At 41.3% G+C, this 60059-nt stretch overlaps 2 protein-coding genes and 1 long non-coding RNA gene across 3 annotated transcripts; 1 reads left to right on the top strand and 2 right to left on the bottom strand.

Moving 5' to 3' along the window:
- LOC109826244 (molybdenum cofactor sulfurase-like) lies at positions 18542 to 20705 on the top strand. The gene has a single exon (XM_020393258.1). It carries the CDS (start codon positions 18765 to 18767, stop codon positions 20565 to 20567), a length of 1803 nt encoding a protein of 600 aa, XP_020248847.1. The 5' UTR covers positions 18542 to 18764; the 3' UTR covers positions 20568 to 20705.
- On the bottom strand, positions 21219 to 22235 carry LOC109826245. Its single transcript, XR_002243250.1, has 2 exons — positions 21473 to 22235; positions 21219 to 21353 (listed from the first exon to the last, which is right to left on the bottom strand). It is a non-coding gene; the product is annotated as an uncharacterized LOC109826245 (long non-coding RNA).
- On the bottom strand, positions 22884 to 23757 carry LOC109825339 (ubiquitin-related modifier 1 homolog 1-like). Its single transcript, XM_020392184.1, has 4 exons — positions 23576 to 23757; positions 23418 to 23499; positions 23266 to 23348; positions 22884 to 23184 (listed from the first exon to the last, which is right to left on the bottom strand). The coding sequence occupies exons 1-4, from the start codon at positions 23596 to 23598 to the stop codon at positions 23067 to 23069; spliced, it is 306 nt and encodes a 101-aa protein (XP_020247773.1). The 5' UTR covers positions 23599 to 23757; the 3' UTR covers positions 22884 to 23066.

Here is a 60059-nt window from a genome sequence, read left to right as displayed (position 1 = left end):
AATAAATTAAGTATACCAAAGTGGACCCATGAAAAGCCGAGGCTTAACCACAGTGAACACGAAGTTCGCCTGACTTCGAACACGAGGTTCGACTGTATTGAGTACAAGACTCACTTAAGTACGAACGCGAGGTTCGTCTGAAAATGAACGTGATGTTCAACTTGAGAATGAACGCGAGGTTCGTTTGAAAATTGAACGCGAGGTTCAAGTTGAGAACGAACGCGAGGTTCGTTTGGATTGAGCACAGGGCTTACCTAAGAACTGAGCGCGAGGCTCACCTGATAACTGAGCGCGAGGCTCACCCGATAACTGAGCACGAGGCTCAACTTGAATTGAGCGCGAGGCTCACCTGAGAACTGAGCACGAGGCTCAACTTGAATTGAGCGCGAGGCTCACCTGAGAACGAACGAGAAGTTCGTTTAAATTGAGCGCGAGGCTCACCTTAATCCTGAGCGCGAGGCTCACCTTAAGAACGAACGCGAGGTTCGTTAAAATTGAGCGTGATGCTGCACTGAGAACGAACGCGAAGTTCGTTAAAATTGAGAACGAACGCGAGGTTCGTTTGAAGCTTTCAGCTTTGCCAAAATTTGAGGTAACCACCTCCTTAATGTTCGCCACGTTTTTCACGCACGAACCCTTAGGGTTTCAAACTGAAACCGCCGCCGCCATTGCTCCGGCACCCAAGAGGTCGAAACCCTAGGGTTTCCTGACGCCGCTGCCGCCGTCGAGGGCGAGGCCGCCAGCGAAACTTCACCGGCGAGGAGCATGGGACCGAAGATTAAACCCAAAAAAAAATCCAAAGATTCATCGATTTTATTTTCAAATCTAGATCCAGAATCGAAAAAATTTTCGTGATCCAGACCAAGAAAAAATCGAAGAAAAAACCCAAAAAATTCCAAAAGTTACTGTTCACCGGTGATTTTTAGTTATTGTTCATCCGAAAAAACGTTACTGTTCATCCGAAAGAAAATTTTCAGCAGCCGTTACTGTTCATCCGAACGTTACTGTTCATCCGAGAACAGATCTTAATCCAAAAAACCAGAGATTTAAGATCAAAAAACCCAATTTTAAAACTTAAATCCCTAAGAATTAATCAAAGGTGGCTCTGATACCACTTGTTAGATCTAAATAAAAACTTGAGATCTAAAACCATAAAGCCATGATTAATTCGAAGAGATTAACAAAAATCTAAAGAGCGGAAGCTTATACCTGAATCCATAGATAAAACCTGAGATGGGTTTTGGATCTTCTAACCTTAGGGTTTTTCTCTCTAGCCGAATTTCTCTCTAGATGGGGGTGAAGAGAATTAGAGAATATAACCCTAAATTAGGGCCAAATTTCCCCTCCATTCCCCTTCTCTACCCTCCAAAATGAAACTCCCAAACAAGGTTAAAATGAAATTTCCATTCCCTTCCTCCTCTCTACCCTCCATCCAAACAGGCCAATATGAGTTATGCTCATGGCTACATCAGGAATGTTATGCAATTTCCCCTTATCGTTTTATTGTGTGATACTCGCATGCTCATAACTATCGTCACTTGGACTTTTTCAAGGCTTCACACCCATCATCACTCCCAACCTCTGGCCAAAGCACTCCCAGGATAGTCGACCATCTTGTCTCCTGTATACTTGCGTTCCTGAGGTTACTACTATCTAACCTGCATCAAGGTCCACTACGTAGCGAGCAAGAGTTTAGCATTTTGACACAAGCTCCATAGTCGAACGCCCAGTGAATTCGCTCATACACTCTTGTGAGTTTGGTAATATAAGTTACAGTTATCCCATTTTCTCTCGTACGATATTAGGATATACCATATTGTGCTAGGATTCTAACAACAGGTAGGGGAGTAACACGCTTGAGGAAAAAGAAATGCTGGAATTGGAAACCATCTAAAAAACATGAATACTATAGCAATCAGATGTGGCGAAAGGACTGACATCCTTTAGAGCGAAAGCTAAGAGGTTATCCTTGGCATAACCCGTCATCGTCAGCATCTGATGTTAACTAGATGGGCTTCATGCCATGGCTGCAGGTAAAGAAATCTTAGCTAAAAAGATATACATTGCAGTCAAGAGAAGTAGAGGAGAGAGATGAATTGGTTAAGCAAGCAAGATGAAGGGCATCTCGCATTGACAGACATGTTTGCGAGAGAAAGAAGGCTTGGCCTCAGCTTACAACAATGCTCGATGACACTCTTTGCTCTACCGAAGGCTAATGAAGAACTCTAAACATATTCCTGGTGTATCGATCAGTTACAACTACATCTCGTCCCTTTTTTCTTCCTTGTCATAGAGCGTCCAGAGCCAAGGCACCAAGAGATCACCGTGAAAACTGGAGAAGGAATATAATAAAAATACTGTAAGTCCTTATATTAGATCAAGTTCAATATTTCAAATAAACAACCACCTTTTCTATATGAATACTGAAGCGTCAGCACATAAACCATAATAGATTAGCAGAGATTTGGCCAATAGTCAAATGAAGAGTTCTTATTGCGGAGAAATGGCCAATAGTCAAATGAAGAGTTCTTATTTAAGTGCAGCAGACTGATACTTCAAACAAAAATATCAAAAAAAATTACTACAATTACAAGATTATCGAAGTTCTAATCCAAATTCACATAGACCCTTCGTCAGTTTAAATATAGTAACTGCCTGTTTAAAATCAAATTTCTACAGAGCCTCCTTGATCACACGGTTGATCCTGCATCCCCTCTATAAATATAATTTTAGCGAAATAACAAGTAAGACATTAAATTTAAACCAATAGTAGGAATAATTGTTAGATCTAAATAAAAACTTGAGATCTAAAACCATAAAGCCATGATTAATTCGAAGAGATTAACAAAAATCTAAAGAGCGGAAGCTTATACCTGAATCCATAGATAAAACCTGAGATGGGTTTTGGATCTTCTAACCTTAGGGTTTTTCTCTCTAGCCGAATTTCTCTCTAGATGAGAGTGAAGAGAATTAGAGAATGTAACCCTACATTAGGGACCATAACCCCTTATTTATAGATGTTGTACATTTACAATTTGGCCCCTCAACAAATCACAATTACAACCTGGTATCTGCACATATAACCCCATGACTTATTTAAATACCCATTAACCCAATTTAATTGATCACTTTAGTGGGTTATCCTGAAAGATATCAATACACATTGATTAATCATATGTGCCTACAATTAGATTTATTAGATTAAATCCAACAATAATATCTTATGATCAGAGTTTAAGCTAATCCAACCAACCTCTTGCCGACAAAGTAATAATGACAACAAATTAACTACCAACTGCTGCATCAGTCATCTTGACTTGTTCGATCAGGCATCACTTTATCAGTGCTTTTAGACCTCAAGGTTTCCTCTATATGTACTGTCCAACCATCAAATTTAAGGAATTTATGTCATCAGAAAAGTTAGAGATTGCACAAGTTTACATCAATCAAACAATGTTGTCATCTACTTAACAACAAGGAAAATGAGCCGTCAAAAGGAGAAGTTCAGCGGCATTGAATGAATTCATGTGCAGAACGTAAACCATAGAAAAATAATAAATCCCTGAGCCGTTAGTACCAACTGACAGCCACATCATAAAGAAATAAACAAATTCCTTCAATTCTGCTCCCTATTTTCGCTATTGTGCATAAATGAAAGAGATGTACTAGAGGCACACTCTCCACCACACCTCCAATCACACCTCCCCTCCTGCTACAGTGCACCGGGGCCCACTTGAGATTTAAAATTTAAATCTCAAGTGGGCCCGATGTACTGTAGCAGGAGGGGAGGTGTGGTTAGAGGTGTGGTGGAGAGTGTGCCTCTATCATTTCTCTAAATGAAATATCACAGAAGCAAACCAGATATCAGCTGTACCTGAAAGTTCAGCTTCAGGATTTTTTAATACTTTTTTTGACCGGGAGGTACTTCGGTCAGTTGAAGTTGTTAGAAGATAATTTGTAATTCTAGAAAACTTTAGGATATTTGTAAAAAAGTATGTAAAGTAGAAATATGTAGAATAATCTAGGAAGAAAATATATTAAGCATGGATGTATGTAGAATTATATAGAATTCTCTAGAATTTTGATGTATCATGAAAAATCTAAATATTCTAGAAAATTCCTTGAGAGCCTATAAATAGCCTTGAATGTAAGCTTTGTAATCAAGCTTTGAAGCAATTCATACAAAGTTTCTTCAAGTTCTTAGCCTCTTCTCATTTTCCCTCCTGTTTCCTCCATTCTCAATTCATCCCGCTTCCTCAACTCCAACAAATTTGGTATCAGAGCCATCCTTTTACACCTCAAATCTAAATGACAGCCTCAAGAACAGCCTCATCACCAATTGCCTCTTCTCTTTTCAACTACTCTCAAAACTTAGTTCACATTTTTTATGGCGAAAACTATGACTTCTGGAGCCTCCAAATGAAGATACTCTTCATCTCTCAAGAACTTTGGGAGCTTGTCGAAGAAGGCTATGAAGGTCCAGATGACTCCAATGTTAGCATCATGGACACCAGCAAAGCAAAAGGAGTATAAAGAGAACAAGAAAAAGGATGTGAAGGCGCTTCTCTTTATCCAACAAGGGGTAAGCAAAGAAATCTTTCCCCGAATAATGTCTGCGTCAAAATTAAAGGATGCATGGGACATACTCAAACAAGAATTCAAGGGCTCCGATAAGGTAATCTCTACCAAACTACAATCTTTTTTGGAGAGACTTTGACAACATAAAGATGAAAGATAATGAATACGTGAAAGAATTTTCTGATAGAGTTATCTCAATTATTAATCAAATTAGAAGCTATGGGGATAAAATAGAGGATAAGAAGATTGTTGAGAAGATATTAAGAAGTCTTCCCCCTACATGGGATCATATTGTTACTGTCATAGAAGAATCTAAAGATTTATCAAAACTAAATTTTTATGAACTAATGGCTTCTTTGGAGTCACATGAGCTTAGAAGAAGCAGATCTTCAAGCCATGAGGTGGAGCAAGCGTTTTAGTCAAAACTAACATTTTTAAGGAAATGAGGAGATGAAACTAAAGAAAATAAAAAAAAAGAATATTTTCTCAGAAGGCACAAGATGGAAGAGACAACTACCAAGAAAGAAAGTTTGGGAGACAAGGAAGAATGAATGAGAGAGACAAAGATTTCCCAAAAGATAAGTCTACCTCCTATTGTAAAATATGTAGAAAGTCTGGCCATAACACATATAACTGTAAGTTTAAATGCACAAACTGTAGAAATACTAATCACTCCCAAAAAGATTGCTGGTATCAGAAAAATAATAAAATCCACTATACAGAAATAAAAACCGATCACCTATTTTATTCATGTTTTAATGCACAACAGAAGAAAAAAGATACTTGGTATTTGGATAGTGGATGCAACAATCATATGACAAGAAATAAGAGCATATTCGTAGAGTTGAAGGATGGAGCAAGCTCTCAAATAAAGTTTGGAGACGGAAAATTAAAAAACATTGAAGGAAAGGGAGTGATAGCAGTCCAGACAAAGGGAGGTAAGACGAAATACATCTCAGATGTTTTTTTATGTTTCAGGGCTAACTCAAAATTTACTTAGTGTGGGACAATTAATCCAAAAAGGATATGCAATCAATTTCTTTAAGAATGAATGTGTGATAATAGATGATAAGAATAAGCAAATAGTGGCTAGAATAAAAATGGCTCCTAACAAAGTTTTTCCCTTAAAAATGTCTATAGAGAATCTTGCACTCAAATCAGAAGAAAATAATAATTCTCTATTATGGCATCAAAGATATGACCACTTAAACTTCAAGAGTCTAAATTTGCTAAAAATGAAGAATATGGTGATAGGACTCCCATACATAAATAAAGAAGAAAAAGTTTGTGAAGGATGCATTTATGGAAAAATACATCGCTTACCATTTACTAAAACATCTTGGAGAGCAAAAACCCCGTTAGAATTAGTGCATTCTGATGTTTGTGGCCCAACACAAACCCCATCATTAAATGGAAGAAGATATTTCTTATTATTTGTTGATGATTATAGCAGAATGATGTGGGTATATTTCTTAAAAGCAAAATCAGAAGTATTCTCAAAGTTTATTGAGTATAAGGCTCTTGTAGAAAAGCAAAGTGGTCACAAATTGAAAGTTCTGAGAACTGATCATGGAGGAGAGTTCACTTCCAATGAATTTCAAAATTTCCATACATAAATAAAGAAGAAAAAGTTTGTGAAGGATGCATTTATGGAAAAATACATCGCTTACCATTTACTAAAACATCTTGGAGAGCAAAAACCCCGTTAGAATTAGTGCATTCTGATGTTTGTGGCCCAACACAAACCCCATCATTAAATGGAAGAAGATATTTCTTATTATTTGTTGATGATTATAGCAGAATGATATGGGTATATTTCTTAAAAGCAAAATCAGAAGTATTCTCAAAATTTATTGAGTATAAGGCTCTTGTAGAAAAGCAAAGTGGCCACAAATTGAAAGTTCTGAGAACTGATCATGGAGGAGAGTTCACCTCCAAGAATTTCAAAATTTTTGTAAAAAAATGGAATTAAAAAGGAGCTAACAACAAGGTACATTTCACAACAAAATGGAGTAGCAGAAAGAAGAAATATATCAATTGTGGAGATGGCGATGAGCATATTAAAAAGTAAAAATCTCCCAAACAAACTATGGACTGAGGGAGTATATATAGCAGTCTACATCTTGAATAGATCACCAACAAAAGTTGTGCCAGACAAGACGCCATATGAAGCTTGGTATAGGCGAAAGGCGAAAGTGGATTTCTTTAAGGTATTTGGTTATATCGCCTATACACATAAACCAACACAACTAAGGAAGGAAAAGTTTGATGAAAAAGGAGAAAAACTCATCTTTATTGGCGACAGTGAAGAATCCAAAGCCTACAGATTATACAATCCTGATACTAACAAATTGGTGGTCTCCAGAGATGTTATCTTCGATGAAGCAGGAACATGGAACGGTGAACCGCATCAAACCTCAACACCAAGCATCATTGAAGAAGAAACGAGGGGAGGCACGTCATATCAAGATTCCCCTAGTCCAAGATCCTCAGATGCATCAACTTCAGACACAGATTCACTGTCTAAAAATGTGCGTTCACTTCAAGATATTTATGACTCCTGTGACGTAGCATTCTTCTCCTGTGAACCACAGAAATTTGAAGAAGCCGTTCAAGATGAAGGCTGGAGAAAAGTGTTGGACCCTAGAGGGGGGGTGATTAGGGTCAAGAGGCTCTAATTATGTAATAAAAATTAAGACAAGCAAACCACAATATACTAATGCAATCAAAGTAAATGAGATAGGGTTAGGAATCGTTATCTTTTGACGCGCGATGTGTTAACGAGGTTCGGTCCGCTGACCTACGTCCCCGCTCCCCACTCTCGAGGAGAAATCCACTACACACCCGGTTTGGAAGCCGGAACTTCGTCTAAACAGCGATCCCCTTACGATCTCACACTACACAGTTGATCTCACTAGATCACACTCCCACACACACAGTTGATCTACACAAGATCACACTCACAAAGCAGTAGAAATGGTGCAAGACTCTCTCTTTACAAGTCCCTATGGCAAAGAGAAAGAGTACTGAAGCTGGGAAGTGAACACACACAAAAACACAGAAAACACAGAGAATAGATTTTGAAAATTTTTCTCAGGAAGACAGCGTCTCTCTGGTTTTTGCAGAAATTAGGGCACTAGAGAAGATGAAGGAGTATAGGTTTAAATAGAAGAGATTAATCATTTTAAAATCACAACCCAATCTTCCCAAATAAGAAAATAATCTCCTATTCAGACTATGCCACAGACTGTGCCAAACACAGTTGAGTGATAGCACAGTAAACAAGGCAAACGACCGTTGAAAAGTCTCGGTTGACCGAATAGATTTTCGATCGACCGACAGAAACGTTCGGTCGACCGACCAAAAATCCGAACGACCGCGAGCAGGTCTGAAAACAAAGAAAATAAGCAGAGACTTCATCGGTCGACCGGTGTGGTCGACCGATAGAAAAATCGAGCTTTCGGTCGACCGCACCGGTCGACCGACAAACTCTCTGTAGCCCAGTGACGAATGATCTTAAGTGCGGTCGACCGGTGCGGTCAACCGCATTCTGATACATTCCAAAACAGTATTTTGACTCAAACAAAAATATTTAGAAAATATTTATTTAACCTCTAAAAATTATGAAGCTTTGTAAAATGTTTTTAATACTAAAAACAAACTGTTTGAAAAAAGAATTTTGTAGATAGGTCCTCATACTTGTGAAAAATAGTATTTTGTGAAAAACGCTTAAAAGCATAAGTATGAAAACGTGTGTGTGAGTCCCAATAGCTTCAAGTGAAATCAATAACTCTTTGCCTACATTCTAATACTAGAGAGAGAATAAAAACTAGCTAATATCCTCACATAGAATACAATTCTTGAGTCTTGATATAGCTTGAGTTTGGATGAAGCTTTTATATGAATTTGTTGTTCTTGAAATAACATTGCTTCATCACTATGCCTCCTCCTCCTTTGGATATCATCGTTGTAGCGTATATTCCATCCAATCCTCCATGAATGGCACTAACAAGCTTGATAAATGAATTTACTACATTTGTACTCAATAAGCCATTAGTACCGTTAATGGTGGTTGTAAAACATCATCAATATATAAGGGCTAACAATCTCCCCCTTTTTAATGATGACAACCAACCATTATATAAGAGCAAAAAATAAAGATAGCTTATAGATAGGTGCTCCCCCTATCTATTATATAAGAGCAAAAAATAAAGATAGCTTATAGATAGGTGCTCCCCCTATCTATGAGCTCCCCCTAAATATATGCAACAAATGAGGAAATTTCTCTCCCCCTTTGTCACCATCAAAAATGGGGTAAAGAAACATGTAAAAAAAATGCAACTAAATGAAGCAAGCAAGTTAGAACGTTCACATATTGCATAAGCCCAAGCCATTTCTTATGCGACAAAAATCATCCTCTCCAAGAGGCTTAGTAAATATATCCGCTAATTGAGATTTTGTGTCAACAAATACTAGGGATACATCTTGTCGCTCTACATGATCGCGTAAGAAATGATGGCGCACATCAATATGTTTGGTTCTAGAATGCAAAACTGAATTTTTGGAAATATTTATAGCACTTGTGTTATCACAAAAGATTTTAATATTTTAAAAAATCAAATCATAGTCAACTAAGCTTTGCTTCATCCATAAGACTTGAGCACAACATAAGCCGGCGGCAATATATTCCGCTTCCGTAGTGGACAATGCAACACAATTTTGTTTCTTGGAAGCCCAAGAAACAAGTGAATTTCATAAGAATTAGCATGTTCCACTAGTACTCTTGCGATCTACCTTACATTCGGCAAAGTCGGCATCATAAAAACCATATAAATCAAAAGAGGTGCTTCTTGGATAAAATAAACCAAGATTAAAAGTTCCATTAACATATTTAATGATCCTTTTAACCGCAATTAAATGAGATGCTTTAGGAGATGCTTGAAAACGTGCACATGCACACACACTAAACATAATATCGGGTCTACTAGCGGTAAGATAAAGAAGACTACCTATCATACCTCGGTATAGTTTTTGGTCCACATCTTCACCACTCTCATCCGCATCAAGCTTAACACTAGTACTCATGGGAGTAGGCGCATGCTTAGAATTTTCCAAATTGAATTTCTTAACCAATTCCTTCGCATACTTGCTTTGTGAAATAAAGATCTCATCCTTAGTTTGCTTGACTTGGAGCCCGAGAAAGAATGTAACCTCTCCCATCATACTCATCTCAAAGTGATCCTGCATAACTTTAGAAAATTCCTTGCACAAGGATTCATTAGTAGCACCAAAAATGATGTCATCCACATATATTTGAACTAAAATGAAATCATTTTTCCTTTTTCGCATAAAAAGAGTGTTATCAATTGTTCCTTTGAAAAACCATTTTCAACAAGAAAACTAGAGAGGCGAGCATACCAAGCTCTAGGAGCTTGTTTCAACCCATATAAAGCTTTTTGAACCCGGTAAACATGATTAGGGAAAACATGATCTATGAAACCGGGGGGTTGCTCAACATATACTTCCTCCTCTATAAAACCATTCAAGAAAGCACTTTTAACATCCATTTGAAATAATTTAAAATCTTTAAAGCTAGCAAATGCCAAAAACATCCTAATAGATTCCAACCTTGCAACCGGTGCAAAGGTTTCATCATAGTCTATGCCCTCCTCTTGATTGTATCCTTGGGCAACCAAACGAGCTTTATTCCTAGTAACAATGCCATGTTCATCAAGTTTGTTTCTAAAAACCCATTTAGTACCAATAACACTAGCATTGTTAGGTCTAGGAACTAACTTCCAAACTTCATTTCTTTGAAAATTGTTTAATTCTTCATGCATAGCTAAAACCCAAAATTCATCATTTAAAGCATCATTAATCTTTTTAGGTTCTAGTTGAGAAAGAAATGCAACATTACCACATTCACTCAAGGCTTTTGAGCGAGTTATAACTCCTTTTGAAGGGCTCCCAATGATTTGTTCCTTTGGATGATTTGATGTGAATTTCCAAGCTTTAGGAGGTTCAATTTATTCATTGTCATTTGAGCTATCCACATCCTTTTGAGCTTCTATAGAGGGAGTGTCATTGATTTGCAACAAGTCCAATCCTCCCTCAATATCATCATCATCATCTTTCCTAGGCAACACAACTTGAGAGCCAACATTAGTCTCATCAAAAGTAACGTTTATAGACTCTTCAACAACGAGGCTTCGTTTATTGAAGACCCTATAAGCCTTACTTCGAGGTGCATAACCCAAGAAAATACCAACATCAATTTTGGAATCAAATTTATCATGGTGATCTTTTGTATTTAAAATAAAGCATTTGCAACCAAAGACACGAAAATAACCAATGAAAGGAGTTTTTCCATAATAAAGTTCATAAGGAGTTTTCTTAAGCTTTGGTCTAATCAAAACACGATTTAAAACAGGGCAAGCCGTATTGACGGCTTCCGTCCAAAAATATTTTGGCAAATCAAAAGAATTAAGCATAGTGCGTGCCATCTCTTGTATGGTGCGATTTTTCCGTTCAACAACACCATTTTGTTGTGGTGTTCTAGGAGCGGAAAACATATGAGTTATACCATGATGAGCACAAAAATCATAGAAAAATTCATTTTGAAATTCACCACCATGATCACTTCTTATTTTAACAACTTTCAAATCTTTTTCATTTTCAATTCTTTTGACATGATTAGCAAATTCTTCAAAACAATCATTTTTCTTTGTAAGAAATATTGTCCATGTAAAACGAGAAAAATCATCGATAATCACAAATACATAGTGTTTGCCTCCAAGAGAGGTAACACGCATAGGACCAAACAAATCAATATGAAGTAATTGCAAAGGTTTAGAAGTCGATACCTCATTGATGGATTTGAAAGAAGACTTTGTTTGTTTACCTTTGGCACAATCCTCACATATGGTATCTTTGATGAAGTGCAAGATAGGTAATCATTTTACAAGATTTCTCTTAGACAATTTTGATATTAACTCCATATTTGCATGTCCAAGTCTCTTGTGCCAAATCCAAGGATTTTTATCAATTGCCGCAAGACACTTCACATCTTGATTCACTAATTCATTCATCTCAAAAATGTATACATTAGATTTGCGATTAGCAATAAAAACAATTTTCTCATTCATACTAATGATGCATTTATCCGGTTTAAATGAAATATCAAAACCTTTATTACTCAATTGGCTAATGCTAAGAAGATTATGATTCAAACCATTTACCAAATAAACATCTTCTATAACGGGTGAGGGTTTCTTACCAATAGAACCAATACCAATGATTTTACCTTTCTCACCACCACCGAAGGAGACACTACCTCCTTCAATCCTTGATAGGGTTACAAATAACTCTTTGGTGCCCGTCATATGATGTGAGCAATCACTATCAAGGTACCACATCTTCTTACGTCGTTGCCGTGATGTTCCCTACAAAAGATGAAGATGAAGATGTAGTAGCTTTAGGTACCCAAGTCTTGGGTCCTTGGTGGTTAGTAGTCTTGGTACCTTTGGGTACCCATATCATTCCATAAAAATCATGGTTATCTTTAATCCTACAATGAGTAGAAGTGTGTCCATGTTTCATGCAATATGTGCACACAAAATTTCTTTTGTATGTACGAGTGTAAGAACCATGAAACCTATTTCTACCATGGTTATTATAGTTAGCATAAGCATGAGTGGGTCTAGTCCAACCACTCTCAATTTCTAGTCTTTCAATCTTTGATCTTAATTGCTTATTCTCGAAATCGAGATCTCCTAGCAATTCATCTTTTAGTGCAAGAGAGGTTGTTAATTGTTCTAGCTTAATATCACAAGAAGCATGCAACTTTTTAAAAGAAGAGTATTCTTTAGACATTCTTTTAAATTCAAAGTTCAATTCTTCTAAAGCCGTAGCTATGTCACATTGCATGTAGAAAGATTCACTTTCGGTCTCGGATACTACCTCATGTTCATTTGCCATGAAACAAATGTTGGGGTCATGAATAGCAAGTTTGGCTCCTTCTTCATCACTATCCGAGTCACTTGGTTCGGATTCTTCCCATCCGGTATACATAGCCTTCTTCTTCTTGTACTTCATGTACTTTTCCTTAAGCTTGGGGCAATCCTTAGCGATGTGGCCCAGTTCATTGCACTCAAAACATTTACCTACACGAGAGGAAAACTTGTTGTTAGATCGGGGGTTAAATTTCTTGTTCATTTTTATGAGTCTAGAGATTCTTCTAGAGAGATGAGCCACTTCTCTAGAAAAATCCACTTCACTATCCGATGACGGAGAGGAGTAATCACTAGCTCCTTTGAGAGCTATGGTCTTCAACTTTGGTGATGGCTCCTCAACTTCCCGTGATGGCACTTCCTCCTTCTCCTTCCCCTTGAGCTTCTTCTCATGCACTTTGAGCTTTCCGATGAGGCTATCAAGAGCTAAGGTAGTGAGGTCATGAGCTTCCTCAATGGCCGTAGCTTTGGGCTCCCATGCCGGAGTCAAGGAGCGAAGTATCTTGTAGTTCATCTCTTGAATGGATAATTGCTTATCTAGACCATGTAATTCATTGATGATATTAGTAAAACGGGAAAACATAGCATCAATGGATTCATTAGGAAGCATTTTAAATAGCTCATAATCATGCATAAGCCCACTAATCTTAGATTCATTCAAAGAGACCTCCATTAGATCTTTTCTCTAAGGCGGTTAAACCAAAAATTAATATAGAGACCAAGCTCTGATACCAATTGTTGGACCCTAGAGGGGGGTGATTAGGGTCAAGAGGCTCTAATTATGCAATAAAAATTAAGACAAGCAAACCACAATATACTAATGCAATCAAAGTAAATGAGATAGGGTTAGGAATTGTTATCCTTTGCCGCGCGATGTGTTAACGAGGTTCGGTCCGCTGACCTACGTCTCCGTTCCCCACTCTCGAGGAGAAATTTACTACACACCCAGTTTGGAAGCCGGAACTTCATCTACACAGTGATCCCCTCACGATCTCACACTACACAGTTGATCTCAACAGATTACAATCCCTCACAGTTGATCTACACAAGATCACACTCACAAAGCAGTAAAAATGGTGCAAGACTCTCTCTTTACAAGTCCCTATGGCAAAGAGAAAGAGTACTGAAGCTGGGAAGTGAACACACACAAAAACACAGAGAAAAGATTTTGAAAATTTTCTCAGGAAGACAGCGTCTCTCTGGTTTTTGCAGAAATTAGGGCACTAGAGAAGATGAAGGAGTATAGGTTTAAATAGGAGAGATTAATCATTTTAAAATCACAACCCAATCTTCCCAAATAAGAAAATAATCTCATATTCAGACTATGCCACAGACTGTGCCAAACACAGTTAAGTGATAGCACAGTAAACAAGGCAAACGACCGTTGAAAAAAGTCTCGGTTGACCGAATAGATTTTCAGTCGACCGACAGAAACGTTCGGTCGACCGACCAAAAATCCGGTCAACCGCGAGCAGGTCTGAAAACAAAGAAAACAAGCAGAGACTTCATCGGTCGACCGGTGCGGTCGACCGATAGAAAAATCGAGCTTTCGGTCGACCGCACCGGTCGACCGACAAACTCTCTGTAGCCCAGTGACGAATGATCTTAAGTACGGTCGACCGGTGCGTTCGACCGCATTCTGATACATTCCAAAACAGTATTTTGACTCAAACAAAAATATTTAGAAAATATTTATTTGACCTCTGAAAATTATAAAGCTTTGTAAAATGTTTTTAATACTAAAAACAAACTGTTTGAAAAAAGAATTTTGCAGATAGGTCCTCATACTTGTGAAAAATAGTATTTTGTGAAAAACGCTTAAAAGCATAAGTATGAAAACGTGTGTGTGAGTCCCAATAGCTTCAAGTGAAATCAATAACTCTTTGCCTATATTCTAATACTAGAGAGAGAATAAAAACTAGCTAATATCCTCACATAGAATACAATTCTTGAGTCTTGATATAGCTTGAGTTTGGATGAAGCTTTTATATGAATTTGTTGTTCTTGAAATAACATTGCTTCATCTCTATGCCTCCTCCTCCTTTGGATATCATCGTTGTAGCGTATATTCCATCCAATCCTCCATGAATGGCACTAACAAGCTTGATAAATGAATTTACTACATTTGCACTCAATAAGCCATTAGTACCGTTAATGGTGGTTGTAAAACATCATCAAAACATAAGGGCTAACAAAAAACAATGGATGAAGAAATCTACATGACCGAGAAGAACAAAACATGGGAGCTGGTGAATCTTCCTGAAGGAAAAGAGGTCATTGGTCTTAAGTGGATATACAAAACCAAGTACAATAAAGATGGCTCCGTTCAGAAACTCAAGGCTCGATTAGTCGCGAAGGGTTACTCTCAGCAACCAGGAGTCGACTTCAATGAAACATTTGCCTCAGTTGCTCATATGGAGACCATAAGGATGATATTGGCTATAGCAGCTCAGCTTAAGCTCAAAGTATTCCAGCTAGATGTCAAGTCAGCATTCCTAAATGGAGAACTCAAAGAGGAAGTCTATGTCGATCAACCACAGGGCTACATAGTCAAGAAAGAAGAAAATAAAGTTTATCGGTTGCACAAAGCACTATACGGGTTGAAGCAAGCACCGCGGACTTGGAATAGCAAAATTGATAGCTACTTCCACGAGAATGGATTTCAAAGGAGCCCGAGTGAACCATCTCTATATGTGAAGAAAAAAGGTGCGGACTTCCTTATTGTGTGCCTATATGTTGATGATTTAATTTATTGTGATACTAACACCATGATGATTGAAGAATTTAAAAGAAAGATGAAAGAAGATTTGAGATGACAGATTTAGGATTGATGAGATATTTTCTGGGACTATAAGTAAAACAAACTGATGGAGAAATATTCATCAATCAAGAGAAATACTGCGAAGATCTTCTGAAGAGGTTCAACAAGAAGAATTGCAATCCAGTAGCTACACCAACATTGCTAAATGAAAAGCTATCAACGAACGATGGAACGCCAAAGGTGGATGCCTCAAGTTATAGAAGCCTAGTCGGATCACTAATCTACCTCACAAACACTAGGCCGGACATATGTATGCTGTAAGCATTGTGTCCAGATTCATGAGCAATCCAAGTAAGCTACACTATGGAGCAGCGAAGCGGATTCTTTGATATCTTCAAGGAACAAAGAGTATGAGAATAAAATACACAACAGAAGAAGACAATGCATTATCTGGCTACACTGACAGCGACTGGGCTGGATGTATTGATGATCGCAAAAGCACTTCAGGATATGTCTTCACTCTGGGATCTAAGGTAATATCCTGGACCTCAAAGAAACAACAGATCATAGCTCTCTCATCTGCAGAAGCAGAGTATATTTCAGGTACAAATGCCGCATGCGAAGCAGTATGGTTTCGAAGGATATTATCTGATTTACAACAAGACCAAGAGTCACCGACTACTCTCTATTGTGACAGCAAGTCTGCAATAGCAATGACAAAGAATCCAGTCTTCCTTGCTAAAACCAAACATATTGAGATTCGTCATCATTTCATCAGAAAGCTTGTTGAAGATAAGGAGATCGAGCTAGAGTTCATCTCAACAAATGAACAGCTAGCAGACATCTTCACAAAAGCATTACCCTCCAAAAAGTTTATACTATTTAGAAATGAGTTGGGAATTACAAATTAAGGAGGGGTGTTAGAAGATAATTTGTAATTCTAGAAAACTCTAGGATATTTGTAAAAAAGTATGTAAAGTAGAAATATCTAGAATAATCTAGGTAGAAAATATATTAAGCATGGATGTATGTAGAATTATATAGAATTCTCTAGAATTTTGATGTATCATGAAAAATCTAAATATTCTAGAGAATTCCTTGAGAGCCTATAAATAGCCTTGAATGTAAGCCTTGTAATCAAGCTTTGAAGCAATTCATACAAAGTTTCTTCAAGTTCTTAGCCTCTTCTCATTTTCCCTCCTATTTCCTCCATTCTTAATCCATCCCGCTTCCTCAACTCCAACGAAAAAAGTCCAACAAGGTTTAGCAATAAAGGCCCCAAATTTTGGGGGTTTTGTGTAATTTATCCATAATAATTCAACAAGTTTCTGCTACATGTTTTCCTTCCCTTGTTAATCCTTAGATTGTATGAAGAGCCAAAGGCCAAGAACACATGAAAGGGGAAGAAAATGTCATAGATACTGTTACTGTATTCATTCGACCAAGAATCACTTCAGATAAAAAGCACAAGTTCATAGGCAAAACTGTACCTAAGATATGTCAACAGAAAGGCTTAACCGTGAACTAGATCCCATATGCTTATATTCTGTCATTATAGATCAGAAAGGACTAGATGAGTTCCGTGACTCTCACTACTTTGGATACTAGTTATATATGTCCAGAGTTTGGTAGTCCTGGATACCAATGCACGACAGTATCTTACGCAATTGACAGTCTCTTACGCAATGCACGACAGAGTTGACGAATAATGATACAACAGGCAGTTAAACTTCCAACCCATGTGTCAGTCATTCGGACATTGGACCTCAAGGTTTATTCTTACATGTGCATTTTATATTTTCTATCATTGCTAACCAAGCACCTATAGTATGAAATGTGGAAGATAAAAGGTTTAGATAACTGTATCAACTCAATGATCTTCATCTATAAACAACACACGCTAGTGGTCCAAAAGGGACATTATAGAGATGAATGAATCGTGATGCAGAAACAACCCAACCCGAATAATAAATTTCCGAGCGGTTTGTATCAATTGACAACCCCGTCCTCCACCTTTCTCCCTTTGGTGGTTATGAAAGATACACAAAACAATCTTCTTTAATGTTGGTCCTGATGTCTGTTGGTCGTAACCGAAATATTGAATAGCCTCTCACCCACTTCAAACCACACTGGAATCTATTTTATACAATCATTCCTAACCATTATTCCTTCTACAGAACTGATGAAAACAAAAGTTGGGGTTCAGCTTTTACTTTACCAGTCAGCTCGTGTCCAACGTAATGGTTGGATTTTGTAGAATCCTAGCCAAATTGACAGCAGAAGCTTTCCTTGAGCATCTTACCGGAAGTGCAGTAGTTTACTTGACTCAGAGTAACTGCAGTCAAAACCTTATATGCACTAAAGTTAGTGGTAAAAGTTTGATAGAGAAGATTTTAGCTTTGCAAAATCACTACGAGCCATAGAAAATTCCACCAGTATGTTTTCATTCGCAGGTGAAAGCTCTATTACTAGGACCTCTCCAGAAAACTACCAAAATAGACATGCAAGCTGTGTAATTGTAGCAAATGTTGCTTGTGACATTTTTTGTAGGAAATCCACCTCAAATCCGTTGTTTGTAGGAAACCCACCCCAAAATAAACATAGCATGTTTCCATTGCAAAAAGTGTTTATTTAGCTGTGATTGCAAGATGTTCTACATTGTTTGCATTCATACAACTAACTTGACGATGTGGCGCTAATTTTAATTTTATTTAAGTTAATGCAAGGCCTTGTAGTGCAGCTAAATTACTATCTCCAAAATGTAAATCCAATTACCTTTCTCTACTAACTTATTGCTTACCAAACAATTGAAACAGAAAATTGACTGTGGCGTTTGCTGCTGCAGCTATATTTCCTGTCAACCAAACAACCCCTTACAGGAGGTGGAGCAATAATGGTCTCAGTGCTAACAATAGCAGTTTAAGTAGTAAAAGTGGCAGCAACAAGAAGAATGACAATGATACTAAGAATAGTTAAGTATCATAGGAATGAGAGACAGTGAGTTTACGTTATAAAAGTTGTATGCACATGCAGCTAATCAACTTGATCACTTACCATCTCCATCAAGATAACCAGAATGATTGGTAATAAGGACAGGCAGTCCTTTTCTAGTAGTTGCCCTGCATTAACAACCAATTTTTCATTGGAAATTAAAAGGACATCATGCAAACTATCCTTAACAATTTGAGCCAATCCAAAAATTAAAAGAAAAGGTGACTAATAAATAATTATAAAAGCATAAAAGAACGACAATCAAGAACACAAGAACATTTCAGTGCCTTATCAATTTAGAGACAGTAGCCACCCACTTGATCGCCCAGCCCTTTCTTCCTACATCCGGAAGTACTTTTCTGGGCCACAAAGAGAGAAACCAAGGAAGATCCGCTCTAGCACAGGAAGAAGAAGAAAGGTGGATTATGTCTAAAGCTTGGAAAGGAGCCTCTGCTGGATGCATCAACAGTTGTTCCTCAATTCCTTCGACTGAGCCTATGGTACCTAAATCAAGGCATGCTACCGTCAACTCCACTTCTCTCCTCTCAGAAATTCACCTAACCAACCATAAATCCCTTCCCCCCTTAATCCATGCCTTTTCCGATTTCATTGCAAATAATCCACAATACACCAGCACGGAACTAGCTGACCACATCAGAGATCATGACTACTACCACCTCTCCAAGCATGTATGCTTCGATTACAATGGCTTTGGTCTCTTCTCCCGAGCACAGTTGAGCTCCAAAGCTCGGTTCTCACATTCACAATCATCTTTCTTCAACATCACCTATAAGTCGGTGACACTGAAGTCCCAATTATGGTACGGAAACCAAGAGACAACACTGGAATCAGCCATCAATAGAAGAGTAATGGATTTCCTCAAAATTTCAGATGAAGAATACACCATGGTTTGTACTGCCAATAAGACTTCTTCTTTCAGAATACTGGCAGAATCCTACCCATTCCAGTCCAACAAGAAACTCCTTACTGTCTATGACCATGAGAGCGAGGCAGTGAGAACGATGGTGGAGATTGCAAAGAGGAGAGGAGCAAGAGACGCATCTGCAGAATTTTGTTGGCCAAGTATGAAGATCCACTCTGGAAAACTCAAACAAATAGTGAGCACGAGAAACCAGAAAGGTGGACTGTTTGTGTTTTCCCCTCAATCTCAGATGACGGGGACTAAGTACGCTTACCAATGGATGAGTCTAGCGCAGAAGAATGGCTGGCATGTGGTTCTTGATGCATGCTCCCTAGGGCCGAAAGATATGAACACACTGGGGCTCTCATTGATCAAACCAGACTTCATTGTATGCTCTTTCTTTAAGATTTTTGGAGAGGACCCATCAGGATTTTCAGGACTCTTAATCAAAAGATCCAGCAGAGCGATTCTGGAGAAGACGACAGCAAATAGGAGCATTGGAATAATTAGCATCATCCCTCAAAAACGGTTGTCTACCTTGGCATTGCGACCTGATAATTTTGTTACAAACATGGAAACACAGCCTTCAAATACTTACGTCAAAAGCTTATTCTCTTATCCTAGACCAGCTCAAAGTTCTCAAATTTTGAAATTGAAGGATAAAGTTATAGAATCATATGACGTGATGAACGATGAAAAAGAAGCATTTGGAGAACCATCATCCAGGATAATGTGCTCGCAGAAATCAGAAACCAATGATGTGATTGAATGCAGATATTTAGATCATGCAGATTCTGTGGGTCTTCACCTAATAAGCAGAAGAGTGAGTTGCCTCACAGACTGGCTGGTGAATGCACTATTGAAGCTGAAGCATCCTCTTACAGGAAATGGAGAACCTCTGGTCAGAATATATGGGTCACAGCAAAAATTCACTAGAGGACCTGCACTTGCTATTAATTTGTTTGACTGGAAAGGCCAGAAGATCGAACCAAGACTCGTACAAAAGCTTGCTGATAGGAGCAATATCTCAATAAGCTGTGGTTTATTAAGGAACATCTGTTTCTTAGATAGATATGAAGAGGATAAGAGTGTAATCTGGGGGAAAAGACTCCATAAACCAACTACAAATGAACAAGAGAGGACTGATCTGGGAATTACTGTGGTCAATGTGACACTCAATTTCCTGAACAATTTTGAGGATACTTACAGACTCTGGTCTTTCATTGCCAAGTTCCTGGATGCAGATTTTATTGAAAAGGAAAGATGGAGATATATTGCGCTTAACCAAACAATGATTGAATTTTAGAACAGGTAAATGATTGTGAATTATGGTTAAGTGACGTATATGAAAATATGATCTGTTTCTAATCTTGAGAACATGCTTAATGATGTATATTATTTTATGCTTAAATGTCTGATAGAGGCATAGCAAGTTTTTATTCAACATATTTTGTGATGGAGATCTATCCCTTTAAGGTTCAAACATTAACTGCCAAATTTCACTGTGATATTGGCACTGGAAACATCTGTAAGGACTAGGATTACTAAAGTTGATGATCTATGGATAATAGAGGAAGAACTGAACATACTGAATTCTGTTTAATAGGTCGCAGAAAAGAGTAAGCTATCACTGTTAACAAAGTATGTGGATGTAAGAAACATTTATATAAGCAGTGGTTTCCTGTGGCTTCATGACATGCCTCGGTTAAGTATGAAGAACAATGTCTTGGAAAAGACGAGATGAAATAATTGTCAATGGAGGAAGAAGAGAAAATGATAGATATACGGATAATAGAGGCATCATACTATGAGCAAAGGTATGCTGGAGATACCATTTCATGAAGCAGGAGTGTGAAACAGCAAGAACAACAGTAGGCTAGCAAAACTAAAATTAATGTACATAATCTGATTCAACTGAAACACCCACACAGAAACCTCTCCAATATGAAGAGGAAACTTAATAAGAAATTGAAAAATGTGCAATTGAGATAAGCACATGTGCTAATTTACAATTCTCTGAGAAGCCATTTAAGTTCTCCAAGGTATCCAAGCTCATTGAAAATTGAAAATAATCCATGCCAAGGAAACATATCTAGGAAATTGTACAATTTGCAGTTAGTTTTCTTCCATTGCCCAGCATCAGATGCAGCTCTTTACTTCATCTGAGTCTCTGCAGTGTAAACTGACCATAAATTGAATTCAGGGAACTACCTTAAGGGCATTGGCACAGAAGTATTATCAAGGAAGACAATGATGTACAGAATTCCACTGCTTCAAAAGTCAAAATCAAGGTAGCCACCAACCTGATCAAAAATGATAGTTTAGGATTCACATGGAAATATGTGTGCATTAACAACTTGATTAGCTGTCAATCAACTGATGTTATCATAGATATTAGGAACAAGAAAGCAACCAAAGGACATGAAAATTTATGCTCCAATACCACTATGGCATAGCTTTCCGCAGAGCAGAGACTAAAGCGCAATCATACAGGTGCTTACTATACATATCTGAACAAGAATAGTAATCAGGTGCCTCACACATTAATGTGATAATACCAATAGAGTTAGTATTATGCCAAAAAGAGAAAGGACTAGAAAGACAAAAGTGGAGAAAATGTTGAAACACCTAGCAATTTCTTAAATACAAATTTGCAGGAAAGAACATTCCAAATTGAGATACGGCTTCAAACATTATTTGTAGGAATCATATTGTGGATGCATGAATTAGTGATGCATGGCTTCCATACATCACATCATAACCTCAATGTTAAAATATGCAAAAGCAGAAACTTGGAACATATAGACATGCCCGTAGGAATAAGAACAGGAACACAGATCACCAAAATTTGAAAGATAAACGTTGCACTATCTTAATATGCCTTGCTTCTCACTATTGAAGACTGAAGATACCAATGGCATGCCCTCAAGAACTGCACATGCAACACAAAAAAAAACTCCAATTTGCAAAAACTCAAAGGGTAGCACCATAATGAAAGCCAAATATATAGGAGAACAGACCAAGTAGACTTCGAATAACAGTAAAAGTAAAACGAGTTGGAACAGTACCCAATACAAACATCCTCAACAATATGGCACCCACAGCAAGGACATAGTCATATAAACTTCATTCCCATGGACTTCATCTTTTAAACATTGAACATTCTTTACATTTCAGACGCCAGTACATTTTTAGACATGTTGACATCTTTATGACGTCCGTGTACAATGGCGTTATCATAATGTGAACAAATGACAACTCAGTTTTTTCACCAAATTTCAATGGCCAGACGAAGACATCAATTAAAGATCTGAATCACTTCCATCTTATGGCCAGACAAATAGAATACAACCCACATACAAAGTTGTAGCAATAATCACAATACAAGCAACATGCAAGATAGTTCTATTGTGGATGTTTTGTTGAATATCAGTGAAGCTAATGTAAGATGGTGCAATATAATAATTTACTACAAACAAGTATAACCATTCGACAATTAGCTCATATTAAATAACTGAGGAATAGAAAAGATTGCCATCAATTAGAGAAATATTTCCCCGGGAATCAATCTACCAAAGACTGCAAAAGCTAATATAAACTTGATAAAGAACAAAAGGGAATGTAAAACTAAGTGAAGATAGATATGTATCTCTTGGATTAAATACATCAAAAAGCAAAGAGTTGGTACAATAATACATATAAATATAAGAAGTTCTCACAATCATTACACATACTCTCAAAGAGCAACCATTAAGTGCATATCAGTCGCATTAGTTACATATATCAATCTCGAATTTTGACATTATTACCCGCCGTGCAAAGTAGAAATGAAAACCACCACATCCTTATCTTCTAGCGTCGCGTCCAGATTCCCGTATAGTTCCCAATCGCAATCATTCACCAGTACAAGCACACCGGGTCTCCTAAATTACCAACAATTAAATAAAAAAGATGAAGTTGCTTACAGTAAATCTCTAAATTCTAAAAAAAAATTGAAAACCTACACTGAGTCCCCTTTCATGAACATCTCGGGACGCTCCTTGATCAAATTGGTCTTGACCCATGACAGTAGGTCTTGCATCGTAAACTGAGAACCAAAAGGATCAGATTTTATATAAAAAAAAATTGAGATTGAGACTTGAAACAACGAAATTACCTTCTTCTCTTGCTGGGATTTGGGGATTTGGATGTCAACGTTGTGGATTTTGACGGAATCGCAGAGGAGTTCAAGGCCACCGCTGTGATTATATAAAGAATTGTAAATTGATGTATTTGTTAGTGTAGAATTTGTGAGGGAATGAATATTTTTCTTACCCAAATTCCAAAGTGAGATGCATGTTTAACTCCTTGGGATCAAAATTGAAAGTGAGAGAAGCCGAATATCTCTTCGCTTTTGGGAGAAATTTTTTAACTCTTCGCCAAAACCCTAGTTATCTAGTTTCATCAGCTATTTTCTTTCTTTTTTCCTTTTTTGGAAATTTATGAGCTGGGCCCAAATTTAGGAAGCTCATGTGACTAGCCCCTTCAATCTTTACCGATCACCTCCAAAAAAGTCTCTAGAAAGCACGCAGGCCCCTCCATAACAACCATATAGAGGAAATCTATGATATTTCCTCCAACATACTAAATTGCCCTCCTCCCTTCTCATCTTGCATATATGGCGATCTGACGGTGGAATTGGAAAGGAAATAAATTGTCTTTCCCGTCTATTATTCTCCCTCAAGAGCACATAACTTTCTCATTTGATATTTTAAGATTTTTGTTCTTGAACAATCAATCTTTCTCTCGTCCTAAATTTGCCTTCATCACTCCTCCTATCTTTACTTAATTAAAAGTTGAGAAGGCTTTCATCTACATGTTGTCCTTAGGCGAGAAAGCAATTTTTCTTAGTAATCAACTTTTCAACCACCTTTATAGAACTGAAGTTTGATGTGTTAGAGAGGTTAAAAGCTCCATACAATTCTTTATCGTTAGTATATAAAGATGAAACAAACTATAACTAGAGTTTTGCAGTTGAGAAGGAAAATGATTTGCTGTGTATGGTGGAGCATAACCGCAACATTGGGTACACAGAGATTCATATTGAAGTTATTCAAAATGTTGAGGTTTGGACTTCCCATAACTCCCAGAAAAATCCACAAGACCTATAAGTTATTGTTTTTTTAATGGAATTGGGGATTTCTCTTAAAATCATGGCGGAATCATGAAAATTAACTAGATGCATGTTATTGATACTTGTACCTGTTAAGTATGAGCAGTAATTTATCAAGTGTGCAGTACATACTCACAATCTAGTGTTAACTTTTATGTGTTGGATGTTAACTTTAATGGGTTGAATATTACACATATGATATAGTTTTATGTCTTTAGAAACACATGTAATCATGAAAATTTTACCAGATACGTGTAAATTACACTTGTACCTGTTAAGTATGAAGGTTCGGCTGGACATCTGTCCTATTGATGTGCAAAAAGAGTTTCACAGCTACTACGACCTAAGGACCAAGTATAGTAAGATATGATGAGGCAAAGAGAGAGCACAATAGCAGCTATATGGTGATGCTTATGAGGCGTACGATCAATTACAATGGTAAAAGAAAATATTCTTGTTACATTTAAATATTATTTGTTAAGTAATTTCATTGCCTAATAACTTTAACATTTATATTTTAAATATTATACGTTGGAGGACAATGTCAAGGAGACAAATCTGGGTAGCTATATTTGCATTGAACAAAGTGATGGAAGGTTCACAAGATTCTTCATTTGTTATGCCCTTGCATAAATGATTTCTTGATCTGTTCTACATCTTGTTGAGAATTTCAAATTAAAGTTGAAGGATTTAGGACTGAAGTCGAAAGATACACAAGTTTTGGGATATTTTTTGGAACTAGCTTGTTACAAGGAAAGCAGAATAGAATGATTATATGGACGATATTAAACTGATAAATGAAAGGGCATATAATTATTATAAACTACACTCTAAAGAAGTGGTCAGACACATTCTGTCCCGGTATTAGATAAACTATAAGTCATTTCATGTTAAGTCTAAGTAATTTCTTATTAAATATAAGTCTTTTCCTATGAATTAAAAGAAAATTCATGTTATGTATTAGGGGCTGTTGTTTGGCAAAAATGATGAAGAGAAATAGGTTTTCATGGCTGACAAGATGACAGTGGGAGATCTAAGACCAAATAGATCTTCTATTCCTTAGTTTGGTTCAACACAAGATTTAAGGAAAATTTTTGGAGAAATCACATGCCGACTCAAAAAATAAGAAATACCCATTTCTGAGCTTTGAGTTCGGGATGAAAAACATTAAATAATTATTATTTTTGTTATTCTAGTGATGGGTAAGTGAGGTTTCCTATTCTTAGTTTCCTTTTTTTTTAAGTTGTGAAATAAGCAATGGATATGTGAGGAAATCTATTTCCAATCCTATTTTGTGATGAACTAAACAAATTTTAACAAACCTTTAAAAACACATTAAAAAACAATATCTATGCTTGGAAATGAGTTTCCTATAATCTGAGAAACCAACCAAAGAGCCCCTTAGTCATTTCTTGTTAAGGAAAAGCTATATCCTATGAAATATAAGTCATTTCCTATGACATATAAGTCATTTAATGTCAAGTCTAAGTCATACCCTGTTAATGTTAAGTCATTTCATATGAAGTCTTTGTAGGCAATAAAAATTTCCTTTACACAAGAAACCTCAAACCTCGCCTGCGTGCGCAAAGCAAGCAAAAGGCCAAGCAGAGCTCGCCTGCGTGCTCAAAGCAAGCAAAAGGCCAAGCAGCGCTCGCCTGCAAACTAAACCTCACTAACACGCAGAGCTCGCCCGCAAGCCAAAGCTCGTCTGTTTATTTGACTTGCCAGCACAAGTCAAGTTCACCTGCATTCAAGAAGCTAAGCCGACCTCTCCTGTTTGCTTGACTCGCCAACATGAGTCAAGCTCGCATGATTATCGAGCTCGCCAGCACGAGCTCAACCTCACTTGAACACCTTGCTCTCCCACACGAGTCGAGCTCGCCTGCAATGAGTTCACCTGCACGAACCCAGCTTGCCAATGAATGCCAGCTCACACGCTCGAGGGGCTCACCAGCGGACCCCGCCTATTCGCCAAGCTCGCCTGCAAGCTCCCTTGAACATTCAAGCAACTCTCAAGTTCACCTGCAAGCATGTCAGCCCCACTTGAACAGTGCAAGCGGCTACTTGCTTATGGGAGTGGGCCTACCCACTTCCTACCTGGGTAATGAGGCATGGCTCCCATCATCCCTATAATGGTCACATCCCATAGCTATAGGGGGGTATGCTACTCCTTACTCCTATTATCCCACAAATCAAGGGATGGCCCATGTCATCCCTTGCCTATTTATAGGCTCCCTTTGCCAACATGAAAGGGGTTCGGCTGGTTCAACTTACAAATTGGATAGAGAAGCTTAGCATTTCTAAGACTCTTCAAACAGAGGTCTTCATTAGCTTGCTTGGTAGAACTTTCCTACCTTTTTACTTGGATTGTTGAAGTAGACTCAATCTAAACTCTCAGATCTGAGACTCTTGGCTCTTTTGCAAACTCTTGCATATTATCCTTCTCCAAGCATTCGGCATTGATACTCATCAAGCTCGGGTATTATCGAACTCAATCACATAAGAGCTCCTACTATGTATTGAAGCTCAACCGTAATTTTGATCGGATCGTCAAAGGGAAGCGAACTCGACGCAAGTATTTGAGGAGGCATCCTATCGCTACCGAAGAACCCACGTTAAACAAGAAGAGCATTCTCTTCGCTTCTGTTGTAATTTGATTCTCGATTTGTAATAAACCATTCTTATCAATACAAATCTTCTTTGGAGAATCATTTTACTCCCCTACAGAAGATGACGACCACAGTAGGAGGACTATTTCTTCAACCGAAATAGTGGTGACGCAATTCGACAAAGTTGCAAAGGAAACGATAGTCGAGTCCCTTGTTATTGAGTTCGACCAAGCTAAGTACGAGGAGTATTTATCTTCTTCCTCCTCTAGCGGTAAAACTTCTCGCCGATACCGTAGAGTTATGTATGTGGCCCAGTCCAAAGTGGTTGAGGCAACCATGCCTAAGAGCTCTACCCGAGCAATAGCAGAGGGTTCTATATCCCCCAAGCCAGCTAAGGCCGAGCCAAAGGCCAAGAATGTAAGCCAGGGGACTGCTCATTAGGTTACCAAACAATCCACACAGCCCCATATGCAAGAGGAGACAATAGTTCGTATCGGCGCGGACCATGCCTTCACTGTTGACATGAACGCTCCTCTCACCAATCAATCAGGTGAGCTCACCTACTCAGGCGAGCTCACCTACTCAGACGAGCTTCGCTTTGGTAGTAAAGTTCCCAGTTTTGGCAGACTACATCAATCAGGCGAGCCCACCTACTCAGGCGAGCTTCGCTTTGGTAGAAAAGTTCCCAAAGCTGGTGAACTTAGCGTTTCAGGCGAGCCTAACATTTTAGGAGAGCCTCACTCCAGCAGAAAAATTCCCTATTTGGGTGAGCTTAGCAAGACATGCAAGCCCCCCAAATCAAGAGGGCTTCACTCTTAAAGCCATCTTCCTAGATTAGGCAAGCTCCATGATTCCGGTGAACTGCACCCTTAAGTAGGCGAGCTTCGCACACCAGGCGAGCTTCGCACACCAGGCGAGCTTCGCACACTAGGCGAGCTTCGCGTCAAAAACAGAAGCCACCATACAGGCGAATCCCAGCAGGCCCGTCTAAAAACATGCCTTGGCCAAAAAAGCAAAGCCCGTACATTTCAAGCGAGCATGCCTCGCCTGAATGAACAAGCAGCTAGAGCTTGCCAGAATGCTGAAGCTCGCCAGAACACGAGACCTCGTCCTGTAGGCGTCAAAAATTGCCCACGGATTCCTACACGCGGTTTGAGATAAAGAGAAGATGATGAACATTACTATCTGGGTCACATAATCTTAATTAATGTCGATAAACGCATGAAGTAAGTCAACAAATCGTGTGAAGCGACAAAACTATAGAATAACAAAGATACTAACTGATCAGGAGCTACGCTTTCGCTTACGAAAGACGAAGCGCCTCTCGTGTCCCATCTACTCCACATGTGATTCAACCATTGGAGATTGTATATCTTCTTGTTGGCTTTCCTTCACACTTTGAATCATGCAATTCCGAGTTCGGATGATGAAGATATGACGGAAACGGACTGGACGCACAAAATAATACCCCGGGCCTTAGCGGAGACACTCCAAGTGTCTCGGCCTTGGTAGAGATTTTCTCGCTTTGAATCTGAAAAAGCTAAAAAGATGAAAGTTATAGATTTCTCCTCCAGATTTCCAACTCATCTTGGATCAACTCATTCTGAGATTGGATGAGAGAGTTAGAGGCAAAACAGCAGAGAGACACTTGCACTGTCTCGGCCAAGGTCGAGACAGTTGGACTATCTCGGGATTTATAGAACAATTTTGACCATGATTCGATTCACATATGAAGAATCTTAAAAGACAAAAGTTGTATATATCCTCGATATATTTCCAACGCATCTTGGATCAACTCATTCTGAGATCAGATGAGAGAGTTAGAAGCAAAACAGAGGAGAGATACTTGCACTGTCTCGGCCAAGGCCGAGACAGTTGGACTGTCTCGGGCCTTATAGAGCTATTTTAATCATGATTCGCTTCAAATATGAAGAATCTCAAAAAATAAAAGTTGTATATCTCCTTGTTACCTTTCTAATGCATCTTGGATCAACTCATTCTGAGATTGTAGGAGAGATATAAAACCAAAATACCGAAGATAGTACAAATTGCCTCAGAATTCCGAGATAGTGTTGGTGTCTTGGAGAAGAATAAAGATTTTGGCCATGATTTGATTCGAATATGAAAAATCTTAAAATATAAAAGTTGTAGATCTCTTCGTTATCTTTCCGATGCATCTTGAATCATTTTATTTGGAGGTCATATGAGAGAGTTAGAAGCAAAACAAGTGGCGATACTCTGACTGTCTCGGCCAAGACCGAGACACCTTGAGTGTATTCTTTTTGTTTATATGCATGATAATTATAATATTGTATATTCAATTTCCTTTAATGCATATATCTTTTTGTAAATTGTTTGTCATCATCAAAAGGGGGAGATTATTGGCCTTCTTGTTTTGATGATGATTTACAAACAATTTACTTCTAATGTTGTTTGTCTAGTGTTTGTGTTTTTGTATCAATTGTAGACAAACAACATGTTAGAGGATGGATGAATTGCGCCATATCGATCATATCAAATGGAGGTTGGCGGGATAGTGGTTGAAGTCATGCAATTCAAGTTGAAGATTCAAGTTTTAGCTTCATCCGTAATGTGTACCAAGTTAAGCTTATCGAAGATCAAGATCAAGCTTGGGTAACATTAGTTTAGGTTTATATTATGTGTGTTGGTACTTTAAGCTCAATCATATATACACACACATTATATTGGTTTCCTTGTATATATACAGTTATATATATATATACAACACAAGCTTTGTTTATACACACACACACACACACACACACACACACTGCAGATGAAGCTAGAACTTGGATCTTCAACTTGAATTGCATGACTTCAACCACTATCCTGCCAACCTCCATTTGATATGATCGATATGGCGCAATCCATCCATCCTCCAACATGTTGTTTGTCTACAATTGATACAAAAACACAAACACTAGACAAACAACATTAGAAGTAAATTGTTTGTAAATCATCATCAAAACAAGAAGGCCAACAATCTCCCCCTTTTTGATGATGAGTAAATCATCATCAAAACAAGAAGGCCAACAATCTCCCCCTTTTTGATGATGATAAATAATTTACAAAAAAATATATGCATGAAAGGAAATTGAATATACAATATTGTAATTATCATGCATATAAATAAAAAGAATATACTCACAATATTTTTTCCCCTTTGACAACATCAAAAAGGGGAAACAAAAGAATGGAGAGAGCGAAAGCTCCCCTTACAAATAAGCGTGAGTGAGTATAAAACAAATACAGGGATTGCTCCCCCTATCAAAATACCTTAATGAATATATGCAATGAGGATCAAGGCAAACATATGTGAGCAAGCATAGACATGCTAAATATCACTCACATTCAAACAAGACAATGAGAACACATATTGAAATGTCATTAAGAAAGAAGTGTCTCATTACACAATTACACAATTATAAAAACCATGTATGAATAAATTTATGAAAACAAAGGAATGAGGAAAACATGAGAACCATGAAAAAAGAACAAAGGAATGAGGAAAACATGAGAACCATGAAAAAAGTTTTCAAATGAAAACAAATCACTCAAATGAAGTCATAAATCAAGATTTGAGTCCAAAAGCATGAAAAAAGTTTTCAAATGAAAACAAATCACTCAAATGAAGTCATAAATCAAGATTTGAGTCCAAAAGCAATGTTTGATCAAAAAATAAAAATTTCTTTGTATAACTTGATCAAACCACTCATAGAATACATTATAAGACACGAATAGATGATCCATAAGCACAAAGACATAAATATCATTATATAAGTAAAATATAATAAATTCAAAGCAACAAATAAAAACACAATTTTTAAGAGAGGCAACAATATCAAGCCCTTGAGCTTGTTTCAACCTATATAAACAATTTTAGCACCGGTAAACAAGTTTTGGGAATAAACACCCAATAAATCCAGGGGGTTATATAAACACAAACCTCTCATCAAAATTAAAACTAATAATTATTAAAACAAAAGAATTGATCAAGGAAAATTGTTTTCATATTCAAAAATTTAAAGTATAATTTTCAAAACCAAGATAATAAAAGAAAATAAAAAAAATAAAATTATTAAAAATCTTGGTTTAAAAGAATTTTGGCACCCAAGCATTCTTGGTGCCGGATTGTTTAGGAACATGACCCCTATTAAATAAAGCTCAAAGCTCTAGGGTTATGAACCTTTTTGGGCACATTTGGTGCACTAACCCGGTCATAACAGTAATTGCTCAAATGACCCTTCCGATTGTAATTTGTGCTATGAAAGAGACTCATTTGTTTTTGTGGACCATATGCTCGTGCACGGGAACCATTTGCAAACAAAGATTGTCTTTTAAAATTATTTTGCAAATGAGAAACATTATCAAACAAAGGTGGTTTACTTGAGAAATTTGGCAAGTTTGAACATTTTTATGAGAAACATTATCAAACAAAGGTGGTTTACTTGAGAAATTTGGCAAGTTTGAACATTTTTTTAAATCTTAACAAAACTTCGCCAAATGACCAAATCTACCACAAATATCATATTTAAACACACGTGGTCTACTAGAAACATTTGGCAAACGTGATTTTCCTTCCAAATCAAAACAATATCCGTCCAAATGACCAAAACGACCACAAAGATCACAATGATACACATTAGCATGCTTATGATGAACTTTATGAGAATGAGCATGTGAATGTGTATGTGATGAAGAAGCCTTATGAGATGCACAAGGAGCATTAATATTAGTCTTTGTAGGTTTATGTGCATCATAGTAAAATTTAGCAATATGGCCTTTTCGGACGCAATTTGAACACTTGTAAATTTTACTATACATGTGTGCATGATGTATGAGATGTCTAGATGTAGTAGCATGAGACTTAATACACATGTTCATAAGTTTCTTATGATTATCCATGCATGTAATCAGAGTTGAGTCTAAATATGAAATGCGGTTTTTAACAAGATTCAACTCATCATTATTAGGCACATATGCATTTTTATTAGGAGTAGAACATAAATAGTCATTTATGAAGGAAGCAGTATTATTTTTTATGTTCTTTACTTCTAACATGGCATTATTTTTGTCATGAGTCAAGTTAGCAATATCCAATTTCAAATTATTATTTTTCAAATTTAGCATATCATTATTTTCTTTAAGAGCATCATTCTCTTAAGAAATGATATCAAATTTGGAAGCTAACTTTTCATGATCGGATTTTAAACCTTCATGCTTGCTTTGTAAATCAATAAAATTTTTATACAATTTATTATAGGCATGCAATAATTTTTCACTAGCACAAGCGAGTTCATCAAAACACAAATCATATTCGGATTCGGACTCGCTTACTACACTAGGGCTATCGCCTAGTGGCCGTGTGCATGAAAATGAAGCTCCACATGAACTAGAAGCGGAATCCTCCAAAGCTTGTCGGATCGCCTCCAAATTCCCTTGATGTGCTTCTATTAGTTTCCATAATGTGTAAGCACTATCAAAAGAATCAAGCTTGTTAGACATAAATGAATCAAACGCATTATATAAAAATTCTAACAAAAGCCTATTCATGGTAAACATACAATGATCATTTTTATTCCACTTGGATTTCTCCGAAGTGGGCACAATATAAGCATCATCTATAATTTCCCATAAATCGAAGTGTCTAGATCAAACAAAAAGTTTAAATCTAACACACCATTGGATATAAGGGAAATTATCTAATCTAGGAGCAATATTGATGGCATAACCTAAACAAGGTGCACCGTGCATATCCTCTTTAACTCAAGATGATTAGACCTTAAATCAAAGAGCACCAAGCTCTGATACCAATTGTTAGACCCTACAGGGGGTGATTAGGATCTTATGCTAATCTAATCCGATTTTATGCCAATTTAGAACATATTTATTAATAAGTTTTAAATTAGCATAAAATCGGATTAGATTAGCATAAGACCATAATCACCCCCCTCTAGGGTCTAACACGAGACTCTCTAAGTGTCTCGGCCAAGTCCGAGACACCGCGGGTGTCCTAGACCCCAAAAAACTGTTTTACGTAGTTTTGAGCTGTTTTTCGACCGTTAACCACCTGGATTTATTTCAACTGATCTAATAACATGCAAGAACGTGATAAAGTGGTTACAACTGAGGATAAGAGTAAATCGGTCATTCTTATCCAAAAACAGAGGTCCCAAAGCCTATAAATACAGCCCTAGGGCCTTCATTTGTAGATTTAGAATTCTCGGGCCTCGACGAAGCCCTGCTGAATTGGAGACTGAAGGAGCACGAATTTTAGAGGAGAGGAGGAGATCGGATCGAGTTTTTCAGCATAAAGAAGAAGAGTTTGTCAGATCTACAGTTCCCGATTCTTTTCCTTGAGATTGCCCCGTTACGGTGATCTCGAGAAGAGTGGTTATCTCGCTGTTGCCAAGATAATTTCTTCAGTTTCTTGATTCCTTCGCGAATCAACTAAGCTCTGGATTAGATCTGATCGTTCGGTGGTCCACGGATATTAACATCCCCAGCACAGGCAAAGATCCCATACAAGCAGCGGGAGATAAATGTCCGTTGAGTTTGTTTTGACGAGAGTTGTAATTTTTCGTTTTCATTATGTAAGAGTCTTATAAAAAAACTATCTTTTTTGTTTTCATTGTAACGCTTGAAGTTGTAATGAATACCTCAATAAAGAAATCAACTTTCACACCAAACAAGCTAGCGACCACAGTAGGAGTCGGTCCCGTACCCGGAAGGCTAAAGCTTGCCAGAACACGAGACCTATCCCGTCAAGGTAGGCTCGCCTGAATTCAACAATTGGAGAATTTTCTAAGTGTTCCCACAATTCTTCTGACGAACCTTCTTCACATGATTGCGTGTTTGGTTCTTCTGACATCGGGGGTTGTTACCATCAAACCATAGGAGATCTCAGGGATCATCTGACTCGTAAGCGTAGTATTCACGAGACAAATCTGTAGTGCCACTGTGAGAGGCTCATCAAAGCAGTGCTTGCTGATTGCCATTGTGCCGAGGCACCAAAACCTTCGGTGTTCGAAAGGCTTTATCAGCAGTCTCTAGAGTCAAGACTTCCTCGCCGGAGACGTGATCGTCGGAGGAGACAGGCCACTGATAGTTTGTAACTCCCGGCCTCTATAATTAACATGGCAGGGAAAGAAAAAGCCAAATATTCAGATTCATCAGATCCGGAATTTTCCTCAGGATTTAACAGGTTCCCCGTCAAGCGTGAAGGTGTCCACCAATTCATGTGTACTCAAACGGGGGCTGCCATCCCCTTTGATTATGCTCGCTTGTTGCCTATCTATGATAACAAGGATGAAGCATGCTTAGCAGCGGCAATGTCTCAGACCTCAAGTTTAGCTTATGGCAAGCACACAAAGGTGCACATTGCAGACGGCTCTGATGACATTATCAGAAGAGTCAAAGAGAAACAAGCAACCATCAACTCCCTAAAGGGAATGATGGAACAACTTCTGAAGAAGAAGAAGAGGAATTCACGGAATCGACGAAGATCCTCAAAGAATAGGGAACGGAAGCCTACTCCTCCTAACACATCTGAAGAGGAAGATAATCGCAGATCATATTCGGATTACTCATCCAAGTCTTCAGGAAAAGCATCACATGCTGGCAGAACTTCTTGGGACAAGAGGCTTTATGAGTTCCAAAGTCAACTCAACGCCTTGAAACTCCGAAAGAGCATGAACAAGCTGGAGTGGTCAGACTGTATCCAGTTGAATGGGATACAGTCCCTTACCAAGCAAAATTCAAACCAATGAGCTTAGTCCAGTTTGACGACAATGAATCTCCCTCGCAACATATCTACTACTTCCTGTCTCAAACAGGATTTCTTATAGGGAATGATCATATCCTCACCCAACTTCTCATCGGCACCCTAAGAGGGGTAGCCTTTGAGTGGTTTCGCAAGTTGGAACCAGGCTCTATCATAACATGGGCCAACATGGAAAAGCTCTTCTTGGCCCGTTTCTTCGATGATAACATAGAAGTGTCGATAGCCACCCTGCTTGCTGACAAGCAGAAGAAGACGGAGTCAATCAACGAATTCGTCAAGAGATTCAGGAATCAGTCACTACAATGTCGGGACCAGATCTCTTCAGGCACCTTGATTGAGATGTGTTGCAACAACCTCTTAATCAACATTCTGTCTAGGATTGGCATGGTGGAAACCCGAACCTAGAAAGAGCTTGTTCGCTAGGGCGAGCAAGTGAAAAACATGATCAAAAGGTTGGAAGCCAAAGAGCCTTGATCTAAAAGAGGAACTTCGAAACCGAGTGCCCCCAAGAATCCTTCTTGGTCGAGGGGGAAGGAGATCATGGCTGTCGAATCTACTCCAGTCCCCAAGTCAGCTCAGAGACAGAAGCTCAAGTCTTTCGAGAAGCACCCTCTGAGGCAATACGATTTCAAGGAAGACCAAGTTGTGGCTACCTTCGATACTCTCCTCAAGAGCAGCAGGATCAAGCTGCCAGAGATCATGAAGCCTGAAGATGTGAACAAAATAGATGATCCGAGCTACTGTACGTACCACAAATTTTTGGGTCATCACACCTCCAACTGCTATATCCTTAAGGATAAGCTGCAGGCCTCTTTACGACGCCGGAGTCCTAAAGAAGGAGAAGGTGCAAAAGAACATGACTGCAAACATGGTCACTCTGAAGTTTGGGACATGCCTCCCTGAGGTTTACACACCGGTAGGTGTCGTGCCCATTCCAAAAGTAGTACTGAAGATCACCAATACCGATCCTCATAATCAATGAGAGAAAGGCTTGGTACCACAGATCTTGCCATCAGGACAGGTGATGTGGGTTCATCATGATCTCCTCGACAACGAGCAGTGGACTTCCAACAATTTCAAAGGCAAGCCTAAGCTTTGTAACATCATTTCGACAATTCCGGACGATGACAAAGTGGAGATAGAGACCCTCACTAACTCCAACAGTGAAGTGGACGCCTTGATTACCCAAGCAGGGAAGGACTTTGCCAAGAACTACCCTCCGACAACGGAAATCCCGGCAAGACTACCGGTGGGACCATCACCAACAGTCCAACCGAATCCTAACAAGCTAAGTTCAAGCGGTCAACCCTTTTGGATTGACTTGGTCTCATAGCTGAAGAACATTCCAGCCAGGATCACCCTGTTCGAGCTCCTACGGCTATCCGAATCTACCCGGGAAGCTCTACGGGAGGCACTGGCCAACTTAGAGGCTTTTGCCATGCATTTCTCGCCTACTTCGGAAGAGGATGCGGAGAAAGGGTATCCACAATGCTGTCAGACATCCAGATAGTAGATTCCATGCATTAACTTCACTCCTGAGGATATACTTATCAAGAATACATCCTACGACCGACTCCTGTACTTCACGGGATACATCTGCTCCTCTCGAGTGGACAGGATCCAAGTAGATCCAGGGTATACACTGAGCATCGTCCCCTTGAAGCTCATAAAACACTTGGGGTACCCTAAAAGCGGTTGTATGCAATGATTACCACCATCTTTAGCTTCAACGCCACCGAAACTCGGCCGCTAGGGAAGATCCGCCTCAAGTGCCGGCTAGGCGACATAAAGACAAAAGTGACCTACTACGTCATCAATACGGAGCCTTCCTACAACATGCTATTGGGTCGGCCATGGATACATAGCAACTGGATAGTCTCATCCACATTACATCAGTGTTTGAAGTATGCGGATGACCGTGATCAAGTAGAGACGGTGATTGCTGATAAACAACCCTTCAAAGGGGTTGAAAATTACTTTACCGATTCTCTACTCTACCAGGATTCTGAACTAGGCAGCGAGCCACTGGTCGAGGAACCTAGCCGTGGTAATGAGGCTGATAGTGAGTCTGAGTATAACGAGGATCTTGTCTTAAATGACATTGAACTAATTGTAATCCGCTATGGAGGCCTTGTTGTAACCAACACTGCCGAGGTGGACGGGTTTATCCTGAATGAAGATCCTGACTTTGCTTACTTATCATCTAGTTCAGAGTCTAGTAATGACAAGTTTAGTAGTTTGGTTGTAGAGTTATATAATAACTCTTCCTTCTACTTGCCCGTGTACTCGTCGTTCGTCACAAACAAACAGGCGATCGAATCCTCGTAAGCCATCTTTGTTGTGCCCGCCTAAGGTAATTATCAGAAAGATATTATCTTTGGAAAAATAGACTAGCCTATGCGTACAATGTGAGATGATTCAGATGATGATGAGCCCGCACCTTAATTCTCGCATTACGATCAGATTGCGAAGCGTATAATAGAGAGCATGGGTTATGACTTCACCTGCAAAGAAGGCTTGAATTACGACAAAGTACGAAAGACACTCGTCCGACCTGCTTATGTTCCCAAAGGAAAGCCTGACAATTACTTCGGCAGAACTTGAAGAGGGCAGGGTTACATCTCCTCTTCATCAGAGTTATATTGCAATTTCGGTGAAGATTCCAAAGACGATCCTTCCAGAGAATCATCATCAACATCCTTGATGTGGGATTCAGATATTAGTGTGGGAGATCTATTAAGGAACCTCATCGTCAACATGGCTACGGTCGACCTCGTCGAAATCAAAGAGGATGACCATATCCTACTTTTTGATAAAACATGGGATCGCCACGTTAGTGCTCAATAGAGTGGTCGGTTTGAACAACATGAACCACCTACGGAGGATAAGATACTCCAAATAAATATGGGAGATGAGGCTAATTCTAAACCCATATTTGTCAGTGACAGCTTACCTCCCTAGGAGAAACAAAACCTTATATCCCTCATCCAGGAATATATTGACGTCTTCACCTAGAATTACTAGGATATGCCTGGACTTGATCCCCAGATCGCCATGCATCGCCTCAACATTAACTCAAACACCAAACTTGTCTAACAACAGCAAAGATGGTTTCGTCCACAAATTATGGAAGCGATCGAAGCCGAAGTGAAGAAGCTGATCGCGTCGGGCTTCATCAGAGAGGAACAACACCCCGATTGGGTGGATAATATTGTTTTAGTCCTGAAAAAGAATGAAAAGATTCGTATATGCATCGACTTCAGAGATCTCAATGCTACATGTCCAAAGGACCAATTCCCTTTACCCATCATAGACGTCATCATCAATAATACTTATGGGTTCGAAAGGATGTCCTTCATGGATGGGTTTTCGGGGCATAACCAAATCAAGATGCACCCTGAAGACGAGAGACACACTTTGTTCAGAACTCCGGTAGGGGTATACTGTTACACAGTTATGCCCTTTGGACTTAAGAACGCTGGCGCCACCTATCAGCGTGACATGAGCATGATTTTCTGAGATCATGTACGAAAGACAGTCGAATGCTACGTAGATGACTTGGTTGTAAAGAGTCACAGCAAAGATGATCATCTTTAAGACCTGAGGACGATGTTCGAGCTAATGTGATCCCATCAACTCAAGATGAACCCCACGAAATCATTTTTGGTGATGTCGAGTGGCAAATTCCTTGAATTCATCGTCACGATGAAGAGAATTCACATGGATCCTGACAAGGTGCAAGCTATTCAAGAGCTTCAACCACCTAGGAATCTCAAGGAATTGAGAGGACTACAAGGATGTCTAGCCTACATCCAAAGATTCATCTCAAATCTCTCGGGTAAGTGCCAATCCTTCTCTAAGCTGATGAAGAAAGGTGTTTCTTTCGTATGGGATGAGTGTTGGGTGTAAAAATTGACTTCCCATTTGAGGGGTCGTTTGTATTTATAAGAGTGGCTTATTACAAACTAATGATCAATGTTTACAATAGAGGAGAAGGGGAATATCCCTTCTTGTTTAACGTGAGTTCTTCAGTAGTGGTAGGACGCCTCCCTCGGTGCTCGTGCCGAGTTTGTTTTACTTGGACGATCTGATCGAAGTTGTGGTTGGAGTTCGAATGCTCGAGCTTGATGAGTATCAAGGCCGAATGTACCAAGAAGGCTACAATGCAAGAGTTTGTAGAGCCAATGAGCCAAGAATCTCCAAATCTGAGAGTTCATATTGAGACTTTAAAAATGCCAAGGGGGCTGTCCCAAAGAAGGTCCACCCAGCCACTTAAAAGGTCAAGTTCTAAAGAAGGCCAAGACCCCTTCGCTTGTTGTTTGTGGGAAATTTGATGTAAAAAGACAATGAAAGAAAAATTAACTTGTATTCCTCTAAAAATCAATTACAATTTGGATTCCGATTACAAAAGAGAGGAGAATGAATTTGATTCTCCCCTTTGTTTAAAACTGGGTTCTTCACAGTGGCGATGGAGTGCCTCCCTCGAATGCTCGCGTCGAGTTTGCTCTCCGTTGACGATCCGCATGTCTTGATTCACTGGAACGTAGTCTTCTCCTCACGATTTGACGCTGTGGAGAACTTGCGTGGCAAGTCTTAAAAAATAACTCTTAACGAGTTAATAACTCAGAGCGAGTTTATCTCTATGAAAGAGTTGATTTAAACCGAAAGTTCGGTTAATAAGCCAAGGATAAAGAAGCTCCTGTTGTCGACCTCTAAAGCTCCAGTCGAAGAACGAATGCTCTTCTTTGCTGCCAATCCTCAGGTCCAAAAAGCCAGCCCTTGACCGAATTTCTCTTTGTTGATGAGAGAAAATCCGATCCCCTAACTCCATTGAGTTTCTCCTATTTATAGGGGACTAAGGGGGTGTAACTGCCCCCTTAATTTGCTCCTCAATGGGCTGAGTGAGGTGTAACCGCCCCCTCTTAAATAGCTCCCTAAATCGTGGAGAAAACGGTTTTAAAACCGTTCTGTTAGTGCTTTGAACGAGTCAAAACGCCAATCTGGGCGTTCTGGACCTTAACTCTGCGTCTTAGAGATGAGACGCAGAGTTGGACGCTTGTTGGGAGTTAAAAACGCAAGGGCCACTTGCGTTCGGACCATAACTCTGTGCCTTAAAGATGAGACGCAGAGTTAGGCGCTCGCTGGGAGTTGAAACGCACAGGCCGCATGCGTTTTAGAGATGAACTCTGCGTTTTAGGCTGAAAACGCAGAGTTGAGCCTGTTTTAGGCTGAAAACACACAAGTCGTGCTGTTTTAGAGATGAACTATGCGTTTTAGGCTGAAAACGTAGAGTTGAGCCTGTTTTAGGCTGAAAACACACAGTTGGGCCGTTTTAGAGGTGAACTCTGCGTTTTAGGCTGAAAACGCAGAGTTGGGCCGTAACTCTGCGTTTTGATGTTATATCACAAGGATAACCTCTGCGTTTTGAGGTTATAACGCTGGTTCGACCTGTGCGTTTTGACTCTGTAATGCAGAGGCGAACCTTAGGCGGGCTTGGCGAGCTTCAAGCTAAGTCCAATGTTCTGATGAAGTCTGGTCTTGCAGACGGACTTCAGAACATAATTTGCTACGAAGAACAGGTCATAACTTTCAAACCGTAAGTCGGAATTGGACGAATTATATATGAAAATCGGCTATCTCAACGAGACGGGGCCATCTGAACATAGCCAAAGGCTTCGGTTCGCTTCCTCCATTTTGCCAAATTCCTTACGGTTTAAGAGATATCTGCATTCTAATATGAAGAGATCGTCAATTTGTAGTCTCTTTTGCTAGAGCTTTGCACAGATAGTCCTCTTGTAATCTTCGTCTTGGCTCCTTGAAAATATGAGAGTCATCAGATTGTAACTCCCGATGTTAATTGTGAAGGCTGTTGAATTGGGGCTTTCATTAGTTGTTGTGAAGCTCGTCAGATTGTAACATTCTTCGTGAAAGTCCTCAAATTGTAGCCTTCTGGAAGTCGTCAGATTGTAACTTCCATCATCGGTGTTTGATGGGGGATCAACTATCTATTGTGATTTTTAGACAGCCTACAGAACCCCCTCCAAAGTTTTCAAAAGTTTGCGGTTGACTGGGACGAATTTTCGGAATACTTTGGATCTCAACTCTGATCTTGGAGTTGTTGATTCCTTATCACAAAGGAGTTGTTATCTGCACTCACTTCGAAAGCATCTTGGTTGAAGGGATTTTCCACGCAGGACCTGTGAGAGGATGAGCTTCGAATAGAAACTGTTGTGACGATACAAGCCACTCATGAGCAGAAACTCTCAAACACCACGCCGCGGCTCACATCCATTCAGTTGATGGGCCCGCAAACATTCATAGGATTTTTGGCAAACCCTCAGCCATCAACGGATTTGATAAGCCTTTATCGATTACCGTTTGAGTCGGGCTAGCATGTGAATTATCTAGGTCCGTTCCCCATGTAACGTTGTGCTAAGAGAATGAACTCTCTTAGTCTTGATGCTATGATTTTGAATACATAGACTTTGTCATTTTGACGGGAAAAGACTAACCGGCAACGCGTGTTAGGCGTAGACTTATCTTTATTTAGGGATCGAGATAAAGTTCCCCATGCGTGTAAGGCATGGATTTTGGCGTTATTAATAACAACCTGCTACGATATTGAATACGTAGGCTTTGCCATTATTACGGGAATAGGTTACCCGGCAGCATGTCTTAGATGCAGACTTATCTCTAATTAGGGATCGAGATAAAGTCCCCCATACGTGAAAGGTATGGATTTTGGTGCTACGATGTTGAATACGTAGACTTGGTCATTTTCGCGGGAACGAACCACCCGGTGGCATGTGTAAGATGCAGGCTTATCTCTGTTTAGGGGTCTAGATAGATTCCCCCAGGCATGAATCCGGTGTCTTTTTCACGGTGAAAGATTAACCAGCAACGCGTGTTAGGCGTAGACTTATCTCTAATTAGGGATCTAGATAAAGTCCACCAGACATGAATCCTGGTGTCTTTTTCACGGTGAAAGATTAATCGGTAATGTGTGTTAGGCGTAGACTTATCTCTAATTAGGGATCGAGATAAAGTCCCCCAAGCATGAATCCTGGTGTCTTTTTCACGGCGAAAGATTAACCGGCAACGCGTATTAGGTGTTGACTTATCCCTACTTAGGATTCAGGATAAAATTCCCCATACGTGTAAGGCATGGATTTTGGCATTATTAATAACGACCTGCTACGATATTGAATACGTAGGCTTGGTCACTATTTTTTCCTATGTTATATTTTTACTTGAAACATTGAAAGGAAAATTAGAAGTGCCAGAGGTGTAGTATTAACTTGGCGTGAAACTTGGCGTGAATTTTCACTTAGAGTGAAATTCAGAATTTTTCTTCACTATCAAGGATAATTCCATAAAATCTTTAATCCACTGGGGATTTTATAATAAAAACTTGCTATTCTTGTTGAAAAAGAATTAACAAGTTCATTGGGAGGGTTGACTGTTAGAGGTGTGATGTTAACCTAACAGTATTTTATGGACCTATCGCTCTATTGAAGAGAGTCGATAAGTTGATTTGGTCGTCAGAGGTGTGGTGTTAATTTGACGGGTTTGTGGACCTATCACTCCATTGAAGAGAGTCGATAAGTGGATTTTGTCAGAGGTGTATTGTTAACGTGATAAGAAGAATTTGCGATCGGGCAATTTTGAGGACTTATCGCTCTATTGACGAGAGTCGATAAGTTGATTTTGTCAGAGGTGTAGTGTTAACGTGACAGGATTTGTGTTGCGATCAGAGCAACTTTGTAGACTTATCATCCTATTGACGAGGATTGATAAGTGAATTTGTCAGAGGTATATTGTTAACCGTGACAAGAATTTGTGTTGCGATTGGAGCAACTTTGGGGACTTATCATCCTATTGACGAGGATTGATAAGTGGGTTTTGTCAGAGGTGTATTGTTAACGTGACAAGAAATTTGTGTTGCGATTGGAGCAACTTTGGGGACTTATCATCCTATTGACGAGGATTGATAAGTGGGTTTTGTCAGAGGTGTATTGTTAACGTGACAAGAATTTGGAGTGATGCAAACTGAATGCATACTCTGTGGGGATGATAGTTTGACTATCAGAGGTGATCATTAACGTGATAGTTTTGTAGACATGCCATCCTATTAGAGAAGATTGGCAAGTTGATGGACTATGATAGTTTTGTGGTAGATTTTGTGGTTGACAGAGGTATTTTATTGAACATGACCACTCAGAAAATTTATTATCCATAATCCAATGGACTACAAATAAACCAACCCCCAGTCTTGAATAAGTGCATGGGGAAAAAAGAGTAGACATAGCACATCGCCTAGTGAGCCATTATCTAATGAGTTTGATTATCAGAGGTAATTGTTAACGTGATAGTTGTTGGACCCACCATCCTACTGAAGAGGATTGACTCCAGTGGTCGTAGTATCTTTCCCTTCTGACTGGGAAGAGTGAGCCTGGTCCGGTTGCTCAGGAGAAGATTGAGCTTGGTCTGATTGCTCGGGCTGATCCTGCCTACTTTGTTCTTCAGCTTTGATCCTGGCAATGATTTTTTGAGCATGCTCGCCTTGAGAGATTAGTTGTCTCCAGGAACGGCATTCTGCAACTCCTATTCGGGCTAGGAAGTCGGTTTGCAAGTTGTGTCGACAGGTCTGCACTAGGGTAGACTGTGTCATACCTGTCGGACATCGCAGAGCCATATTTCGAAACCTTTTGACGAAGGCTTTGACTGATTCCCTCTTCTTCTGCTTAGTAGCGAGAAGGGTATGGATAGAGACTTCTGTATCTTCTTCAAAGAATCTTGACAGGAATAGTCTCTCTAGATCTGCCCACTTTTGGATACATCCGGAAGGCAGTTTCCTGAACCATTCAAAGGCAATTCCCTTGAGGGTGTCAATGAACAATCGAGCCAGTATGGCATCGTTTGATATTACATTTCTAGTCTGTGACTTGAAATGATAAATATGTTGGGTCGGTGATCCTGTGTCGTCAAAAGTTTGTAGCGTCGGGACCTCGAACTTTGGAGGATAAGGGGCTGCATCCCATTCGGCAGGATAGGGCCTGATAACTCTCTCATCTTGGAGCTCGCTTCTGTTAGCAATGGCTTTGAGGTGGGCTTCCAATTCTCCCATTTTGGCAGACTGAAAATTTTGCTCGTTCTCAGTCTCTCTTCCTTCATCAGAGGAAGATTCCAGGCTGTGGGCTTCTTGGTCAGAAGCCGCATCATCAACCACTTTTCCCTTCCCTTTGCTTGTGTGAGGTCGGGATGAAGATGCTTTTCCTCTCCGGGAAGATTCTTGCCTAAGTGGCGAATCTGTCTCCTGAAATTTGGCCTTGTCTGCGACGATTTGAGTCAACATGGCCATGAGTTCATTGATGGCCTCCTGCTGTGATTTGAGCATGGCCTCCTGCTCATCAACCCTCTTTGAAAGATCTTCAGAATGTTCTGCCATGTGGGCGAAGCTCTCATGCCCAACGAAAGAGCTTGATGATTAGGACTCCGCAATGGCTGAGTGTTCGTCATCGGAATTAGTTCCTCTGGCTAAACTCCGATAGTTGACAGGGGGAATGGCTCCTGTTCACGTCCGAGTGCGTTGGTAGACTCCTTCAAACTCGTTAGCGATTTCTCTGACGCTTGGAGAACGATCTGTCTCTGACTCGTCAGAACTAAGGGTTGATGATCTCCCTCTACCAACCATGTTAGAAGTGACTCCCAGGTATTCATCATCTAAAATCTTCTTCCTGTGAGGATGTCGTCGATTATTGAGCAAAACGACATTCGTCGGTCGGTTGAACATCGACAGCAATTCCCACAAGTCAGAGACTTGGGATGAACCTCTCACGGAGCGTGAGGGTAAAGATAGAACCCACTGTCCATTAAAGGATGGGACTGGTTCTTGGCAAACATGAATTTTAAATCCATGTTGATCATTTTGAACACGACGAATCACATCGTGTTCCAAAGAAGGAACACGAGGGTCGTGCTTAGCTTGATTAACGCAAGACCAAAGTCCGCGTTTTGCTAGTGAAACGCAGTCCTGTGATCTATGTTCGAATTCTGAAACGCACTCCTAAGAGTTGCGTTCAGTTTGTGAAATGCACTCCTGAGAGTTACGTTTTGGTTCTGGGACGCACTCTTGAGAGTTGCGTTCAGGTTCTGGGACGCACTCTTGAGAGTTGCATTCAGCCAGATCAACGCAGGTTTGATGTCTGCATTTAAATGTTGGAACGCACTCCTGAGAGTTGCGTTTTGGTTCTGGGATGCACTCTTGAGAGTTGCGTTCAGCCAGATCAACGCAGTTTTGAGGTCTGCGTTTTGATGTTAGAACACGCCTCTGAAGGCTGCATTCTATCTGGGAAACGCACACCTGAGGGTTGCGTTTAGCTTGGCTTATGCAGAGCTCATGTTGAGGCTCATAAACACGGAGTTCGCGTAGATTGGAGGATCGGCTTTTTTGGCGTTGTGCCAAAATCGAGTCTTCTCCTTTAGAGAGGGGACTGTATGAACAGTGCATCCCCCATGGGAGATAGTCTTTAGATGAGTTGGCTACAACTGGAGCTTTAGTCTCCTCGAAAACTTTGAGGATCTTGCGCATAGTCTTGGGGCTAAGGGATCCGGAGGAGAGGGCCTCCTCGTACTTGGCTTGATCAAACTCGATAATCAGAGTTTCAACGGTCGTTCCAGTGAGATGAACGTCGGATTGCGCCACCACTTCTTCGTCAGAGAAGCTAGTCCCCAGCAGAGTCGCCATCTTTTGTTTGTGGGAAATTTGATGTAAAAAGACAATGAAAGAAAAATTGACTTGTATTCCTCTCAAAATCAATTACAATTTGGATTTCGATTACAAAAGAGAGGAGAATGAATTTGATTCTCCCCTTTGTTTAAAACTGGGTTCTTCACAGTGGCGATGAAGTGCCTCCCTCGAATGTTCGCGTTGAGTTTGCTCCCCGTTGACGATCCGCACGTCTTGATTCACTGGAACGTAGTCTTCTCCTCACGATTTGACGCTGTGGAGAACTTGCGTGGCAAGTCTTAAAAAATAACTCTTAACGAGTTAATAACTCAGAGTGAGTTTATCCCTATGAAAGAGTTGATTTAAACCAAAAGTTCGGTTAATAAGCCAAGGATAAAGAAGCTCCTGCTGTCGACCTCTAAAGCTCCAGTCGAAGAACGAATGCTCTTCTTTGCTGCCAATCCTCAGGTCCAAAAAGCCAGCCCTTGACCGAATTTCCCTTTGTTGATGAGAGAAAATCTGATCCCCGAACTCCATTGAGTTTCTCCTATTTATAGGGGATTAAGGGGGTGTAACTGCCCCCTTAATTTGCTCCTTAATGGGCTGAGTGGGGTGTAACCGCCCCCTCTTAAACAGCTCCCTAAATCGTGGGGAAAACGGTTTTGAAACCATTCTGTTAGTGCTTTGAATGAGTCAAAACGCCAATCTGGGCGTTCTGGACCTTAACTCTGCGTCTTAGAGATGAGACGCAGAGTTGGGCGCTTGTTGGGAGTTGAAAACCCAAGGGCCGCTTGCGTTCAGACCTTAACTCTGCGTCTTAAAGATGAGACGTAGAGTTGAGCGCTCGCTGGGAGTTGAAACGCACAGGCCGCATGCGTTTTAGAGATGAACTCTGCGTTTTAGGCTAAAAACGCAGAGTTGGGCCTGTTTTAGGCTGAAAACGCACAGGTCGTGCTGTTTTAGAGATGAACTCTGTGTTTTAGGCTGAAAACACAGAGTTGAGCCTGTTTTAGGCTCAAAACGCACAGGTCGTGCTGTTTTAGAGATGAACTATGCATTTTAGGCTGAAAACGCACAATTGGGCCGTTTTAGAGGTGAACTCTGCGTTTTAGGCTGAAAACGCAGAGTTGGGCCGTAACTCTGCGTTAAACGCACAGGTCGTTCTGTTTTAGAGATGAACTCTGCGTTTTAGGCTGAAAACGCAGAGTTGAGCCTGTTTTAGGCTGAAAACGCACAGTTTTCAATCTAAGTCCAATGTTCTGACGAAGTCCGGTCTTGCAGACGGACTTCAGAACATAATTTGCTACGAAGAACATGTCATAACTTTCAAACCGTAAGTCGGAATTGGACGAATTATAAATAAAAATTAACTATCTCGATGAGACGGAGCCATCCGAACCTAGCCAAAGGCTTCAGTTTGCTTCCTCTGTTTTGCCAAATTCCTTACGGTTTGAGAGATATCTGCATTCTAATATGAAGAGACCGTCAATTTGTAGTCTCTTTTGCTAGAGCTTTGCACAGATCCTTCTCTTGTAATCTTCGTCTTGGCTCCTTGAAAATATGAGAGTCGTCAGATTGTAACTCCCGATGTTGATTGTGAAGGCTGTTGAATTGGGGCTTTCATTAGTTGTTATGAATGTCGTCAGATTGTAACCTTCTTCGTGAAAGTCCTCAAATTGTAGCCTTCTAGAAGTCGTCAGATTGTAACTTCCATCATCGGTGTTTGATGGGGGATTAACTATCTATTGTGATTTTTAGATAGCCTACACATGTAGCCAAGTGTGGCTATTTATAGAAAAGGAGAGCTATGGTCAATCCCTAGATTTGTGGTATATGGCCACGCCTGGGTAAGGAGCACCATGCTCTCCTCCCTTAATTTGTGGGATGTGACCACTAATGGGACAAGGAGTATCATACTCTCTCCCTTGAAACATGGAATGTGACCACTGATATGACTGTTCCCATACCTCAAGTGGACGGCTGACAAGCTTGACCAGCCTTCAGGCGAGTCGGCGATTCTGTAGCAGGTGAGCTAGAGCATGCAGGTGAGTTGCTAACGTTGCAAATGAGCTGGCGACTCTGCAGGCGAGTTGGTAACCCATGTAGGTGAGTTCAAGCCTGCAGGCGAGCTCAAGCGTGCAGGTGAGCTCAAGTCTATAGGCGGTCGAGCTTCAAGCTTTAGGCGAGCTCGCGAGCTCAAGCGTGCAGGTGAGCTCAAGTCTATAGGCGGTCGAGCTTCAAGCTTTAGGCGAGCTCGAGAAGTCATCATGCGAGCTCAAGCATTAGGCGAGCCCAAGGGGATCGTCAAGCGAGCTCTGGAATCAAGCGAGCTCTAGATGGACTCTCAGCGAGTCGTCTTGGAAGGATCGACTAACACCACTGTAGGCATATAAAATTGCTTATAGGTCCCTTAGCTCAGCTCGGCACGAACCGACAAACCAACGAGGCGACGAGATCGACGAATCGCACGCAAGCGACGGAATGCACCCATACGCGTTCGAAATCAAGCCAAGTGTTCGAAGAGTCAACGAGTCATCCAACCAAGAGCATACTCGGACGAACCACGATCGAATCAAGATCGGTTTCGGACTCGAACTCAGAAGTGGATTTACTGCCAAATCAGGAATCCGACTTACTGCCAAATCAGGAATCAAATCAGAGTCTGGATCAACCGAATCACGGACAGAACCCAAAGGTGGAAAACAGCAGAAAACCAAACACCCGGAGGGGCTCGGAAACCAAGTCACCGAGGCGGCTCACCGAGCCACCAAGGTGGCTCGGTGGCCGAGCCACCAAGTGGTGGCTCGGCCGAGCCACCTAGGTGGCTCGGTGGCCGAGCCACCTTGGGGTGGCTCGGCCACCTCCGAGCCACCAAATGGTGGCTCGGAGGCCGAGCCACCTCCTTGGTGGCTCGGCGGCCACCAAGGTGGCTCGGCCACCACCGAGCCACCAAGAGGTGGCTCGGTGGCCGAGCCACCAAGGTGGCCGGCCGAGCCACCTCTTGGTGGCTCGGCATGAGCCGAGCCACCTTGAGGTGGCCGGCCACCTTGAGCTGGCCACACGTGCACACGGGCACGGGCACAGTAACGAGAGCCTATAAATAGGCCAAGGGGTTCTTCATTTCAAAGGGTTGGAAATTTTGGAGAGAGGCGAAGCCCTGCTGGATTGGAGACTCGGAACTTAAAAAAGATTGAAACTTTGGGACTTCGGGGACTCACTCCTTCAGATCTGGTGCTCGGCGATCATCAACGTCAAATAAGGCAGGTGTTCGAGAGGATCAGATCTCAGATCTACGCAGGCATACTCCGGATCTAAGCTTGGTCTTAGATCCCGAGACTTGGACGATTGTTTCCTTGGTGAAACAATCCTCCCCGGCTATTATTTCCTTGGTGAAATAATACCCGTCGTACTGCGTAGATCCGACCGGATCTAGATCTCGCTGCGTCGCAGCCGCGGATTTCAATTCCGGTCGTGGAGGAGGTTGAGTACGAGTTCGACCAAACTAAGTTCGAGGAATACTTGTCCTCGTCTGGATCAACCTCCCCCCGCAAGTCCAAGAAGTCCAAGTTCTCTTCCAACAGAAAGGTGCGTTGGTACGAAGAAGTTGAAGCTACCAACGACGACCTCATCCCGATTGACGCCAAAGTTGCGTCGGGTGAGGCTCCACCAACCTCCAACCAGATCAAGCTGGTTCCAACCAATTCCTCCGTCACCAAAGGAGCGGTGACTCTCTCAAAGAGAGCCCGTCAAAGGCAACGCCAACGCTTGGCCAAACAATTCGCCAAAGCAATAGAGTCCACCGACGGAATCCGCTACAACGTGGATCTGAAGAACAAAAGAGGCAAGCAGCCTCAACAATCAACGAATGGTGATTCCTCCAAGCCACCAACAATGGAATGGGTCCGTGTCAAACGGAACCGATCGACGCTGGAGGAGCGCATTCGCAAGCGCCGCGCACTATCAGCGCAGGCACGGGCTCAAGCTGAAGAAACCCGTAGAAAGCTGCAGAAAGAGGTAGCCAAAAAGCCACCACCAACTCGCAAAGTTTGGAGGCCGAAGTCTGAAGCGGCGGTTCAGACCAAAAAGCAGCAACTGCAGCCCCTGACAGTTCAACCTCCGGCGACGCCGAGAATTCCCATAGCTACTCCGGGAGATCATGCAGAATCCTCCCGAAGGAGAAAGCCAGTCTTGGAGCGCCTCGGTCCAATTCCCGACGAGAGAGGCAAGGCTCCAGTTCACGAGCGTTTGGGCCCGATGAAGAAGCCCAGAACGGCTCAACATACTGGGGGTCGCCATCACCTCCAGCATGACAAAGAGCTTAAGGCAGCTGCGCGCACCAATTTGTGCATCGAAGTCCAAGAGCACACTGAAGACTCGCGCCCACAAAGGCACGTTTCGAGGCGTGTAACTTTTGAAAGCCCAAAGAAGGCGATCCAACCTCAGATGGAAACATTATCATCTGATAGTGATAGTGTTATACCTGAGAAGTCGTGCCCGCACACGATAGGTTACTCCGACTGTCAAAGTGACGAGTTATACTATCGTGCTGGGGGTATGAATAGAACCAGGAAGAGGAGTCCCCGAGAACAGGAAACTCAATGCCCCTGTGCCAAACTCATTCGGGCGGTATTGTCTGAATGCAACTGCATTAAGGCGGTCCCCGAAAGAGTTTCAGTTTTTGAAAGACTCAGTGCGGAGACGCCAAAACCAAGGCATAGGCGTTTCCGACAAAGAAGAACGGTGGCTAAAGACGGAGAATTTCCAAGGGTCACCGCCAACATGACCAGCAAAGAGACATCGACACAGGTTGATCTCAAGTCGTTTCTGGAAGCGTCCCGGTGTGTAACCCGTCTACAGTCCGGAGCCATCAAGCGAGGGACTTATGGTAGAATTCGGACAAGACTTCCTTCGGAAGGCGAAGAATCGGATGCCTGCTCTGCGGTCGCATCGGATAATACAGTGTCCAGCGAAGGACAACCCCGCGAGTCATTCATGATAAGCGCGGAAGAAGTCCAAGGTATAGGCGTTTCCGGCAAAGAAGAACGGTGGTTAAAGACGGAGAATTTCCGAGGGTCACCGCCAACATGACCAGCAAAGAGACATCGACACAGATTGATCTCAAATCGTTTCTGGAAGCGTCCCGGCGTGTAACCCGTCTGCAGTCCGGAGCCATCGCACGAGGAACTTATGGTAGGGTTCGGACAAGATTGCCTTCGGAAGATGAAGAATCGGATTCCTGCTCTGCTGTCGCATCGGACAATACAGTGTCCAGCGAAGGACAACCCCGCGAGTCATTTATGATAAGCGCGGAAGAAATGGCCAAGATGCTTGAAGACGCTTTGGCTAAGCAGAAAGAAAGTTTCAAATTCGAGATGGAGATGGCCATGCAGACTATGAGAGAGATGCATGAGCAACAAATCCAGGCGTTCAGGAACCAACAAGGTGAACCAAGTCACCGTAATCAGGTTGTTCAGGAAGAAGAGCACACGGATAGGGATGGAGCTCACAATGCCAATAACCCTCCCGTCAATGCAGGGGGTGGTAACGAGGATGCCAACGAGGATACAAGTGAAGACTTGAAGATCAAAGATCTCGAGAGCAAAATCAACACATTGATCTCCGCTCAAGAGACGAAGAAAACAGGCATTCCCTGTCCATACCCACGAGAATGGGAATCGATCCCCTATCCGGCGAAGTTCAGTTTAATCAACTTCACGCCGTTCGATGGGAAAGGTTCCCCCACTCAGCATTTGATTTATTTCAAATCGCATCTGGGTATTATCTCCGGCAATGAGCCTCTGATGGTGCGGTCATTCGTCGGCACTCTTCGCGGAGCCGCCTTCGATTGGTATCGCCGCCTCAAGCCAAGTAGCGTGAACAGCTAGGACGATATGGAGACCATGTTCCTCGCCAACTACTTCGACGACGACACCGAGATATCTATCGGATCATTGCTCGATGAGAAGCAGAAGGACGGGGAGTTAGTCGACACCTTCGTCAAAAGGTTCCGGAACAAGGCGATGAATTGCCGGGACCCGATCACAGAGGAATTCATCCTCCAAACTTGCCACAACAACCTTGCGTTGGACGTGTTGGAAGCAATGGGAACAGCACCGTCTGACACTTGGAAGGATCTGAAGGTCCGAGGGGAGCAGGCTGAGCGATTCCTTAAAAGGAAGAAAGCCGAGAGGAACCAACCGACGGTGCCTCTCGTGGTAAGGGCAAAACACCCGCAGCTACTGGTGGTGCTAATCAAGCGTCACAACAGCAATCCCGAAGGCAGCAAAAGACTTCGGGTCCGAGACTCCAAAGAGAGTATTCCTTCAAGGACGAAGACGTTCCAGCCATCTTCGAATCCCTCCTTGAAGGTAACAAGATCAAGCTACCACCTATCACAAATCAGGAGGAAGCTGACAACACTACGGACCCAAAGTACTGTGCATACCACAGGAGGGTCGTTCATCCCACCAAGGATTGCTTTACTCTCAAGAATAGCATCCAGACCTTGGTTGAAGCCGGCGTCATAACGCTAAGGTAAACCAATTTAGAATCTTAAAACTCCAAAGAGTATACGAGTATAAACTGTTTCTCAATCCTCCGACCGGTATAAGAGGTTAAACTACTCCCTGATACTCCAATAGGTATATGAGTCTAAACTGTTTCCCCACTTTTGACGGGAAGTTCCTGGAGAATATTAAGCTAATATTCTTAAGGATAACCCGGTTAGTTAACTGATAATAATGTCCGAACCAGTTCCGCAGAGGAAACTGGGGGTGGACGATTTATGTAACGGGAAGTTCCCAAAACCACAGCAATGTAATGAATAAGAACTCCCATTCTCACCATGTCTATGCACTCAACACTCTCTCTGTTAGAGTCTGGACGTAAAGTACCCACTTGGTCAAACCTTCTTACAGTTAGGACCACAGTCAAAATCCCCTCTCGATTCCCCCAATGAACGAGAGGTCCACAAATTGAGCGATCAAACCTTCCTACAGTTAGGATTGTCTCAAAACACCCACTTGGTCAAACCTTCTTACAGTTAGGACCACAGTCAAAATCCCCTCTCGATTCCCCCAATGAACGAGAGGTCCACAAATTGAGCGATCAAACCTTCCTACAGTTAGGATTGTCTCAAAACACCCACTTGGTCAAACCTTCTTACAGTTAGGACCACAGTCAAAATCCCCTCTCGATTCCCCCAATGAACGAGAGGTCCACAAATTGAGCGATCAAACCTTCCTACAGTTAGGATTGTCTCAAAACACCCACTTGGTCAAACCTTCTTACAGTTAGGACCACAGTCAAAATCCCCTCTCGATTCCCCCAATGAACGAGAGGTCCACAAATTGAGCGATCAAACCTTCCTACAGTTAGGATTGTCTCAAAACACCCACTTGGTCAAACCTTCTTACAGTTAGGACCACAGTCAAAATCCCCTCTCGATTCCCCCAATGAACGAGAGGTCCACAAATTGAGCGATCAAACCTTCCTACAGTTAGGATTGTCTCAAAACACCCACTTGGTCAAACCTTCTTACAGTTAGGACCACAGTCAAAATCCCCTCTCGATTCCCCCAATGAACGAGAGGTCCACAAATTGAGCGATCAAACCTTCCTACAGTTAGGATTGTCTCAAAACACCCACTTGGTCAAACCTTCTTACAGTTAGGACCACAGTCAAAATCCCCTCTCGATTCCCCCAATGAACGAGAGGTCCACAAATTGAGCGATCAAACCTTCCTACAGTTAGGATTGTCTCAAAACACCCACTTGGTCAAACCTTCTTACAGTTAGGACCACAGTCAAAATCCCCTCTCGATTCCCCCAATGAACGAGAGGTCCACAAATTGAGCGATCAAACCTTCCTACAGTTAGGATTGTCTCAAAACACCCACTTGGTCAAACCTTCTTACAGTTAGGACCACAGTCAAAATCCCCTCTCGATTCCCCCAATGAACGAGAGGTCCACAAATTGAGCGATCAAACCTTCCTACAGTTAGGATTGTCTCAAAACACCCACTTGGTCAAACCTTCTTACAGTTAGGACCACAGTCAAAATCCCCTCTCGATTCCCCCAATGAACGAGAGGTCCACAAATTGAGCGATCAAACCTTCCTACAGTTAGGATTGTCTCAAAACACCCACTTGGTCAAACCTTCTTACAGTTAGGACCACAGTCAAAATCCCCTCTCGATTCCCCCAATGAACGAGAGGTCCACAAATTGAGCGATCAAACCTTCCTACAGTTAGGATTGTCTCAAAACACCCACTTGGTCAAACCTTCTTACAGTTAGGACCACAGTCAAAATCCCCTCTCGATTCCCCCAATGAACGAGAGGTCCACAAATTGAGCGATCAAACCTTCCTACAGTTAGGATTGTCTCAAAACACCCACTTGGTCAAACCTTCTTACAGTTAGGACCACAGTCAAAATCCCCTCTCGATTCCCCCAATGAACGAGAGGTCCACAAATTGAGCGATCAAACCTTCCTACAGTTAGGATTGTCTCAAAACACCCACTTTTTGCCAAAAATCCTATAAATACGAGAGTCACTGACGCATCAGCTCCATTAGTTGGTCTCGTGACTTGAGCATCCAACGACGTTCGAAACCCTAAGGTCAACGCCGGACAACGCGTAACCCTAGGTCAACGCCAGTCAACACGTTACGAGCAAAAAGTCAACGTACGACGTTCAAAACCCTAGGTCAACGCCAGTCAACGCGTTGCGAGCAAAAAATTCAACGTACGACGTTCAAAACCCTAAGGTCAACGCCGGTCAACGCGTAACCCTAGGTCAAAGCCAGTCAACACGTTGCGATGAAAAAGTCAACGTCGGGCGATTCAAAACCCTAGGTTAACGTCAGTCAATGCGTAACCCTAGGTCGACGACGGCCAGACGATAAACGCAGCACCGGGAGAACTTCAACTATTCGTCAAAACATTGAATAGATTGAAAATCGAAGGAGTCAAGAATCAAAGCTCCCTAAGGTCAACGCCGGACAACGCGTAACCCTAGGTCAACGCCAGTCAACGCGTTGCGAGCAAAAAGTCAACGTACGACGTTCAAAACCCTAAGGTCAACGCCGGACAACGCGTAACCCTAGGTCAATGCCCATCAACGCGTTGCAATGAAAAAATCAATACTCCGAAAAGTATACGAGTATAAACTGCTTCTTAAACACTCCGAAGAGTATATGAGTATAAACTGCTCCTCAATCCTCCAACAGTGCATGAGGTTAAACTGCTTCTTAATACTCCAATAAGGTATACGAGTATAAACTATTCCCTATTGTTGGTTGAGAAGTTCCTGGAGAATATTTTCATTCTTAAGGATAACTCAACAACACTACGCCGGACAACGCGTCGCAAATAAAGACTCAACGCCAACATTCGAAGGTCAGTTCTGTGTTCAACCAACAAGCACGAGCTAAAAATCAGAAAACCAGGAATTGACTTCAAGTTCAAATTTCCGACAACGGTCAGACAATAAATGCAGCACCGGAACTCTTGCAGACATTCGACAAAGCACCGAATAGCCTGGAAGATTGAAGGAATCAAGAACGGAAGTCATTCCAAGGTCCCATTACACCGACTGAAGGTGGGGACAATCATATCCAAAGTATTCCAGACTCTTCTATAAAAGAACGAGACTGAAATACTTTGGAGGGGGTATCTGTAGGCATATAAAATTGCTTATAGGTCCCTTAGCTCAGCTCGGCACGAACCGACAAACCAACGAGGCGATGAGATCGACGAATCGCACGCAAGCGACGGAATGCACCCATACGCGTTCGAAATCAAGCCAAGTGTTCGAAGAGTCAACGAGTCATCCAACCAAGGGCATACTTGGACGAATCTCGATCGAATCAAGATCGGTTTCGGACTCAAACTCAGAAGTGGAATTACTGCCTAATCGGGATCCAGACTTCCAAATCAAGATCCTGAACAAATCAAAGTTCACAACAGAACCACAACCGAATCACGGACAGAACCGGAACCGGAAACAACGGAAAACAACGGAACGAACACACCCGGAGGGGCTCGGCTCAAACCGAGCCACCCCAGGGTGGCTCGGCCCAAGCTGAGCCACCCCAAGGTGGCTCGGCCAAGGCCGAGCCACCTCAGGGTGGCTCGGCCAAAGCCGAGCCACCTCAGGGTGGCTCGGCACTCGGAACTTAAAAAAGATTGAAACTTTGGGACTTCGGGGACTCACTCCTTCAGATCTGGTGCTCGGCGATCATCAACGTCAAATAAGGCAGGTGTTCGAGAGGATCGGATCTCAGATCTACGTTGCTACACTCCGGATCTAAGCTTGGTCTTAGATCCCGAGACTTGGACGATTGTTTCCTTGGTGAAACAATCCTCCCAGGCTATTATTTCCTTGGTGAAATAATACCCGTTGTACTGCGTAGATCCGACCGGATCTAGATCGCGCGGTGGTCCACGGCAAACAACCCCGGCGCAGGCAAAGAACCCACAAAGCGAGCGACCGCAAAACAGGAGCTCGCGATTCGTTCGACAAACAAGGAAACAAAGTTGTAATTTTCATTTCTTTTTTAATCTGATTTTCGTTGTAACCGGATCTTATAAAACGACCGGATCTTTGTAATCGATAGACTATTACAAGAGTGTACAATGGAATCATTAATGAAGAAAGCAACGAATTTCCCCGCGAACAACCACCCTTTGTGTCGACTTGTTGACTGAGTCAGCCCGACTCTCGATGAGTCGGAGAGTCGTCTTCGACCGCCTTTCGTGTCGACTTGTTGATTGAGTTAGTCCGACTCTCAGCGAGTCGTCGAGTCATCTTTGATCTCCTTTCGTGTTGACATGTTGACTAGTCAGCCCGACCCTCAGTGAGTCGTCGAGTCATCTGGCCAACTGAGTTGGTGGACTCTTGGTGAGTTGGCCTGCCTTCACCGAGATGGACCCTTTTGCTTATTCCAAATTGTTGTACAGGGATTAAGGCAATTTTTATTGCCTACAAAATCCCCACCAAAGTTTTTAGACCTGAATGTGGTCGAATGTGGTCTGGAACACTTTAGATATTAAGACCTTCAAAATGATCGCCATGCAGACAGAGCGAGGAACCTTCCAACGAGCTCGGTAAAATTGAACTCTTCACTCGCAGTTGATGATCGCCATCTAGGATTTTGAGCAAACCCTCAGCTATCAATAGACTTAATTTGTCTTTATCAATTGTCGTTTGAGTTGGACTAGTCATGATCTTGCCCTTAGCATGGTAAGTTGTCGAGGAGTTTCTCTTAGGCTTAATGCTAAGATTTCTCCTCTATCCTTAGCCATTTGAGGCGTTTGGATTAAAAGCATAGGGAGCAGTTAACCTCGTATACTAGTCGGAGGGTAGAAGTAGTTTAGCCTCGTGCACCAATTAGAGAATAGGAAATAGTTTCACCTCGTGCACCAGTTAGAGGATAGGAAGCAGTTTCACCTCATGCATCGGTTGGAGAAAAGGAGTAACAGTTTATACTCATATACTTATCGGAGTAAATGGGCAGTTTCGCCTCATACACTGGTTGGAGGAAAGGGAGCAGTTTAGCTTCATGCACCGATTAGAGGAAAAGAGTAGTTTCACCTCGTGTACCAGTAGAGGTTGCCAGGTTATCCTTAAAAATATTCTCCAAGAACTTCTCATCAAAGGTAAGGAACAGTTTAGCCTCGTATACCAATTGGAGGTTACAGGGTTATCCTTAAGAATATTCTCTTGGACCTTCCTATTAAAGGTAAGGAACAATTTAGCCTCGTATACCAGTTGGAGATTGTCGGGTTATCCTTAAGAATATTCTCCAGGAACTTTTCGTTAAAGGTAGGGAAAAGTTTAGCCTCATACACCAGTTAGAGGTGTGGGAAATAGTTTATACTCATACCCATTGGAGTAAAGGGGCAGTTTCACCTCGTGCATCGATTGGAGGAAATGGAGCAGTTTAGCCTCGTGCACCGGTTAGAGGAAAGGGGTAGTTTCATCTCGTGCACCGGTTGGAGGAAAGGGAGCAGTTTAGCCTTGTGTACTGGTTGGAGGAAAGGGAGCAGTTTAGCCTCATGTACCGGTTGGAGGAATAGGGCAGTTTCACCTCGTGCACCGGTTGGAGAAAAGGGAGCAGTTTAGTCTTGTGCACTGGTTGGAGAAAAAGGAGCAGTTTTATCTCGTGTACCAGTTGGAGGTTACCTGGTTATCCTTAAGAATATTCTTTAGGAACTTCCCGTTAAAGGTAAAGAACAGTTTAGCCTCGTATACCAGTTGGAGGTTGTCGGATTATCCTTAAGAATATTCTTCACGAACTTCCCATCAAAGGTAAGGAATAGTTTAGCTTGTATACCAGTTGGAGGTTGACGGGTTATCCTTAAGAATATTATCTAGGAACTTCCTGTTAAAGGTAAGGAACAATTTAGCCTCGTATACCAGTTAGAGGTTGTCGGGTTATCCTTAAGAATATTCTTCAAGAACTTTTTGTTAAAGGTAAGGAATAGTTTAGCCTCGTATACCAGTTATAGGTTTGAGAAACAGTTTATACTTGTATACCCGTTAGAGTAAGTCGGGTTATCCTTAAGAATATTATGTGTAATATCCTTTAGGAACATCCTGTCAAAGGTGGGGAACAGTTTATACTCGTATACTCGTTAGAGTTGGAGGATGAAATCATGTGCTGATACGTTGCCCATTCTACTACGAATAGGTATGAAGTTGCTATCGGATGCAGGTCCTCCGATGATTGACGCATTTAAGCGTCACCAATCATCTTTGGCCAATAGTAGCTAAGTCTTCACAGTCGGCCCTATAGTTTGGGTCCAAGTTGGTAAACTCGGCAAATGCCATCGAGGGCTTCTTGTGCTTCAAAGCATTGCCCCTCTATTATGAAGAGGGTTTAGGTGAGGAGGTGGTTTCCACTACCAAGATGTTTTGGTCATCACCCCCTTGAAATTTATATGGCCCTTCAACATCCATGCGCTTTAGCATGCTCTCAATTTTTGCTCTCCTTAGCGAATTAAGTCTTTCCACGAGTGAGCTATAATAGCACCTATATTGGACAGAATGTTGATAGAGAGATTATTCTAGCACATCTTAATGAGTGGCTCAAAAAACTGATCACGTGTATACAGTGATCGGTTTCTGAACCTCTTGACAAAGTTACTCATAGACTCTGTCTTTTTCTGCTTGGCAGCTAGCAGGGTGGTCACAGATACTTCTTTATCATCATCAAAGAATTTGGCCATGAAGAGTCTTTCCATGTCCTTCCAGCATGTGATGGATTCAGGCTCCAATATGCAGAACCATTCAAAATTGACCCCTTGAGAGTGTCAATGAACAGTCGAATCATAATGGGATCATTTCCCACTATGTGTCCAATTTGCGCCTGTAAGTAGTAAATGTGCTGGGTAGGAGAACCATTGCCATCAAATAATAGGAGGTTTAGTGGCTAAAACTTCACCGGGTAGGAGACTGTATCCCATTCGATTGGATACGATTTGACAACCCCCAGCTTGTTCATGCGCTTTTGGAGCTTCAAGGTACCGAGTTGACTTTGGAACTCATCGAGTCTTTTGTCTCTTGGATTATGACCCGAAGATGACACTCCTCCAAATGACTCGGATGAGGAGTGAGAAGGAGTAGGCACCCGCTCTTCATGTTTTGAGGTTTTCCGTGAAGTTCGCGAAGTCCTATTCTTCTTCTTCTCGCTTAGAAGCTACTCCATCATCTCCTTCAGGGAGTTGTTGGTTGCTTGTTGCTCGTCGAATCTCCTGGATATCTCATCAGAGATTTCAGTCATGTGCACAATTGCGTGCTCGCCCTGAACTGAGCTTGAGGCTTGCAATGTTGCTACTGCTGAGTAATCATCATCGTCGTCATCAGAGACGGGTGCTAGGCACATGTAGTCAAACAAAATGGCCACCCCCGTTTGGGTGTGAGTGTATTGGTAGATACCTTCACGCTTAATAGCCTTGGACTTCCCCATCACATTGATAGTTATGGCGGGGGGGGGCAATCATCGTCGTCATCAGAGACGGGTGCTAGGCACATGTAGTCAAACAAAATGGCCACCCCCGTTTGGGTGTGAGTGTATTGGTAGATACCTTCACGCTTAATAGCCTTGGACTTCCCCATCACATTGATAGTTATGGCGGGGAGCTCCACATCATCTGAAGCTCATATCCTCCGACGATTGTGTCTTTGGTGGAGAGATCTCATCTCCGATGGTTGCTGAAAAAGTCTTTTGAACACTAATGGTTTAGGCGTTTTAGCACACCGAAAGTGCTCGAGCAGTGTCGCAATAGGCCTCTCATAGTGGCACTGAGGAATTGCCTCATAAGGCATGTATTTGCAAGTCAAGCGTCCTCTGAGATCCCCTGTAGGTTGATAGTGATAACCCCCAACGTAGGAAGGACGAGACGTGAAGTCGCATGAAGGAGGCCCAAGGGAGCCAACATGAGGACACTTGGAAAATTCCCTAAGTGTCGAATCCAACCGACCGCGCCGAGACAGGCTA

The sequence above is a fragment of the Asparagus officinalis genome, chromosome 10, assembly GCF_001876935.1.
Source record: "Asparagus officinalis chromosome 10, Aspof.V1, whole genome shotgun sequence".
Lineage (NCBI taxonomy): Eukaryota > Viridiplantae > Streptophyta > Magnoliopsida > Asparagales > Asparagaceae > Asparagus > Asparagus officinalis.
Note: the sequence above shows the minus strand (reverse complement) of the source record. Positions and strands in the feature narration are given on the sequence as shown.

Excerpts from the sequence above, each read along its gene's own strand:
- LOC109826244 (XM_020393258.1), top strand. The coding sequence starts at position 18,765 with ATGTCTAAAGCTTGGAAAGGAGCCTCTGCTGGATGCATCAACAGTTGT.
- LOC109825339 (XM_020392184.1), bottom strand. The coding sequence starts at position 23,598 with ATGCATCTCACTTTGGAATTTGG. Across the intron at positions 23,500-23,575 it reads CATCTCACTTTGGAATTTGG|CGGTGGCCTTGAACTCCTCT; the intron begins GTAAGAAAAATA and ends ATATAATCACAG. Across the intron at positions 23,185-23,265 it reads TTCATGAAAGGGGACTCAGT|GAGACCCGGTGTGCTTGTAC; the intron begins GTAGGTTTTCAA and ends TTGGTAATTTAG.